Genomic DNA, 72,089 nt, shown 5'->3' with positions numbered 1-72,089 from the left:
CACAGAAAAAATGTGTAATGCCACCGTGATCTGTGCTACAAGGGAGAGCTACACGGTACCCTAAGAGAAAGTGCAACCCAGGTTGTGGGGAGGGGTTGGATTTCAGGCAGGGGAAGCAAAGCTCTGAGTTGGAAGGGAGGGGAAAAAGAAGCAGAGAGCTTGGAGAGTTTCTCTGACTGTGAAATGGGCTAACTCTGGTTGGGCACTCACTTCATGCCAGGTACCACATCGGCATTTTAGCCACATCCTGTAGTTGATTTCACAACAACCCTATGAGGTAGGGATTGCTTGCAGGGTAACTTCTAGCACCTCTTGAGATCAAAGAACATTCCCTGGCACCAAGTGAAGCCAGAAATGACAGCTTTGATGGGCACTGAGTCAAAGGTACAATCAGTTAACGGGGGCTGAGACCAAACTAACCAGTGCTGTGAGCAGAGAGACACCTTACAAGGAAAGCAGAGAAGCAAGCTGAACTAGAAGTCCTTTGTGAAAAATGAAAAAGGAAAGCCATCGATGTAAACTGAATACCAAAGCAAGCTTTTTTGATTTACACATAATAGCACTGATCATTGTAACAAAATTTAATGGAATTTAACAATAATTTTGTCTTGTTCTTATATTCATTTAGCAATGCTGCATTTGAGGACTTCAGAAATCAAGTAAGCTGTGCTGAAACAGAGTCAGCTACAATAGCTCTCAAGGCAAGCAATAACACATTGTCATGAAAGAGGATTTTTAAAATACTTTCTGGCAAGCAGCATACGCTTTGGTTTCTATAGCTGGTGGTACAAAATGTGTTGTACTAATGCAATCTGCAAAGCAACAATCACATCTTGATGATTTCTTTATTTCTTAATTAGAGAACATAGGTAATTGTAAGCACAATTTGCACAGCAAATGGTCCCCACTGTAGTCTCTGGTGTGTCCACTGCAGACCTATGGTAGATTGGCCAGAAGCCCATTTCTCAGGGGCATTTGGGCACTTCCCTGGAAAGAATTCATCCCAAATTAAGTGAGCTGATGACCTCAGGAGTCTGTTGTTTAAGGAGGGAAGATAGAGAAAACCTGTTTTGGTGTCAGATCTAGGTCTGAGTCACTTTCTAGGTATGTGATTTCAAGTAAATTTCTAACCCCCTGCGAAGCCCCCGTTTTCTTGTCCATAAAATGGAGTAACACCACCAACTCTGCAGGGCTGTGAGAATCCCTGTGAACTTCCAAAAATGCAGTGACTCTCAATTTTGTTAGAAATGCAAATCCTTGGGCCCCACTCTACACCAGACCTGCTGAATCAGAATTCCCGGTACTGGGAGCCCAGGACTCTGGGTCTGAACAATTCTCCTGGCACAGTGATCAAGGTTTGCCTGGGCCTGAGGGGCATCCCCAGACAAAGGACTTGCAGGGCCGTTAGAGATGAGCTCGTTATGCCAACTCCACGTCACACATATGTGTGCTTACATCTGAGAACCACTGCTTTAATATATGTTGGTGCATTTTTAAATTGATATAACACAGTGGGCAACACATCTGAAGGTTCCACTAGAGATTTCCACAATCCTTAGGGGACAGCTATGAATTACTGCATTCAGATAGACCAATATTTACTGAGCATCCTTCACAGGTCAAAAGTCTAGATAGATGCCCTCTATTTTACCTCTTTGATCTCATAGCATTTTCTGGGAGGTAGGTATTTTTATCGTCATCTAGAAAACTGAGATTTAAAGAAGTGAGTAACCTGCCTGAGGGGTCACTGGTGAAGTCCAAGGGCTTGGGGCTCAGGGCCTGTGCTGGCTCCATTAAACCTGTGTTTCCCTAAGAAACAGGGTGCATTTCACTGGGGAATAAGAGATGATTTAATGTGGTCTAGGAGATGATTTTAGCATGAAACAAGACATCACACGTGAAACTAACACTAAAAACTGCTAATGCTTATGTAACCCTCCCTACATGCCAGTCACTGTGGCCCTGCTGCAGCCAGTGCCTGGCCTGTCCCCAGACACACTTGGAGGGGTGACCAACTCTGGGGAAGAAAGCCCAAGTGGAAATATCTGAGGGTAGAATAATCATAATAGCTAATATACCCATATTAATTCAGCCCTGCAAGGGGACTGTCTGAAGCCCAGAGATGCTTAGACACTTGCACAAGGTCACTTGGAAGAGGAGCTGAGCTGTAAAGCCAGGCAGGCTGTCTTCCGTGGCAGCCCGTCCCATCACTACATGGCATTCAGGAGGTAGGAGAGTGGGGGCCTTGAGGGTTGGGTCTGGGCCTCACTGTCCTTAAGCAAGTCACATCCTCTTTTTAGGTCTTATTCTCTTCACCTGTGACCAAGGGGCTACATAGGAGTCTATTATAATGATTGTCCCAAGGTCAAGAGATTAGCAAAGAAGAGAGTGTGCTTCTGTCTACTAGATATAATGGCCCCTATTCATGGAGCCTGGGTGTCCGAGGTAATACTTGTTATCGTCATCATTTCACAACTGGTACTTTATATACATCACCTCTAATCCTCATACACAACCCTGGAAGGTAAACATGTGTGGCAAACATCTCTTATTTAGTCTCCTTGGCATCTCTCCATCTTCTGGAAAAAACAACCTTTCCTTTGAGGAATACCTTGTACCAAATGCGGCATGTGCTTCTGTTGAGTTCAAGGTTCAGCATGTGATCCAATCAGGCCACTTCGATCCTTCCCGGGATTTTTCCAATGGAATCACAGGGAGAGAAGCAATCTGTCTCTGGTGAAGCTGTGAAATGTGAGTTCTTGTTTCCCACCACTGGAAGAAGCCATCCTCAGGAATTAAAATCTTTGCACATAGAAACCAGCAGAGAGGAGAAATGGAATGAAGTGCTCTCACAGGGCAGCAGGCCCTGGTTCCAGGTGTCACTGGAATCCAGCTGTACCCTCTCTTCCTGGACTCATAGGAGATAAACTAGATAAGACTCTCTGGTTAGTTCCCACTTACATCACTTATTAATATTATTCTCTTTCTACTTTCTCAGTTTTAGTCTGAGTCTACCTGGTTAGTGAATGCCATCCTGGGAATGCCCAGTCTGTCTGACTCCGAAGCTGAGATTCTTTCCATCACCATCCTGCCTCTCCCAACCAGGTAAGACAGCCTGAAGACCAAGACTCCCACCCTGCACTGCCGCCTTACTGCAAAATTATGGCTTGAGCTGGCTAGACATTTACTGGGCTCCTAATCCTAAAGGGAGAATTTCCTAGCTTCTCCTGATTGTATCCACATTCTCCTCAGAGAAGGTAAATAGGAAAGACACAGAATACAGAGGCTTTGCTGGCTGCTGAATGGTGAGTAGTGGAGGGGTGAGCTCTGGAGGGGCCTCTGCTGCACCGGTTTGAGGTCAGATTTAGCTGGTGGGCAGGGCAGACATAAAAAAAAACTGAGGGGACTTAGGATTTCAGGGACTTGCCCATGGCCAAGGACCTATAAGAGAATGAGAATAAGGAACCTACTCAACTGTTCAGAGGAAACTCGGCCCACGCTACCCAAAGCATCCCATTTTCTGTTAGAGTTGTATTCATACCCAGGCCTCCTAGCTTGCAACCCAATGTTCTTTCCACTAACTCAAACTGCCTTCGTGTTACTATACTTCCAGATATTGCAAAACATTGCTGAAACTGTAACGGTAGTTGTCAGGTAGGAGAAATATTGCTTAATCAAGACCCAGTAAAGAAAAGAAAAAAAGAAAGAAATTTGACATTTGAAGGTATTCTTGACTAAAAAAAAATCCTGTAGCATCACTACCAATAATGTTTATTAAGCATCTGATGCTTTACTTGGAATTGGACAATGTAGATAAACCACTTACAAACTCATTTATTAAAAAATACTCTATGAACTCTCTACAACATGTAGACATTGTGCAAGGTCCTGGGGGCTCAGTGATGAGCCAGCCAGACATATTCCCTGCACTCATGGAGCCTTCAGCCTAACCGGGGGCAGGTGTGGAATAAACATAAGTATGCACAATTATAAATGAGAACAAGGAGTAAAAAGGGATAGAAAAAAAAGAGGGAACTAATTTATGAAGGGAAAGGTTGGGGAGATGGGGACCAGGGGATTTCCAGACTAGGTTAGATAATGTGAATGAATCTCTACATAGACAAACTCAGAGATTCCCATCTTTGCCAAAAGATTGAGTGTATTTGGGACATGATGACCAAAGGGTGAGCAATCATGTATTTAGCACGGCGGTCTCAGAGAAGGAACCATCTCTTTTAAGTCTCCCAAGAGTCTGGAGCTCCTTCAGGGATGGCTCACTCAGCACGAAGAGCAGGTTCCCAGAGACCCGAGCAGCACCCCACTGTGGAGCCACCCAGAACCTCAGACAGAGGGAAAGTATACACCGCTATACATATGCTCATCAAAATATTCCCAACGTGTTTTGAACTAAGTGAGGAAAATTAGTTAAAACTTTGTAATCAAAAGATGTACATAAATATATAACAATTTATAGAGCCCCACATTGCCCAGTCTGTGTGAGCACATTGCTGACCCTTGTACACCTGCCCGGCAGGGGATTTGAAGACCTCAGCTGTTCCCATCACTCGGTGATGCAATGTGGCAACACCACCAACATCAGCCTGTCTTTATTTTAAAATTTGACTTTGCTCATCACTATTTTATTTTCATTAAAAAATTTTACATTAAAATATTGCTTATCTTGATTACTAAGTTTTTTGGTACCTCTGTGAATTTTGCTGCCAGAGTGAGTGCCCCACTTGCCTGACCCCAACCCTGACCCTGACCCCGACCCCAACCCCAAACTATGACTTCAACTTTCAACATGTCCAAAGGCAAAGATCTACAAAGAGGATGCATGTGTGCCTTTTCTTACGGTGTATCCTTTTGATCCAGCATGAGCTTGAGTAACGTCAGATGTGAACTTTCAGGAAACAGGTCTCCCTTTGCGATTTCGTTTTCAGCACATGCCAACTCTTAGCAATTGTGATTGATGTGGAAGAGAAGGGTCGCTCTCTTGCCAAGTGTTGTTGCACATAACACGCTGGTGGTTGGATGCATTGTAGAAAACAACATATGGTTTCAGCACTACTCCCCCCTTAAAATAATATCACTTCTAGAAAAGTTACTACTTTTTTACATAATAATTTGGAAATAGTCCACAGTTCCATTATTGGACTCAGAAAAACACATTAGGACATATATTTTATTAAAGGATTTCCTTCTTATTAAAGGATTTTAGAGGCACATTTTCTAGACTAACCACAGTCCAGGTATACTCTGAATCAAACTAAAGAACAACATTTTCTTGGTCTCGGTTCCCAGTTCTAACTGGGCAACACCCAAATATACTGCCCATTGCTCAATAAGTGTCACAGAATTCCTTCAGCAAAATTCAGTAAAACACAGTGCCTTCCTGGATGCTTATGTTAAACACTGTGATAAAATCAAGCAAACACTGCTCAGGTGTGGCAGTCCTAAGGCAACTGAGAGCTCCCAGCCCAGATCCTGGTGTTAGGACTCAGCAAACTAGATGCAAATGCATAAGAAACAAAAACAAAGCCACACCCAGCTCCATGAAGTTCTAGCTGTGTGACCTTTAGCCAGTAACTTAATCTCTCTTTTTCTCAAGTGTCAAACAGGCCAGTTTGGGCTTGACTCCTGTGGTGTTGTAAGGTTGAATAGAAACTATACACTTGTGACACTGATGTCTTACGCCATCCCTGCGTCCATCTCCTTTTTTTTTTTTTTTTTTTTAAGGCAAGGTCCTGGTGACCGTGGTTTTATTTTTCCTTGATTTTCTTATTTTTCATTTTGATTTTGGAGAGAAGGGGAGGGAGAAAGAGGCAGAGAAACATTAATGTGAAAGAGAAACCGATCTGTTGCCTTCCACATGTACCTGGACCTGTGCCCCGACCAGAAATCGAACAGGTGACCTTTCAGTTTGTGGGACATTGCCTACTAAGCCAACTAAGCCACACCAGCTGCATCTTGTTCTCTTATTCTATAGACCTATAAACCCAGCTTGTATAGCTGCCATGCATAGCTGTGCAGAATAAAGACTACATTTCCCAGCTTCCCTTGAAGCTGTGCTCATGTGGTTCAATTCTGACCAAGAAATATGAGCAATAACTACTGACGGAGAGCCAAGAGCCATCCTAGAGCATGATGTAAAAGCAATAACCTAGGATTGGCAGAGAAACACAATAGAAGCTTGGATCCTTGACCCCATGGAGCCGTCATATCAGCCATGGACTGCGTATGTCCAGACTGTTATGTGAGGGACAAATAAAATTCTACCTTTTTCCAGCCATTGCTATTTTGGGTCTCTGTTATGGCAGGAAAACCTGTATCCTAACTAGTATCCCATGTAAAGTATTTTCAAGTACTAACACATTATACAGCATGCAGTGAATGTTAGCTATGATGATGATATTGATGGTTATGAATGTTACCTCTACAACCCCTTAGAAGAACATCAGACAATAAGAAGAAAAGCAGGGCTGCACAATTTGAAATACATTGAACTTTCGCCCTTCCACTCTATTTTCTAACACTAGTAATATTTATGCAATGAATATGCATGCAAAGGACATTTACCGTGATCAATCTTTTTTATTAATTACAAATGTGCTGGGGGAGGAGGGCATTTCTAACGGACCAGCATCTACTTGAAAAGTCAAATTATCTCATAATATGTATTACACTAAAAACCTCAAAGAATCAACAATTAACATTTTCCATATTTGCTATAGATGATTTTTAAAAATAAAACACTACAGATATGGTTAAACCCCCTGGCCTCGTCCATTCTATTTCCAACAAGTCATGGCTTTTTGGAAGGGCTGAGTGTCTTCTCATCGTGTATTTGTGTCTCCATGAGTACACGTATCTGGAAGATACGTAGAGCTTTGTATATATATATAGTAGAGCTTTGAATTGGCTCTACACTACTTGTAACACAGGCAGCTTAGGAGACTATTAAAAGCGATGCCACACAATCATCCTTGTTAATTTTTTTAAGGGGTGGTAGTGGTATCATATTACTCTCTATGTTTTTCCATATTTGGAATGCATTTTGAGCACAATTTTAAATAAGAAGTAAGAGAAGTCAAAAGAGCTACTCAGAAGCTGTGTTGACAGATAAGGTTGCCAAGACACTCTGGACTGGGGACCGGAGGGGGCAAGATAGGGCCACTGTTTCCTAGACATTTACCCTGCATGTGTGTGAACAATCAACTTAAACAAAAACCAGCCTGCCCAGCGGATGTGTGACTAGGTGACTAATCAATTCATTTTACAAATCTAAATCTTTCTAAGTCACTCACCACAGTTTTTTTCTTAGAACAGTCAATTAAGGAATATTTGATAGGCACGCCTGTATCTATAAAATACCTGACAAAATAATTTCTTTATTGTAGTTAGTGTAATAACTATAGTACAGTTAGTGTTCACTTTAATAAGTAATCAATAAAGTTCTTTTAAACATAAGAACATTGGATTAGAATAAGATGAATCATTTCTTTTGGTCTGAGGGATAAAAATGCAGGTTGTTGGGGTATCGTTTTTTTAAAAATGGGCATTCACCCATATTTCACTTATCTGTGACCTATTCATACAAAGGTAGCATCTACGCCCCCCATTTCCCCCGCCATTAGAGGAGTCACAGTGACAAAAATTCAAGCTTTGGGAGAACCTATGTGTTCAGAAGAATAGAAAGAAAAGGATGTGTGAAAACAGACCCTCTTACATAGTCACGGCCTGGAAGGCCATGTTTGAGCCCAGTTTCCCCACCTCCCTGGCAAGATCTGACAACTGGGGTTCCTGGCCTGAGCTGCACTGAGTCAATTACAGTCCGCTCCCTAGAAATTGGACTTGAGATGCAGTGTCAGGGTCTTTGGGTCACGTAAACTGAGGACAGACGACAAGGTGAGCTGTGACGCAGCCACACACAGAGGCAGATGGAGCTGGTCCACACACAACAAGAAGGGACAAGGAGCACTGGGTCCCAGAGAGAAGGTGCCTGAGAGGACAGCACCCTGAACCAAAGGCGTTCTGGTCCCTCCCAAAGCCCCCAATACTTGGATCCTTGGAATCCATGAGATAACCTTGCATCCTTAGAGCAAAACCCCTGTCCTATTTACATGTATGTATATAGCTGACCTCTGAACAATGTGGGGCCTCGGGGCACAGCCCCTCCCTGTACCCAAATCGCCCCCACCAATGCACAGTCGAAATCTGTGCATAACTTTTGGCTCCCCCAAAGCTTAACTACTAACATCCTACTGCTGACTGGAAGCCTTATGGATAACATAAACAGTCTATTAACACCTGTTTTATATGTTATATGTATTATATACTATATTCTCACAGTAAAGTAAGCTAGAGAAAAGATGATGGTATTAAGAAAATCTTAAGGAAAAGGAAGCACATTTATACTACTGTGTGTTTTTACTGAAAAAAAAATCTGTGTATAAGTGGGCTTACACAGTTCAAACCTATGTCATCCAAGGGTCAACAGTATATGTAAATATTATCACTCATTTATTTTTGCTTAAGCTTGTTTGAAGTAGTCTTCTGTTACTGCAAGCTAAAGAGCCTTGACTCTTAACTCCCAGCGCAGGCCACCACCCACCACCCCACCATCCACAGAATCAGTGAAGCTTTTTTACACTCAATACCCGTGGGGGACTCACCAGGAAGCAGCCCGAGCAGCACAGTGTTTTCCCTTTGAGAGCTGCCCAATTAGGAACAAGCATATTGTCTCCATGTGGGTGTTCCCTTGACTTCCATTTGACAACCAAACCATCACTCATTGTTTCCTCATATGCTGTTAACATGCAATCAATAGATTTAAGTCAGAAGTCTTCCAGGTGCACCTACCCTGATAATCATGCCATTCATCTCAGAAAATACAAGATCCTGAACTTGATTTTTCTGCTAAAGCAATCAACAGGGAGCAGGCGGCCACATTTCTGGTTCCATTCTGGAAGTTTGCTCATACTTTAATGGTTTTTTTGGCCGTCTTTTTTATTGGTCATTTTAAGACTGCATTCTACACAACTGCTGGGCGCCATTTAAATTGTTAAGGAGTCACCCCAAATGCCACTGTGTTGGAAAAATACCTTGGGTTTCTTTGTGAAAAGAGAACATAATGAGAAGAACAAGCTAATCTGTAAATCCAATGGCTTAATAAAGTAATACAGCAATAAGAAAATATTTAACATCTCTCATATGAATGGAAAGACTCTCTCGATTATTTAACTTGAATTCAATTATCAACTAAAATTCTTTGAGAAACCTGGACTGGATCCTATGTAATAAATATTCCACCACAAGCACCATTACTGAATCCAGAAAAGCAGGGATAAAAAGGCGTCAAAAATGTGGACTGTGGCATCGACTGAGCTGACTTGGATTCAGGACTAGGCTCTGCTTCTGGAGTGCTATGTGACTTGGGGCAGGTGGTATAACCTTTCTGAATCTGGGTTTCCCCATCTGAAAAATAGGGATAATTGCAGCGACTACACCGTGCAAGGATAAGACAAGACGATGCATGGAGAGCACTTCGCATGGCGCCTGTACATAGTAACTCTGGGAAAGTGGTGGTGGTGGCTGTTACTGACATTGTCGAGGTGTTTGTTACCCTAGACTGGCCTGTTATGCTGAAGGCTGCTGTGACTCAAAGGTCTGGGTTTTGAGCTATTTTTGCAAGCAATGAACTACTAAAAATAGGAGGCAGTGTTTACTCTCATAGCTTTGGGGAACAGCTATGACTTGGTCTCTTACCAAGCAGATTCAGTGGTAAATGTCCTGGTAAATGCCTCTCAGTTCAGACCACATCCTGACTGGACCTCACTCCAGGGAGGTTTGGATAACCGAGAAAAGCAGGCCCAGCAAATTTCTATGGGCCAGACCCTTTGCAAAACTTTCCAAAAGGAATGGGCCTATTGCCTTTCCTATTCCACCTAGGACACCGCACGGCAAAGATAGCAGAAGACCCAGGGGCTTCCTTCCTGTGTGAGGTCACTAACCTGCAATGCCCTTTATCTCCCCACCACCACACCATGGAATGCCAGGGCCAATGTCTTAGTGTATTGTAGAATGCAGGGCTCTGAGGCAGAAAAGAGCCTTCCTCTTTCTTAGGAGCTGAGCAGTGAAGGGGGCTACAACCCACCCTGTGGACCAGCCTGACCGCAATCCTAGGAGGTGGGATCCATGCATACTTGAACCAGTCCTGGTCCCAGCAACCCATCAAAGGGTAGGAACTTATCTCCAGAAATAACACCTCCCAAAGTCTCTTTGAGACCTGTCATACACCTTTGAACCCAAAACAGATACTTTTCCTGGATTGGATTTTCCAACTGCAGAAAAAATGTTCTCATGCCAATGTTTTGTTGCCCACATGACTTCGCACACACAGACACACATAGAGGTACCGTACACATGTGTATGTATCTATGGGTACTCGTGTGTGTCTGTATCTGTTCTACAAATACCGAGGACTGACATCATTTTCTTGTTTTCACTTCTTCTTTGCCCGAATCTTGAAACCTGTAACATGCACATTGTTGGTCCAAGTCCACAGTGGCACCACAGCCCCCTGCAAGGGACCAATGCTATCTAATCTCCTAAGCCCTATAAAAATTGTATTTACTTTATTTCTGTTATCAAATTTTGTGGAAGTTTCCTAGTGAATTCAACAGTGAAGGGAGTAGAAAGAATAAAGAAAGAGCGTTATAGAGTGTATCGAGATACTATGTATAAAAATGGGCCCTGGCTGGTGTAGCTCAGTGGATTGCTCAGTGGTGTATCCCAGTGAGGGCCTGGGAACCAGAGGATCACAGTTCGATTCCCAGTCAGGACACATGCCTGGGTTGTGGGCCAGTTCCCAGCAGGGGACCAACGAGAGCCAACCACACATTGATATTTCTCTCCTTCTGTCCTTCCCTTCCCCTCTAAAAATAAATAAATACAATCTTTTTTTAAAATGGGGTCCATGCTTAAGTTTTGCTCACATAGAGACAGAAAAGCACTGAGCAGAATCATGAATCCTAGAGTTTGGAAGGAACTTAAGGAGATTAACTAAATGCTGGTTAGTTGAAAAGACTAATAAAACAATTATTTACAAACAATATGACTGTCTACATTTAAAAAAAATTTTTATATAATTATTTTTTAAGTACAGACTGTCTACATTAAAATTCCAAAAGACTCTCCTAACTACTAAAACTAGAAAGGTTGCTGGATACAAATAAATGTTCAAAAATCAACTGTGATCCCATACCCCAATAGAGAACTAATAGAAAGTATAATTTAAAAACAACCAAACAAAGAGATTTCATTAAAAATAACAACAAAAACTTGGGCTACTTATAGACAATGCAAGTTCCTTTGTCTTTTCCAAAGCTTTATTGAGGTACTTAAAAGATCTAAAATAAATTTTAAAATGTACCATGTTCATGTATGGGACAGAAAAACACAAAGATGGCAATTCTCTCCAAATTAATCTACACATTTATTGTCATTACAATGAAAATCCATTAGTATTCTTCCCATGGCAATGGACAAGTTGTTCCATAAGTTAACATAAGAGTAAAGAACCAAAAATGCCCGAGATAACTTAGAAAGATAATTCACCACACTAGATAGCGAGGCTTATTATGAAGCCACAGTAATTTCAAGAGAATGGCATTGGTTTGGAGACAAACAAATAGAACAGTAGAACAGAACAGAGAGTCCATAAAGACCATGTCCATAAAGAGAGTCCATGCCCAAAGAGACCATGCTTACGGGCAAATTTGATATATAACAAGAGATAAAAATTACAAATCAGTAACAAAGAGATAAGATTATTCAATTAATGATGCTCTATTAGTTAGTTGTTTATTTGGAAAATAATTTCTTTTAATCCACACTTTCATTCACAAAATTAATTTTCATGTCAATTAAACAATTAAAGTGGAAAACAAAACTTTAATATTTTTATGATTCCTGGGATGGAAAGTAATAAGCATAAAGAAAAAGACTGATAAATCTGACCATGTTAAATTTTAAAACGCAAACCATCACTTTAAAAAGTGAAAAGAGCCCTGGCCAGTGTGATTCAGTTGGTCGGGCGTCATCTCACAAAGTGAAAGGTTGTTGGTTGTTTCCTGGTCAGAGCACACGCCTGGGTTGCGGGTTCGGTCCCCAGTCAGGGTGCATTCGAGAGGCAATGGACTGATGTTTCTCTCTTACATTGATGCTTCTCTCCCTCTCTTTCTCCCCCCTTTCCCATTTCTCTAAAAATAAATAAATAAAATATCTTAGAAAGGTGAAAAGACAAGCTAAAAATTAGAAAATATTTTAGCGTATAAAAAAACTCAATGAAGATCGAGTTTTCAATGCGTATTTCAATGCATAGAATCCAACAATGGATTATTATCCAGAATATACAAAAAAATCTTACAAATCAATAAGAAAAAAATGAACAACCCAACAGAAAAATGAGCATATGATAGGAACAAAAACTTTTCAGAAAAGAAAGACAAAGGGACAAAAAAATCCAGTAGCTGCAATAGAAACAGACTCGAAGGCGGAGAGAGCAGACCGAGAGCTGCCAGGGCACTGAAAGTGTCAGGGACGGGCCGATGAAGGTGAGGGGCTGACCTGAACTGGCAGTCACAGAATGGTCGTGGGGATGTGAGGTAGAGCACTGAGAATATAGCAATGAAGAAAAATAGTAGCTAGTAATCAGGGAATGCAAATTGGAACAATGACCTTTCATTTCACATCTGTGAGATTGACAATGGCTGAGAGCATAATACCAACCATTGAGGATGTGGAGAAATGGAAATTCTCATACACAGCTAATGACTATAAATCGGTACAATCACTTTGGAGAACAATTTTGAACTATCTGACATAGCTGACAATGAGCATATACCCTAAAGAGCCCACAATGCTATTGCTAGATGTGCATCTTGGAGAAATTTTTCTACACTATCCACAAGAATCCATAGATAAAGATGCTTTGGTTAGAACTGTGTATAGGAGAAACAAATATATCTTTAAAGTCTTAATAAGAGAATGAATAGATAAAGAAAATTTGGTATACTAATAGAATGAGATATACACAGCAATTAAAATAAAGTGAATTAACTTTATTTAAAACTATCAACATAAGTAAATCTTGAAACACAGTGCAGAATCCTGAAAGTGTCACTGCCCCCCTGGCTGATCTCTTCCTTGGAAAACTGCAACAATCCAACTGCTTCCCATTCTCGTCCCTTCTTTTGCCATCTCCCACAAGGCAACTGTGGCATATCCTGCTTATACCTTTAATGGTTTCCCATGGCAGCCTTAATAAAATCCAAATTCCTTACCAAAGTCGCTTTGCCCTTTTGTAATCCCCTGAGCCCCCCTTCTCCTAACCTGCACCCCTCAGACCTCACTTACGTCCACCCTCCTGGTGTTTACAGGGGCCTAGCCTCAGTGCTTGTATAGTTCCTTCCACGTACAGACCAACTCCACTCTTATGTGAGAGCATCAGCACTTCCTTGCTGTTATTTTTGCTTGGCTTGTTTTATCATTTAGGGTTTGATTTTAAGGCAATATCCTCTGCAAGGCCTTTCCTCAGTGTCCTGCCAATCCCCTCGTTCCCCCAGCTCTCTGCCAATCTGGAGCACAATACACTTGTCCCCTCTCACCCGTGGTTTCGCTTTCTGAACTTGAAGTTACCCGCATTCAACCATGGTTGGAAAATATAAATGGAAAATTCCAGAAATAAGCAATTCATAAGTTTTAAATTGAGTGCTACTCCGCGTAGCATGATGAAACCTCATGCGGTCTTGCGTGAATTATCCCTTTGTCCAGCGTTTCCTTGCTGTAGACCCGCCCCCTGCCCCATGCCGCCCCTTAGGCACTGAGTAGCTATCTCTTGATTATCAGATCAACTGTCACAGGATGGCAGTCTTTGTGTTCAGGTCGCCCTTACTTCACTTAATAACAGTCCCAGAGAGCAAGAGCAGTGAGGCTGCGGTTCAGATATGCCCAACAGAAACCATGAGGTTCTCCCCTTAAGTGAAAAAGTAACCATTCTCAATTTAATAAGGAAAAAAATCATAGTGAGGTTGCTGAGAATGGATCTTCTATCTGTGAAATCGAGAAGGAAAAAGAAATTTGTGCTACTTTGCTATTGCACCTCAAACTGCAAACATTATGACCATCGTGCATGACAAGTACTTAGGGGAGAAAGGCATGAAGTTTGTGGGTGGATGACATGAACATAAAACATGTTCTAAACAGCACCATGTTGCACCAGAAAGCACTGAGCCTGCACAAGATTTCAGCAAGGGCTTCTCTGAAGTGAGTGACACCAAGCTATTTACTGCAAATAGGGATGGTTACACAGATTGTGCAACAGGTTTGGATGGAAAAAAAGTAAAAATTATCAAGAGGCTGCATCTGCCAATGAAGAAGCTGCTGCCATATTTCTGGCAGAATTAAAGAAGTGGATTAAGGACAGTATCCAAAGTAAGTCTTCAATTACTTGAAAGTGGGCCCTCCTGAAAGAAGATGATGGTAGAACCTATATTCCTAAAACTTCGAAGGAGGCACCAGGGCATGAACCATGGAAGGACAGATTAACTGTGGTACCATCCTGCAGTGCTGCAGGCAGATGCTAAAGCTGAGTGGAGTATACAGAGCAAAGAGCCCACACACTCACGAACACAAAAACAAAAATCATCTGCCACGTTCTAGAAACATAATTAGAGAGTAGGGGTAACAGCCACCTTGTAACGCAATGGTTCCCCCAATGCTTCATAAAAACAAGGTGGAGTACAGTACAATAAGACATTTTGAGAGAGAGAAAGAGAGACAACAGTTGCATAACTTTTATTATAGTATATTGTTATCATTGTTCTGTCTTATTATTACTTTGTTAATCTCTTACTGTGTCAAATTTATAAAATAAACTTTATAATGGGTACGCATGTGTAGGGGAAAACACAGTGTATATGGTCAGGTTCAGGACCACCTGCAGTTTCAGGCGCGCACAGGGATCTGGAGGCACGCCCGCTCTGGTAAGCGGGGACCACTGTACCCACCTCTACCCTTTTCACACAGTTAGAAATCCTGCAATTGTCTTAGTTAGTCATACACTTATATATTTAGGTCAAGATTTTTGCCTTATTCACCATCATATTCCCAGGATCTAGAGTAGTGCCAAGCATAGAATAAACACTCAATAAATATTTGTTGATTTTGATTTATTTATGTAAGTTTTTTAAACATATAAAATGATGCTATATAATGTTATAGACACCCAGAAATGTAGGAAGAATAAAAACACGAGTGGGAAAGATACACAATCACTTTGAGGTAGGGTTTATCTCTGGGGGTGGTAGATGGTCAACAGGATCAGAGAGTAGGACAAAGAGGCCTTAATCTCAATGTGGGCTTTTTTTAATTGTGAAGGAAATACAACATTTATTACATTTGCTTATTTGTTAAATCTGAGTGGTGGTTACATATGTTTATTGCTAAAGTATTTTTGTAATTTTCAGATTGAGATATTTCATAATAAAAACAATTTTTTAGAAGAGAAAGATTTGAAACGACAAAATCAGAGAGATGGGAGAACAAATGAGTGCTTGGTGGGGGGGAGGTGGTGGCTGTAATTGGGTAGCAGCAGGGAGAACTTAGTGACCGCTTACTGACCGCCAAGTCCTGTATCCTGATTTTGGTGCTGGTTATACTAATCTACAGGTGATAAAATGGCATATGTACACTTCACACCAATATCAATTCTATGGTTCTGCTTGTGCTAGTAAGCAAGATGCAACCCTGGGGGAAATGGGGTGGAGGGTACACAGGTCTTCTCTGTCCCACTCTCTACTATTTTTGTAACATCTTTGGACTCTATAATTATTCCAAAATAAAAGTTTTTTTTAATAAAAAGAGAACTACATAGACCACCTAAAGGAACACTATTTCCATTTGACAGATGACACCAGTGAGGCCACCAAGAAGAGCACTTTGTAGTGGGTGGTGTTGGGGCAGGGCAGTTTTTATTAGACAACCAATTTAACACCCACCTGGTTCCAGAACCCTTAGTAGCCTTTTGCTAGGGCTCTGCTATCACAGTTACTTCCCAATGAGTAACTCAGGCTCCAAAGCCTAGCTGAAGATCTCAGATATGAAATATCAAATCAGATATTAGAGATGCATAACCTAGCTTCAAATCCCAGCCCTGCCATTTAGTAAGGGATTGACCTACTTCAACCTTTGTGAGCCTCAGTTTCCTCATCTACAAAATGGAGACAATATGATTATTGTGATTATATGCCACCCTTACTGATTAAATCAAATAATACGTGTAAAATGCTTGACATAGCCCTGGCTAGGCTGCTCAGTTGGTTGAAGCATCACCCCCTACACTAAAAGGTTTCGGATTGTTCCCTGTCAGAGTATATACCTAGCTTGTGGGTTTGATCCCTGTTTGGGGTACATATGGAAAGCAACTAATCAATGTTTCTCTCTTTCTCTCTCTCAAATTAATAAACATACCCTAAGGTGATGATAAAAACATATATGACTTTCAGTTAAAAAATGCCTGGCATAGAACTTGGCACATAGTAAGCATGTAATTGAAAATCAGCAAACATGGCCTATTCAGACCTGTGAAGTAAATCCAAATACATCTATTTGTTCCAATGACCCTCTTACACATGATAGTGTCCAAGCACATAACCAGGTTCTGCGTTGGGTGAAATGTGGAGGTTCTCGCTGAGAAGTACATACATGGTGGGTAAGTGGAGGTAGAGGTGAGGAGAGAGATAAAGCAAACTCAATAAATATACCAGAATTGCCTATGCTCTCCACTTGCTTTGAGAAAGTAGCTGGGGGAACCATCCCCGCCCCAGCCAGAAAAGGAAAATAACATAAAGTAAAATGGCTTTGTTCATGTAACCCTGCGGATTGCAGTAGGGTATAATTACACATCCAATACCAAAACCATATAGAATTAGGTCAACCAGACACAAAGCCAAAAATAGCTATATACTTGAAGTTCCCAAAGACTACAATGAGACTGTAGATTGTGGATGTTTCAAATTGAACAGAAAAATGTGGGCAGTTCTTTTCTTTGGTTATGAACCAACGCAGTGTAAAACTACTGAAACTAGATTTCATCTGTGAGGAGGGCAGGGCTCCACCCTCAGTCGGCCGAAGGGAAGCATTCCCGCTCCAGAAGCACACACACGTACAAGAAATTGGAGAGTTAATTTATTCTCAAAAGGTACATTAAAGTGGACAACCAGCCCACTTGAAATTCTGGAATCAGGACAAGGAGTGGTACACAGGATGGGTCTTTCAACTGAATTTGTAATGACCGAGCATGAGGCATGTCTTCCAAAGCACACAAACCAGGTATCGAAAGAGGAGCAGTCTAAAGCACCACTCATTCGTGAAACTGAAATCACAAAGTTAGTTAAAATATGTGAAGTATTCCTGAAGTTACATGGAATCGGTAACATGTCTGTCTATAAAAGGAAAAAAAAGAGGTAAAGCATATTTTATTTTCGGAATGAGTGAGATTCCAAAAGCATAACCATCTCCCTTCACAAATGCTTTTAAATCAATAAAATTTATGACAAAAAAGACTTGTTTCATTTTGACAAGATATTAAGTGCCCCAGTAAATCTAAGTTTAATACCCATCACATATTTTGCAAAAGTAACAAAATCAAGGTAATAAAAGAACTTTTAATAAATCTCCACTTTTAAAGTATTGCTGACAAGAATCGACGCCCTGTGTTTCTGGTTGGATTATTCAATTTGACATACTAACAGAATGTAGTAAAATTTTCTTAAAGTACTGGTTATATAATGGTGAAGTTTTTTTTTTTTTAATTTTTATTTAAAACACAAGGTTTTAAATGACTAATGATCTAGCAGGACAAATTTCTCCCTTAACTTCAGAGTCTGTGAGCTGATATTCCTGCACTAACTCCTTTACGTAACATTCTTCCTAGAAATTTGGGTAAATATGGAGTCCTATTATCAGCTGTCAGAACAACAGAATTCTCTAGAATGAATTAAATTTACAAAAGAAAAGAATTGAGAAATTCTTTTCAATTTAGAAAAGAATTTCTCTTACATCTAGAGAAATAAGATAAGAATAATAAAGTGAACCAGAATACTTCTTCTTATGAAAAATATTGTAAAAATGAGGAAATCATATCAATTCCCAGTAAACTGTCAATTGAAGGATAGATTTAGGAAAGAGTATCTTCTAAAGTCTTAGTGAACTTAAAAAGTTAAAAGATGTAGGCAGTAGAGATTGTAATAGTCAAGAAACATCTTTGTTTCACTTTTAAGCTTTTTTTAAGAATATGTGAATAGCTGTAAAAATGAAAGTACTCTAATATTGAATGTCAATTTTAGTCAAAGAAAAGGAGACTCAGAGTTAAGCTAAAATTTTCTATCTTAATTTTCTATCTTGGTGTTATCTGCACTCTTTCCTAAATTTAAAATGCATTTTTAATTTGAATTCACTATCATCAGAAATCAGATTATAAAAATGTATGTGTGTGAAAATGTTAAAAGCAGCTGAAGTTAGAAACCAGTTTATTTTTCCCTTCTTATTTAAAAAACAACTTATTTTCAAATTTCTAAAGCAGCCCCCAGGTGCTTCCTGCCAGTTGTGAAGAACGTTCTATTTAGGGACAACACGGAACAATCCATTTCACCTCCTGGCTTCCTGCGGGCTTCTAGAGTGTTGCAGGGAAATTCAGAGTTTGAAATGAAGAGTTCTGACCAGACAGGCTCTCTGTGCCTGTAGGTTTATTTCCTTTACTTTAAGGCATAAGCTTCTCTGTCTGATAATGAAGTAGCTTACAAAGCCAGAGATTCAGACCTTAAAAGGGAAATTCATTTTAGTTTAGTTTAGGGCGTGTTTGCTTGTTTGTTTTTTCCTTTGTAGTGACACCTAGATCCTACTCTGGCAAGACTGTGTTTTTCCTTTGGATGAGTTTTGAGGGTGAGAGAGCTGGGTTTAGAAAGGGCCATTTTCCAAACAAGCAGATAATTTGTGAAATAAAATATTTGTCAAAGTTCCATAATTCCCGAAGAGTTGGCTATAATCTAAACAGTATTGTAAGTGCTACTGTGATCACTTATTAAGCAACTTACTAGCAACTTGAACCACAGGTTTTCTTGCAACTTGACTTACATCTTGATCCTGGTTATAGGTCGGTTTCATGTATAATAGGTGTTAATGATTTAAACAAAACTTAAAAACAAGAAATAAAGTGTGCTGTAGTATAGGTAGAATGCTCTAAGCATCTGGAGTCATAAGCAGAGGAGGGGAAAACCTACGGAGTCGGGGCAGTGTGGTCCTAACCACTGGCATAGTTAATTCCCTCTGCAGAACCACCTTTCAGTCGCAATAAATCAATTCCATTGTCCCCCAAACTGGCCACCCTTCTGGTATCACGAGGGGGTGCAGAGGATTCTGGTAAGTGGTTGGTATGAAAAAGAAACCAACACAAAAGAGAGAGACAAGAGAGCTGGGGAAGGGGACAGACTGGGGATGACAGGGAGCGGAGGAGGAAGGATTTTGTACCACGCTTGTGCTTCGTCGGTGTCTTTTAAAAACAACTAATACAAAATGATATTAGTAAACATCAAATTTTTTTTTTCAGTTCTGCCCCAGGATTTCTAAAGACCGTTTTATCTGGAGCCACAAAGCAGGAAGCCATGTGCCTGCCCCTCAACCCCGGGCGTCTGCCGGCTCCAAGGCTTTCCCAGCTGCTGCGCTCAGCCGCCTCTGGCTGGGTTTAAAGGCCCCAGGGCCCAGCACTCAGCCCTCCAGAGACACTCCCTGAAATGGAGATTTGACTTCCAGGTCCTTTAATTAGCAAATGAACGAGCTTATTTGGTTTCAGTACAGAATATGCCATTTAAAAACTAACTATTTTAAGAAAACCTCTCAATTATACTTATGACTTAAAAGAGACTGACTTATTTAAGCCTGAAAACTTAATTGGTGTACCCATTTTGGAATATGATTTGCAAATACCCAGTAAAATGTTAATGCACATATCCTTTGGCCCTGAAATTCCACTACTAGAAATTTACTCATCATATGTATCCCTAGAAGCACACAGAAACCTTACCACAGAGACGTTTCCTGCACTGTTTGTAATAGCAGAAAGCTGGAAACAACCTAAATGTCAGCTGATCTGGGACTAATTCAATGAATGACGGTGCATTTTATACCATGGAATACTGTGCAAATGTCTATAAATGAGTTAGTGCTTTTTGTGACAATAAAAGATATATAAAGCTATGCAAATATAGAGAAATCCCAAATACTAAATTTAAAAAGCAAATTGCAGAGCAGAATGTACAATATTATTCATGCTTGCTTTTAAAAACAATTTAAGTATATGCTTACCTTGCATTTAAAAATTCTGGAATAAAAAGAAACTTTTAACACCATTCACTTCTGCAGAGTGGGACTGGAGGGTTGGCAATTTTATTTTTCAGTTCATAACCTTCTAAACTGACTAGATTTCTAACCATGGTAATAACCATGTCATTGCTGTTAGATGAATTGAAAAACTAGCTCCTAATAAAAGGTTATAGTAAAAGTACATGAACAAAAACAGAAAGGATGCTTTTTTCTGAGCCAATCCATGGAAGCCACTTTGCTTAGCCACATTCTCATCTCCAGCAGGATACTTAAGTCTAAGTGAACAGATGTTAACCTATTCCATACACGGCAAAATGGTAACCCAGCTGTTTACTCTCAATACCCAACTCATCTGGTATGCTTTCAATATTAAACACGTTGACATCGGCGAGTTTCTAGTATCTCCTTTCTTCCTAGGCTATATTGCAGGAGGTCCAGGAGCCAGGAGCGGCGCTGGTACATGACTGGGAGGAGCAGCCCCAGCCACAGGGCGACTGGGCTCCACACTCGAGCAGGGCACACACAAACAAGGGTTTCTCCATCAGCCAGTGGCGCCAAGATGACTTCCCAGCGGACAGTGTGAGCGCCCGTCGTAGCCCGCAAGCCAGACCCTGTAGGAAACTTGAAGATTTTAAAGTAGGAAGTACGAAAACTATTCGGAGATTCCTCCTCCCACAGACAAGCACTTTCTTCTCCTAACTCTTCTTTTGCATTCTCCCTTAACTAGTTCCTAGAAATATCTGCCGCTGTTCCTGTTCTGGTCTTGTATATGTAAATCAAAGTCAATGCTTTCCAGTCTCGCGCCGAGTCCGGGTTTTCACCTCCTTTGTTAACTATAAAAGTTTTCTCTTCCCGTGCTTCATTAACCTGCTCATTCAATTTTTTAACAAGTTGGCTTTGAAGGTCTGCAGCTTAAATATTTCTTCCAAATCTAAAATTCTCCTCCTCTAAAAATTGTATTTCAAAAAAGCATCTTAAAAAAGTCATTTTGCTCCAAGAGTATTCTGAGGCTTAACTACAGTGTCAACAAGTATGAACTTGCTCTCCAGCCAGTTAGTGTTAAGGGAGAAACCAGTAAGTTAAAAGAAAAGTTAACTCATTGTATTACCAGGTAATAGCTCTCATTTCTTCATTACCTATCTCTAATGTGCTCTTCAACTATTTATAATATTAATGAAGAAAAGGACTGTGATTTTCATGTGTAAATTGAGAAACTAACTTTTCCAGAGTCCGGGTTTCTCCCAAACTGTGCTCCACCTCCCTCCAAAAAACAGCAAGAACAGAAAGCAGCAATCAAATTTCCAGGTTAATCCAAGTAGTCTCCAGGTTTACTGCATTGAGAAATGTTATTTAAAAGATAAGAGGAAAAGGTGCCTTTTTCTAGAAGTTTGGGGGCTAGGCTAGTGTCGGTAGCTAAAACGGTATTTTACTGTTATCAGTAACTCTTCAAAGTCCAGATACTTGCTTAATTTTGTCATAAATCTGTATTAACAGTCCAGTACTCCTCTACTTTGGCACTATGGAAGGTGCTGTTAAGGGCCCTCAAAACTGAAGTTCCTTTATTTCTTCTGTCACTTGAGAAAAAGTTCTGCCACAAAGTTGTAGTAACATTAAGTTCCTACAAATCAACTTGGAGATATCTCAATGTGTGTTTCCTAGAAAAAGTGCCAGACATCAGTTTCATCGGTCAACCATTAAAATACATCAAACCACATATATGTTTCTTGACCTCATAAGAGCACAGCCAGCCAATCAAAGACCTCAGCTTCAATTCCACTTGCAACTCGGCATGGGCAACAATATGAAAATTAAGCACTACTACCAAGACAGAACAGGCACCGTCCCCCCAAAAATAATAGGTAGAAATTTCAAGTCCATCTTCTCAATTTCTGATTTAAGATTACATAGGATTATTCAACACACCATCACACTAAACTCACTCAAAAACAAGTAGCACAGGTAAAAGAAATTTTTATTTGCACATTGTGTTATTTTATGTGAAGGCAAATGGCAGAAAACTTGAGAATTTTAGATAAAAGCACCATGTCTATGAGTGTCACAGCTGGTATGACTTTTACAACTACAATAGGGTACAATCAATGTACATAAGGACCTTGAAAGAGGAAGCGCCTTTGGAATCTATGTCATTTATTCAATACCTAAAATGAAAAACATAGTGGGGATTATAAGGCATTTCCTGCACAGAATTTCCAGTCTAACTAGAAAACACTGTAAGTTTAAAAAAAAAAAAAGTATAGTATTGCATATGGAGAGGAGTAAGGCATAGTGGTTTTTTATTGTCTTTTCCATACTACTTGATTTTTTGAAACCACACTTACATGTATGACTTTGATAAAAGTTTAAGACTCAAATAACAGCAATGAACCCTCCTTCCCACTACTGCTTCAGGCACCTTCCTCTGGCCCATGAGTTCTGACCTCTTTTGACCCCTTGGAAAGTCAAGTGAAGACTATGGACCCATTCTCAGGACACTGTGTTTAAATCATAAAATTAAACACACAGATCACAAAAGATGAATGCTATTAATATGCACATATCATATCAAATTTGTGATGTAATAATATATGCACTCCTTTATTAATTCATTAAATAACAAGATGTATCGTGGGTCTGATGGCTAGTTATTTGGGTTTAGTGAAACATGTGAAGAGTACTTTGGGATATCTGTATCAACTGTACTATGATACCAAAATACTGGATTTCTACTGGTGATAAACTTACATATTCTGCAAATTCTACTATGATCTGCTGTTCAGACTCATATTTGAAGGACATGTTCAATTTCAGTTAGAATTTAGTGACAATAACAATGTAATTTTTTTCCTATCCAAGTTCACACAACCCAACCCAAGTATCCATCCATGGACCTCTTGCGAGTCCAAGGACTGGGTTAAGAAGCCCTGATCTAGGGTCATGGCTCTCCGGACCAGCTTTCCACATTGCCACCAAATCCGATGCAGTCCTTCTTCTGCTCTAAAGTCTTCAATGGCTCCCTTATTTCTCAGATGAAACACAAACTTCTGAAAGGCAGGCAAAGTCCTTGGTATTCTGTTCTCTGCTCAGCAACTCAAGCTTATTCCTGGCCCCCAGCCCATTCATTTCCTCTTTTGCATCAGAAGCTCCATACACAACGGGAAATTTTGTTCTCTCACAGCTCCACAATGTGCTGGAACTCCCTCACCTGCTGGCTGGTCAAAAGCCACCTCCACTCTGATGCCTTACCTGACACCTTCAGGTAGATCCAGATGTCTCATCTCTGCTTCTGCTGCTCTTTGTGCACCTCAATATACTGATGATCTTACTGTACAGTTGACCCTTGAATGCACGGGGGTTATGGGCTCCAACTCCCCCACTCCACACAGTCAAAAATCCACACAGAACTTTTGACTCCCCCAACACTTAACTACTAAGAGCATACTGTTGACTGAAAGCCTTACCAATAACAAAAACAGATGATTAACACCTGCTTTGTATGATATACATATTATGTGCTGTATTCTCACAATAATGTAGGCTAGAGAAAATATATTTACAGCATTTATTGAAAAAAAAATGTGTATAAGTGCACCCATACAGTTCAAACCTATGTTGTTCAAGTTCAATAGTCAACTGTACTATAACTGATGGCATGTGACTCCCCACTACCCAGAATCTCCTTAACGGTACAGACTGTATTTTTCAAATTTCTTCAGGACTTTGCCTTGTGGCTGGCACAAGTAGATGCTCACTAAATAGTTGCTGAATGACTGAGTGAGTGAATGGCTAAATAAATGAGAGAGAGAGAAATATAAAGAGTAGTCAAAAATAACACTACAGTTTCTGATCTGGATCAATGTAGAAAAAATGAAGAATGAAAGGAAAAATTGTACTCATAAAATTTTGAAATATGTTTTTACATATTCTAATTTTTCCAAAGATAATTACCCATGAATACAGTAGAGGATAATCATCCATTAAAACACAACATTTATTCTGGTGTTCTGATTATATATAAATATGCTATAGAAAGACAGTCCAACCTAGAAAGAGGCTGCATTTTATTTTATTTTTTATTTTTTAAATATTTATTTATTTTTTTATCTTTAGATGGGAAGGAGAGAGGGAGAGAAATGTCAATGTATGGTTGCCTTTAGTGTGTCCCCTGCTGGGAACTGGCCTGCAACCCAGGCATGTGCCCTGACTGGGAATTGAACTGCGATCCCCTGGTTTGCAGACCTGCACTCAATCCACTGAGCTATACCAGCCAGGGGAAAGGCTGCATTTTAAAATGAGGCTTGCAAACCCATTCATTGTCTGGAATTTAGAATACAATTTCCCTCAGAAGCCAATTTAAACTGGTGACAACGCAGTCAATTTACCACACAGTAGTTCATTTGATTTATGGACCCATAATGGGTGCATTTTAATTTAAAATTGATAGAAAATAATACTATTTAATCCTATTGCAATATAGCTGGATTAAGCAAAAACAGTAAGAAGTAAATGTGAGCATTATTTGTCTTTAATATTGACTAATGGAGGAAAGACCAGTTTACATTTAGCAGGGTGAGGAAGCCCAGGGAGCCATTTGCAAAGAGCAGAAGGAATCTGTACTTATTTCAGAAGCTTTCGGGGTTAGCAGTCCTAGCTCTTCAATATGTATTTCACTTCAAGACTTAAGTAAGACCTTTCCTTCTGTCTCACAAATGGCTCACTCAAAGGAAAGGGAGAAGGTATTTTGCAGTACTTGAAAAAGTTTTGGAACACAAAAGTGAAAGGAGGAATGGAATTAAAGAGGCTTAATGTGTATCCTATCAAGTTTACCTGAGGTGTAATTAGCCAAACCAGGGAGAAAAAAGGAGGAAGAAATGTACGGTGTGGTGTATGTGCTGGTCACTACTGCTGCTCACCTAACATTGGTTTTTCTCCTCCTGGGCACAGGGCAGGACTCAGCTGCTTGGCCCTCTTATGGCGGGTGGCACCATTTTACAGAGTTCGGCTAATGAGTTTGGAGTGGAAGTGACAGAGACTTTAAAAGCTAACAGAGACCCTTGGATTCCTCCTTTCCCACTGACTCAGCACCCCGGGCACCAGCCATGGTGGAGGAGGGGACAGCTTTGTCAGCCTGGGTTCCCAAATGACTAACAGACTCCCCAGTGACACAAGACAGACATCTGTAGATTTCTCGACATTTCAGGATATATCCTGTTATTTCAGGATATACACTGTTATTTTAAGCCACTGAGAGCTTGGGGTTATTTGTTTTGCAGCATAACCTATCTTATTATGACGGATGCATTGTTTATACAATTTACCTACAGAGAAGGGAAAGGGGTGATGGGGAAGAGATGGCAGCTTATAGTTGCACTGGATTGATCCTGAAGATTAGAGGAAGGGAGGAGAGGTATAAATTCAGAAATTCAGATGGAAGGAATCCTTCCAAGGTGGATGCTCAGGGTTTGGGGAGATCTTGTATTACTTCTGAAACCAAAGTCCTAATAATACCAGAATCACAAGTTGGGCAGACAGGGTCATAGCCCTCTCTACTCACTGCATGTGACTAAAAGGCACATGGCCTAGCGCACATCATTGAGGTCCATGCTGGCTGCAGGCCTCAGAGCTTAACAGCATTTGCAAGCTTATTGAGAAAAAGGATAGAAGAGTGAATAAAAGCATGGGTTTGGAGTCAGACTGGCTTCAGTTCAAATCTTAGCTCTCCCTCTTAAGTCACTACATCTTCCTTCGTCAGTTTCCTCATCTGTGAAGTGGAGATAAAAGCAGAATCTATCTCAAAGGTTTGTTGGGAGCACTAAATGAGGTCATATTTGTAAAGTGTCAAGTATAGTGCCTGACATTACTAAATGTTCTAGCTTTTTCCAGTTCACTGGAAGCCCAAGAGTTCATTTGTTATAGAGTGGCCACCTCACTGCCATCCCTGGAACATCATAAATCCCACGGCAGCTGCAACCTGGATCTCTCGGGACTTTCAGCCATTACCAGGCACAGAGCCTCTGCCTATGAGGTCTGTACATATCCACCCTCCGAGAGGGTGCCCCTCGGTCAGAGGTGCGCCCCACTTTAAAAAAGATCCAAGAAAATCCAAATCAACAAGATGAATATGGGTTGGATCACTTATCTTCCAAGAAGAGTCTTTTCACTTTACCAAAGACTCTAAGAATTCCTTTAGTACTTTCCAGGTTTTTTGTGGTTTGGTTTCTTTCCTTTTCCTTTTCCTTTTCCTTTTCCTTTTCCTTTTCCTTTCCTGTCCTTTCCTTTCCCTTTCCCTTCCCTTTCCTTTCTTCTTCATTTCTTTTCTTTCCTTCACCTTCCTTTCTTCCTTCTTTTTTTCCTTTGACTTGTTTGACAGAGAAAAAGAAAAATAAAGCTCACTGGCACCCTGTCCATTGAGGATCAATCAGAAATGAGAACAATCTATGTAAATAGGAAAAATGACCTGTCAAAATGTATCACTTGTCTACAATTGTCTGGGATCACATCTATTCTATTGGCTCAGGGAACAGAGCAAAGGCAGACCCCCAGGTCCCCTCATAATGAGAATTCATCCAGAGGGTTACTGTGATAATGGCCAACACACAGCAGATCCCTGTTTCTCCATCAGAACCAAGATTTAAAAATCTCAGTCCGAACTGCTCCTTCCTTACATAGGTAGAGCTCAGAGATCCACAGCTGTATGAAAACACAAAATTCTTTTAACCAGAATAAAAATGGAGTTAACTGACTCCAGCTGTGAAAAAGTCTAGAGTTAAGAGGAAGCTAGTGTTTTTTTTTTTCAAAATAAATGAGAATATATTATGAATTAGAGGCAAAGTCTACACTACAGTTTAATGTAGAGCTTGCCTCTCTGGCCATGCGCGCACCAGCTGGGAGACAGACTGCTCCGTACCTGAGCCATGGAGGTGCCAAGCTCCTCATTTCACAGCTTTAGTATTTGGCTTACACTCAGACAACCAAGAGTGAACCCCAAATTCTTCACCTCCTAGGTCAAGGTTCTGCCCCCTGCACCACCACTCCTACATTTTGGGAATGGAATCTGCCAACTACCTAAACTCACCTGGAGTGGAAGCTGCTCTTCACAGAGAAGCATGTACCTGTGGAACCCAAAGTCCAGCACAAATGTGAGCCTACAGCCAGTGGGGGTCCACATCTGCCCCCCTCCCCAATCTTTTCCCCAACCACTGCCTCGTTCCCACCCCTTCACTCCTATCAGCTCACACCTAACCAGTCTCCTTAACTGCACTCTTGCTTTGTTCCAAGCCATTTTCCAAAGGGCTTCCAAGGGATATAAAATACAAGCCTAGTTCAGTTACACCCCCATTTTAAAAAGCTTTCATCCACTGCCCTCTGCACAAGTTCAAGCTCCTCAGTATGGCTGATAAGGTCTGCTCCTGCTCACCTCCACCCACTTCTTCAACCTTATCACACTCTCATCAGGGCTCTGAAGACATACACTCCTAGTGGCATACAGGTTCCGCAGCATAAATAGTCCCACTGCGGCTGGTTTCTATCTACCAAAGATTTACCCAGAACGATTTAATTCACAAAATCCCTCTCAGGAGTCCTCAGCACACCACTGATTCCCCTTAATTTTCTCATCTTGCCATCTTTTTAGTCACTTTGTTGTTAATTAAGATTCTCATTGTCTGATGGACAGGGAAAATGAAGTGAGTAAACAAAGAAGTAATTTTTCTATCAGTAGTTCTAGCAAAGGAGATTGAATGGGGAGAAAGGTGAAACCAGAATTAGCTAGATGTATTTATGAGTTTCAACGACCCCATTCTCTCTGCCCCTACTGCTGCAGATAACTGAAAGCAGATGCCCTAATCAAATGTGCAAAGTGCAAACATACTTTCTGACCAAATATAGCACTGATGGTTACAACCTGGGAATAGAAATGAGAAACAAACTATGCTGGAAACCTGAAAACAATCAAGTTCATCAAGATGGCAGAAGGGTGGTTAAAATGGGAAATCAAACAACTTCTCTGGGTAGAAATAACATGGAAAATATTTTTCTAAATGTTAAGGATCATAGCAGCTCTCTGGACAAAAATCTAAACAGGAAAAAAAAAAAGCATACCAAACTAACAGAAGGGAAAACCATTTAACAAAATATAAACTTTTATCTTGAACACACTTGGAAACCGGGAAAATACAGGAAAACTTTATGGAACTCTGTGACGAAGTCTCACTCTCCTCCATAGAAATGGGGCTCCTTGGGTGATATTAATACTTGAGCAGAAGGGGAAGGCAGCTGGCCGTCCCTCCTTCCCTCTCTCTAGGACTCTGGCTTGTATATCCCTTCCCTCTGTTTCTGAGAGAGGCAGCGCCACATGAGTAATAGTTCACAGAACGTGCACCTGACCTCCAGGGCACGTCAGACTTCCTGTAAGTGAAGGGTACGGTTCCAAGTGAGATTGTCTGGAAAAGCAGTTTTATTTTTATGGCTCACTAAACATTTACTGACATGAACCCCATTCACTGTGACAATGGTTAGATCCAGCCTCTTGTTGACAAAGCTCCGGGGGTGTAGGAAGGAATATCCAGCTTTGCTCTGTGATTTCAGCTTATTTACTATCTCGGCGCTGGAGGCTTTGGGGCTTTGAGAGGCTACTCTAGTGACAGCTGTTACTTTACTTTGGTAATAAAGTTAAGTAACCTGAAGTTAAGCCACAGAGGAGAAAAATAGAAAAACAATGAAAAATATGTGAAGATGGGGAAGAATATTTGTCTACGTCGGAGTGAAACAAGACTATCACAGAATCATTCTTACATAGACAAGCAGAAGAAAGAAATGGAGGGCATTTTCACTGCAATCAAATGAAATGTAACTTAAGGAGCCCCTCATACTTTAGGTAAAAATAAACACATAAATCATGCACATAACAGAAGTGTGGTATTTGGGGCTGGCTACTTGTTTAAAAACCTGAAAGGAATCAAGGAGAAAGACTCAGAGATTTCATCTCAAGGTATCCTACATCATTCGATTACCCAACTCAAGGAGAATATAATTGCCTTCTTTAACTGAAGTATGATATGGCCAACAGGGCTGTCTGTCAGACGAACTAAAGGGCAACTCGAGGACACAGACGGCAGAGAGTGAGGCGGGAATTAACTGCGCCTCATGCCCACGAGCGGGTGGAAGAAAGAGCAGACTCCACCGGTGTGGACAGGAGGTGGGCAGTCACCCGGACACGGCTGTGTGTGAGTCACATCTGGCAGAGGCAGGAATGAAATCATAAAAGAACATGGATGGCAGGTTTTAGACATTAAAACAGCAAATAGGTTAGAAGCATTGAGGAGTTAAAGTGAACGCAAAACTCTAATGTGGACATCAGGAAACCCGGCAGAAGCCTTTTGAAGTGGGGCGGAAGGAGCTGAGAACTGGGATTATCCCGTACCATACTCCAAAGGCCTGCCTGCCGTCTAATTTCAGAGGAAGAGAAATGTGATGTTTAAAGAGCTGCAGGGCTTCCAAGGCAGCAAAATAGAGTATCGACAGTTTAAAGAACAAAGAGTAGAAGGGTGCAGTTTCTACAAATGCATTCATATGTGTCCACTGACTCTGCCATTGATTTGCTGAATTGTGTGTGTTTGTGCACATCCACAAGAATTTCCTGACCTTCTCCGAAAGGCTTCAGTAAAACGGCAAAACTAAAATACGTGATCAGAAAAGTGGTTTCAAGCTTCAAAATTCTAAGAAGTTAAAAATGAAAGAGGAATGTACAGGCCTCTTAGTAAGTGAAAAGCCTAGAATGAATGACGACACTTTTTTTTGCAAAAGCTAGAAATGACCAGTGGGAGACAAGAGAGGTCTAAGCCGGCTGCTGGCTGTAACCACGGCCACTCACCCCCACCATTCCACGCCTACGCCCACTCGGAGCAGAACAGGGCCTGGTCTCAGGACATTCCATCCTGTGGATTATCTGATGACGTCTCTCTCTTACCCTCCTACCAGGGTACAATTTTCTAAAAGCAGAGAAAATCCTTCCCAAGAAAATAAACACTCCCAAACAACTGTACCATTCTCTTACCTATTTGGATTACATAATTACTATGAAGTCAAGACTTTTTTACTAACATGCCAGAAAAGAACTCTTAGCTCCTAAGCTGAACTGCCTTTTCTCCACTGTCCAAAGCCCCCCAAAAACCCAACTCCTCAAAAAGTAGTCCCCAGTGCTCACTTTTATAGAATGAAAAACTCCACTGCCTCAACTTTGCTCCCAATGGAAACTCAAAGTATTTTGAATTTGAGGGGATACTATATACTATATTTTTCAACATAGCAACAATAATACATACATACCCTCACTAAAGTCTGAAAATGCCCTACATAAAAAGAGATCCCTAGATAGTTTTCTTGGCTCTGTTGAGGTTTAGACAAATGTATATCTTAACTTTCTTTGTTCAACAGTCCATGAAATGGGGCTACCAATAATTGGTCATTGGCATCATGGACCAGCCCCCAAACAGTAAAACAGTGAAACCCTTCCTGACCCACCCCGGTACCAGCAGAAAACCACTGGGCCCAGCTGACTGAAATCCCACACAGCACAGTGCTAATTAAGGCACCTATACTTTTCCAGTTGAGGCAGCAACAGAACTGCTGAGGGTTCCTATTATGGCCTGCTCGTATTTGCTCATCTGGATCAATATAGAAATAGCAGCAATTTGCTCTTTGTAATTCCTCTCCAGGAATACAGAGGGCCAGGATATTCTTGGAATGCGTCCTCATGCCCAAGTCAGGTGTGCCTCCTGTGATCGCTGTGCTCTGCCCATTCCGTCCGTACGAAGTTCAAATTATATAATGCATGTCCAGGGCTAAGAACCGGGCACACAATAAACTCAACATGATGTTAGTAATTGTAAAACAAGATAAAACAAAAAGAGAGAAAGAGATTGTCTCCTAATGCTTATCAACATACTCGAAACAGGGAAGATTGAAATGTAAGGCCACAGTTCCACAGCACACTCCAGAGATGTCTTTGCTGTCCTCAGTCACCTGCCAGCAACAATGCAGAACTTTCTATGGTGTCACAGGTACTCATGCCCCACTACTGCATCCAAGACTCAATAAAGGAAAACTGCAGACTGTTTGAAACAAAGAGAGCAGATGTGTGACAGACCTTGAGGAAATCCCACGAAGCCCCTTGTCACTGGCCACGTGGAATTTTTGCCAGGGAAGCTAAACATCCCACATTAGACAACTGTTTTCAGTGGAGAAAATGGGTAAGTAACGCACAGAACCTGTACATCTCACTAAAAAGGTTAACCCTTGATCATAGACCAGGCCCTAAAAGTATGGCTGTTCTTGAAATTTCAGGCTAAAATGAATTCTTCCTACGGGACACCAAGCTATCTTTTCTTTGGCTCTGCTGTTTGAATACACAGGCACAAAACCACTTCCCGAGTGTCATGAAATTATTTGCACAGGTTTTGCTATACTTTATAGTCGTAAATTATGTCTGTCTTAGCAGAATTCACTCAGGACACACGCTACGCCAGGTTCGCCTTCCGAGGGACACCCCATCGCACGCAGCTGTGCAGGCAGATTTCTTACGTCCGTACTCCAAAAGGCAGCACATTTGCGACAGTATGAGACTGTGTGGCATAGAGTACCTGGCCATAGAACTTTATTTTTATTTTGCGCTATGTCTACTCAACCTGTAAAAGACTAGGGTATGTTAGTTTTGTAGTTTCTAACCCATGTTTTTGGAAATACAAAGGGCATTGCTGTCATGCCTGTTCAACCTGTGTAAGGGCCACTTGGCAAGTCTCGTAGTTTCTAAGCCGTGCTTCCCAAAATGCAAAGGGCAAGTATGACCCATAGCTTCAGAGAAGGGCAAGCAATGCTCCACCTCTTGATGAATCTTTATTTGGTTTATTTCACTTGACTTGTTTTTATGGCAACCCTCTATTACACTACCACAAAAAAAATGTATGTTTTCTACAATTCAAAGTAATATAAGTGCAACTTGTAAAAGTCAGGGTGTTTTTTATTTAATACATTCTAATCAAATAGTAACAGCAGTAAATAAACACTTTGAAAAACAGGCAGGTATCCCCCTATGTCTGGAAGAAAATTAAGTCAAAGTGTTCTACATGGTAGAAGGGAGAGAACCACTGGTGTCTGTGGCTAGACAATTCAAGGACACCTTGAAAATTTCTAAAGCCATTTCCAAAAAAATCCACGGGAAAACGTCGGGGCACAGCTACTTCAAAGGGTAATATGTCTATATCTACATGGTTTAATGAACAGGGGTTGGGTTGCACCTGTATAGCAGGACATTCTTGTCTTTAGCCTTAAAGGAAAAGACTAAGTCTTTTCCGTTTGCACCAATTTGAAATGTCAGAAGTAAGGCTCCCTTAAAATAGATTACTACAGTACTCGTTCACATGAGAGAGTTCAACGTATAGTAAAAAGACAAATACAGGATTTCATGGTCACTTTTTTGGTTGATTTGGTTAATTGCATAAAATGAAGGATAAACACTCACAAGTAAATCTGATCAACAAAACCCCTAGGTACATCAGAATGCAAAAGACAACATGTCCAAAACAGACTCGGATCACCAGGCATTTACAACTGAAGTCAGCCTGCGTTAGCTTCCTTCCCTCTCAGTGCCCCTCCGTGGAGTTCGTTCACTGGTGCTTGGACCTTCAACCAACAAGGAAGGAATCTCAAAAGGCAAGGCATTCTGATAAAAATGTTACTTCAGCCTTTACTTGGGATATTTAATTTTTAACTTACAAGATCAACTGGTCTTAGCCTCAGGAAGGGAAGTGTTATTCAGGTGAAAATAGTTGAGGAAACTTTACCTCGCTACTTCATCACACATCTAAGTTAGATTCCTTCAGCTGTTTTTAGAATTCCATGTAGTTATCCAGAGCAGTCACTCAAGTTCTGGGGTTCTTTTTTATGTAGCTGCATTCGGAGATACTCTATATGAGGCATGTTAAGAAAAAAAGAAACACTTATACCTGGAATTTATATTCTTCCAAGTAATCTTTTAGTCTTGTTGGTAAAGGCAGTTCCCAGATGGTGCCGGTGCACTTGTTAATGGTGAGTCTGCAGAGATGCTGCAGAGGTGGCGCTGCCGTGTAGAGCGGTTTGGTCAGGTAAAGGTGAACAGTGCCGTTCCGGGGGGCTTCGGGGCCGGTCCGCTTGTCTTTGCACATCTGAACATAGTAGTCAATCAGATGAACCACACTGTCAAATTGTTTAAGCTTGGACTTGACACATATGATAGAGTCCAATCTGAATTTCCCATCTTGATACTCAATTCGAAGATTAGTTGGTCCAGCTGATGTTTTAACAGATATCGTTAGTAGGTAGTCTGAATGCGAACTATCTCTAATCAAGAAAGTTCCTTCTGGAGCCTCTTTTAATTTCTCTTTGGCTTCATTAACAGTCATACTTCCCCAGTACCAACCTGGGGTTTTTATTCAGAAAGAAAAAGAAAAGAGAGTAAAATCATTATTAGGAAGAATGTTTTAAGTGGGACAAGTACTTGACAACAATTTTTCCAGCTCTAAAAAGAGGTATGTGAGTGAAGGTGTACCAGAGGCTACCACAAACACTTTCGACAGAAACTTAATGAAAATGTGGGTCTGTGTTATTTTACGCACACAAAATGGGAGCCAGTTTTTTTCTACAGCAATTTTCTGTAGCTGCTCTTTAAAGCATCAGGACTTTCTCCTAATGAAACAGTAACTGCGACGTGACACACGGGCTGAGGAAGCACAACACTTTCCAGCACCACCCCTGAGCAGTCAAGAGACTGAGACCAAATTAGAAATAGATCAGAAGTTTAAAACAAAAGGCATGCCCTTCAAAAAGTGGAAAACCCGACTGCAGCTAATTCATGGAGTAAAACAACAGAAGCAACTTTTTGGATGGTTGGTGCCCCCCAACTCCTCTTCCCTAAATCTGTCAATGGATGTATCTCAGTTCAAAGCCCTAGAAGACACTGCTATTTACTTGTTTTAAAAACACAGTTCTTTGTACAATGGCTTCTGTTTGGTGTTCTGATTACAACTACCTTATCGGTCATTGAGAAATAAAGGAAACCCTAATTGACAATTAGTATTTCAACTCTGCTATCTTTTGGACTTTGCCTTAACTCCAATCCAATCCCAACCGTCCCCAGGTCTACCCAGCATTCTCGACTTGATCTGCCTGCCCCGTCTACCAGGTGGCCCATCCTGTTTACAAATGTGACATTCTGCATTAAAGTTTAAACAATATGCCATTCCTCCAAAATTAATGAAAGAAAGAACGAAGGATTGCTCAGATTCCTGAATCTGCTGGTCTCTCCAGCTGGGGGGAAAAGCAGATGACCCACAAACACATGTGAGGGAATAGGAAACAGTCCCCTCTCCCCAGTGTTACCAAAATATCAACTTTGCCCCAAACGTAAGCTTTTAGGATCCAGAGATGTTGAAAGCCCACGGGTTTGCCAGATTTTTCTTTTCACGTTTTTCTTCTTCGGATTCCAAGAGACAACAGCGAGCCATGCAAAGCACAGGACTGCATTCGAAAGACTCCCCTGAAGGCCGTGCGCTTAGCAGGGGCTTCGGTGTGCACACTTTTCAAGGCTCCGCGGCAGCCGCCTGCGCGGCAATCTGCTGGTCCCTGCACTTGGCCATGAAGATCCCATGCTGCAGCGGCTGCTCCACCCGGGAGCGGGATGCAGCAGAAGCTACGGCAGCACTGCGCCCGCTCGCCTCCTTGCACTCTACACAAAGAAAGGCGCCAGGCTCTTTCTCCCGTTAGAATTTGAGCCCTAGTGCTGGACCCCCTGACCCCATCCCGCGGCTGAGCAAAAAAAACCCCACCAGTTTTCGGTGCCCTAAGGGGGCAATTTCCAAGGTCTTCCTGGCCTAAGTCTCTCAAGAACCACTTTCATTTCACATCCCAAGGATCCAGGGCTGTGTGGGCATCTTCTCCGAGACAGAGGGAGGAAGCAAGGGGACTTTTTCCACCCCATCCTTTGCTTCCCAACTCGTCCCTTTTTCCTGCTGCGTTCCACACCAGCATAGCCCCCAGCAGCGTCTTTGGGAAGGCACCCATCCCCCACCCCCACCCAGCCCGGCGAACAGGCGGCGGCCTTATCGCTTCTTACCTGTTTGACTGAGCTCCCTCAAGGCCTTCGCCAGACGCGCCGCCTCCGGGGACGGCTCCTCTGCGGTCCCCGCGGTCCCCCACTGGCCCCGCGTCCCTTCCGCGCCATTCCCAGAGGGCTCGAGGCACCGCAGGGTCATGGGCAAAGGGTCACCAGAGCAAACAGAGGTGGCCGCCGGAGCTGGGGTCAGAGAGGGGCACTCGTCCTTCCTGGAAGTCAGTGGGAACCCCAAAACACGTCCCCGCGGGGTATCCAAAATGGTGGTGGAGGGGGAGGGGGTGGAGAGCTGCTGATTCTTCCTCCCCAGGTCCCAGTGGACAGATGGCCAAGTCCCCCGCAGGCGCGGTCACCCACAGTTTGCCTGCAAAGAAAAAGTATGGGGTTGGGTCAGTCGGAACCGGACCCCTGGCCGAGGTGTGGGTGGGGAGACAGCGACGTGGAAAATCCCGGGGACTCCTCCAAGTCTACACTCCTGCACCACTTAACCCCAAGCATCCAGTCACTGCCCAGACCCAGTTCTAGAGACAGGAAGACAGAGAGTGCAAAGGATCAGGGACGCCTGAATTGTCGAGAGGGAGAGGGGCGCGGCGTGGGGGGGGGGGGGCGGGCGGGAGAGACAGGAAGAGGGTGGGGAACCCGGTGTCTTCCCGCCCAGAGCAGCTCGCTGAAATCGCAGGCTAGCAGAATGGAAGAGCAAAGTCACCTGCAGGCACAGTAGTAAATAGGCCCTAGTCAAGGACAAATGGTAAAAATTGTTTAAAGGCAATTAACAGGAGAGCTCCCAAAACTACACTCCTTTGTCACACTCCACACAGCCCGAAGAGCCCCGCGAGAAAGTGACCGGCACAAACTCGGTGCCCTACGGTGCCCCAGGGTTCCTGGGGCCGAAGCCAGCAGCCTGGGGTGACAAGGTGCTGGAGTTGCAGTATCTCTGGCTCCGAGGCAGCCTGGCTACCCTCCCCTCGCTTCGGGCAGGGGTGGGGGGCGCCGCTGGGAGTCGTGGCGGCTGCTGCTGTTGTTGCTGCCACAGGCGCTGTCGAGGAATCGACTTCAGCGCTCAGGCTTCGCTGGTGTTCGGAGCCCGGGGTGGGTCGCGGGCGAGCAGGCTGCAGCGAGAGCTGCGAGACCTGCAAGAGAACCGAACTGAGCCCTTACCTTGGCCTCGGCCGCCGCCTCCACATCCAGCAAGCCTCCCCAGCGACCTAGGGAGGAGGAGCAGGGCGGGGCCGGGAAAGGAGGGGCGCCGGCCCGAGTATCCCCTGTTGACTTTTAATTTGGAACAAGGCGCCTGGGGATGCGACGGGACCGGCGCTCAGCGGCCCCAGTTCTCAGCACAGAGGGCAAACAAAAGACCCGGGGATTGTAGCCTAGACGCTCCCCCCAACCCCGGGCTCCAACGCCGCCAGCCAGAGCAGCTGTTGGGTTTCCCTCCGACTGTGATCAAGGAGGTGGGAAGGGCAGAGGGAGGAGTGAGGAGCCAGGGCAGGAGGCAGGGGGTGGGGAGGAAAGGGAGATAAGGTTATTAAAGAGGATTATTAATTTGGATGGCAGTTTAGGAAAAAAAAAATTCTGGAGACTTCCCGACGCCGGGAAGGAACCGAAGAAAGCCGGCAAAAACACTGGCTGCAGAGCAGGACCGTATCTCTCTCTCTTCCCTCGGCGGCTCTAAAGTGCGGAAGCCACGGCCTCCCGTGCCCGCCGCTCTGCCCGGGTTTCCTCCCCAGCGACCCTCCTGGGGCGGAGCCTCCGGGATCCCCAGACCAGTACCTGCCGCCTGCCCCTGCTGGAGCGGCTCCGGCACCCCCACTGTGCGCCCAGAGTCCGGGCGCGCGCTGTCCTCGGCCCGCGCAGCGCTGGTAGCGGCGGGCGAGGAGGCTCATGCTTCAGGGGAAGCCCAAGGCCTCGAGCCGCGGCAGTGGCGGCGGCAGCGGCAAGACTTGGCAAGAGTTAAACGTCAGTACCCGGAGCGCTGTGTGAGCACGAATTCCAGCCGGACGCGCCTCCCAAGCTCTCCGCCTCCCTCTACGGTTTGAGCTCCAAGAGGGCCCCGCCCGACTGCCGCGGAGGCCGCTTTCCAGGAACTTTCCAGGAATTCGCCCCACGTGACCGCGGCCTCTGCAACGGCTTTAAAAAGGCCGGGGCGCTACTGCGCAGGCTTCAGGGGAGGCTGGTTTCCGAGGAGGCGGGCTCTGCGTCCTCCGGTGCCGGGCAGAGCCCCTTGGCTGCCTGGGAACCCGCCCTCCTTTGATCCCGCTCTCCGGATTGTTCGGAGACGCCTTGGAGACGACCCCAGCTGCCAGCCTCCGAGTTTCCGCGGCCAGAGCCTGCACCCAAGCTGTTATAGGAGTACGGCGGGATCAAACGAGTAACAGACATTCTCAGCCGGCAGAGGGGAGGGAGGGTCTCTTTCCCATTCCCTCCGCCCCTTCTCGCGACCCTAGTGGCACATTTTGTGAGGGGCCGGCAGGAGAGACTGGAGGTCCTCGAAAAGGCCCCTCCGGCTCGAAGACACTTGTATCGCGTGGGGATGGACCCTTTCCAGCCCTCCGCCTGGAGCCCGTGCCTGGCAGCCGGAAGGAGCGGGTCGGAGGCCGTCCCCTCTGCCCAAGCCCGACAATGCGTACAGCGGCGCCTCCTTAGGCAGCGCTGGCCGCTCTCAACTCCCTCCCCCGGGTGGTGCTACGCTGTCCCCAGCACCCGGCCAACTCGGCTCCTCCCCTCCTCCCCACTCCAGTCTCGTTCCCGCCGCCTGGCGTCTCGCGTCTCCCTCTCACCTGTGCCGACCACCGAGCGTGCTTTCTCACCCACACTCCTGGGTAGTGCTGGGCAATGGGCCTTGGTGCTTGCAGTCCGGAGAGCGCGTGTCTCCGCGCTCCAGGAATTTTCCGCAGGGCTGGCACCCAGGGACCAGGAATTCGGAAAGATCCTGCCACTTCTTCCCTGTCCGGGAACCCTTCACCTCCTCCCACCTGGTTGTAGGTCACCTGGCCTCAGTCGGAACTGATCTCCTTGTCCTGCCCGCCCGCACCTGAAAGGTGACCTACTTTTTAAAAAAACATTAATATTCACGGGAAAACCGGATCCAAAATATCGATAACCCATTTTTCTTTGAAATACTATTCTATTGCATCACTGCTCAAATGAAAGGTCAATGATTACTTTTAGTTGAAGTGCTGGCTATGAGGAAATTGGGCGAGGAAGGGGGGGAGGAGACGTGAGGCGGTGCACCTCACAAACTTTGCCTGGTGCCCCCTCTGCTGGCTCTGGGAGGAAGCGTAGGCCGGTCCCGTCTGCCCCACGAGGACTCAGGGGATTGGTTTTCTCGATTTTACAGCTTTTTTATTAAATAACTATTCAAATGATAGGCAGGCGAGCAATTCCCAGGTAACCAAGGGCTTTCTGAAAGATGGAAGTCCTGTGCACGTAATCATGTTTTGTTTTTTGGTTTTTGATATGGAGGGAGTGTCTGATGTGAAGGGCAAAGCGAACTGAACCCTAATTAAAACCCTCTTTAAAGTAACTGAAGACTTGCAAGGGTCGTTTACTGTCTCTAGACCCTCGATCTTTTCTACAAAGACTGGATGAGGGACTGGGATGAATGAACAAATCGGATTCCATGTAGAGGTTGTGTACAGTCTGAGACCAGAACCTTTAAGAACCACTACGTCTAGTAGGGTCCACCATGTTCTAAATTATTCCATACGGTTTCTTCTTCCTTGGTAGAGATTCCCAGAGGTAGGGTGTACTCACTCTTCTGTAGTTTACATTAAAAGATATTTTAAAAACATTTTAAAGATAAAATACATTTCTACTTAATTGTCCATTGAAATGAGTCTGCCAGCATCGTTCTTAACGTGCTTTCCTGTTGCCTCCTAACGTGTGCTGTTCCCTCTTTTGCACATGCCGTCTGCAATCCGGGAGTGCCCTTCCCTGAGCGGTGCACAGCCAGTGCTCATCATTCAGGTCTCAGCTCCGCATCACCTCCATGGAGAGTCATTGTCCACAAAGTGTACAGGAAACACAATGCCAGCTGTCGGGGCACCAAACTGGACCAAAGTAGGATTTTTGATTTTTGTTTCTGAACTATTTCTCAGTAATGCCCAACCACTTTTGGGGCCATTTTTAATCCACAAGAAGTACATATAGGAGTCTCTAAGGAAAAAAGGTTTATGGGATCAAGTTAAATTAAAAAGAAAAAGTGAAATAAAACTATTTCAAGCAGTTACCACATTATGAAGTTATGCTTGCATGTGGACAAAAACAGAAGGGAATGTGGAGAAATGAAACAAGTTTTTTTTTTTAGGGTGGCAGGGTATGGGTGAATTTTTAAATTTGACTTTTCTTAACAGTGTTCTAGTATTTTTGATAGTCATTGTTTTCCCAAAATTGCACATAGGCCAGTGTCTTCAATTACCTCAAGGGAATAATGTATAATTTGTAGAGCTTATAACTCCGGTCCTGATGTATCTGTCCCCTGAACTCCAGACCTGCCTCAGTATCACTTTTAAAACTGTGTCAAATGGGCATCTCCAGTTTTATACATTCCAAACTGAGTCCTCATAACTCCTTAAAACAATACCCCCTTAAAACAAAAATAAAAACCATTCCTCCTTCAATCTTCCCCATCTGTGAAAGTGTCAACTCTGGTCTTCGTTTGCACGGGTCAAAAACCTTAAGAGTCATCCTCGAATGCAGTCTTTCTCACACATCCCACATCCCATCTGTCAGCCAGTCCTTTGACTCTGACTTCACAATAAACCCAGAAATGAAGGACTTGCCACATCACCACATACCAGTGCAATTCACCCCATTTCTGCCTAGCTTCCTGCTGTAACTTCCTTCCTAGTATCCTTGTACCCCCGACAGAGCAGTGAGTGATCCTGTTTAAACTAAGTAATTTTATGTCCCTCCTCTGCTCTGAACCAAATGGCTGCATCACACCTAAGTAAAAGACAAAATCCTAAGAATCACTTGCAAATCCTAAGAGCCACCTACAAAATCCAGTCCCATCTCCTCTGCTCTGTTCCTTGATCACTCTGTACCAGTCACACTGGACTCCTTGCTATTTCTAGATCATGCTGCTCTTCCTCCTTCCTCTGGGCCTTTATCTATGCTGTTTCCTCTACCTATCAGGTTCTTCCTTTCAGATATCTGCATGGTTTGCCTCCTCGCTTCCTCAGATCTTTACTGTGTCACCTTTTTAGTGGGATCTGGCCTTATTGCCCTGTTCAGGAGCAACCCTCCCACAAACACTTATCTCTCTTCTCTGCTCTAGTTTTTTCCTTAACACTGATCACTATCTAACCCAGCTTACATTTTATTTATTGGTCTGTTTTCCTGTCTTTATCCCCCACTAGAATGTCAGCTTCATGAGGACATGTATTTGCATTATTCACAGTACCTTAGCATCTTGAGTAGCTCCCTGAGTGTACCAGGCATTCTACGCAATTGATGAATGAGTGAACAGGTGGATGAATGTTTAAGCAGCATAGCTCTAAGGTTGAATTGCCTAGCCCTGGCCGCATGGCTCAGTTGGTTGGAGTGTTGTCCCATATACCAAAAGGTTGTGGGTTTCATTACCAGTCAGGGCACATACCTGGGTTGTAGGTCCCAGCCCTAGTTGGGGCATGTGCGGAGGCTATTGATCAATGTTTCTCCCTCACACTGATGTTTCTCTCTCTCCCTTTCTCTCTCTCTCTCTAAAATCAATAAAACATATCCTGGGCCCTGGCTGGTATAGCTCAGTGGATTGAGCATGGGCCTGTGAACCAGAGTATCGAGGTTTGATTCCCAGTCAGGGCACATGCCTGGGTTGCAGGCCAGTTCCCAGCAGGAGACACACGAGAGGCAACCATACATTGATATTTCTCTCCCTCTCTCCTTCCCTTCCCCTCTAAAGATAAATAATATAAAAATCTATAAATAAATAAATAAATAAAAATAAAACATATCCTCAGGTAAAGATAAAAAAAAAAGTAAAACTGCCTACATATGAATCCTCACTCTGCCACTGCTTGATACATATTGATCTTTGGCAAATTATTTAGCCTCTTAGAGAATGGAAATTACCTTATAGAGGTGTTATGGGAATTAAATGAGATAATCTATGAAAAATGCTTTAGCACTCAGCAAATAATAAAGACTAGCTGTTACTTCAACTATCATCCTTTTACTCTCAGTGAGTTTGGCTTTTTCTGCCTGTAGGTAGAATTATCATGTATCCTACCTTCTGCCTATTTGTCAGCCTCCTGAGACTGCCCGAGAACCTCCTGTGGTTCATTCCCCGGAGCTTGTCTTCAGGTTTAAATTGGTAAAAAGTTATTCCATTTGTTTCTAGATGTTCAAAAATATATCTGTTCTCTTCAGTGGGCCAGCACGCACATGGCTGCAGCAGAGAACTGTCACCGCAGCCAGCGGAGGGACTGGAGGGTGATTTCACTCAGCTAGAGTTTCTTCTGTTGCTTGCATTGAGAAATTGCCAAGGCTTGAAAATCCCCTCAATGTACCAAACCCAAATGGACATTCTTGGTTTGGCAATGCAGATGTTCTAATACTCTAATTGATAAGTAGTCCACACTGAGCTTCTGCCAAGTTGCAGAGAAGTTTTAGTTTTTGTGTTGGGGGTAGTGGAGCTATTGGATAATCCTTTGCTGTTATGTCTGAAGTACTTGTGGGCAGAAGGTATGCTTTTAAGTGACCACCGTCACTTCCTTTTAGAGTTTGTCATCTCACCACCACCACCACCACACACACACATATACGTTCACAGGCACACCATTCTCAGATGCCCAGTGATTCTAGGACCCACTCTTCTGGAGAGCAGGTAATCCAGGCTGGCCGATAGGAATACCCCACGCCTCTGGACACAGTATCACAGGCCAAGAAATTTTTTCTTTTTAGGATTTGATGTAAGTGCTGCAAGAGAAACAGTCCCTTTCCTTCTAGGATGATGAGTAGTAATGACAGTGTAAGCCAACTTTTCTACCACTTGGAGAGGGCCTGTCAAAGAATAAAGGTAAGAGAAAAAAAGTTCAAGTGAGCAGGGAGAGATTCCTGAGCACTTGAATCCAACATGCCTGAAGTTGTGCTGCCCTTGGACTTCTCAGATACAGGAGACGATGAGCTTATTTTTTCCAAACTTGTTTGATTTGGGTTTCCAAAACTTGCGATCAAAGACACTTTCATGAACTGCAGTGGGCTGGGTGTGGAGAGACCCTTGGGAAGGAATGGGATGGAGAACTGGGAAAACAAAGAAGAGAGATACCTTCTACACTGATGGGCATCTCTGACTTTTCCTCCGGTGCTTCTCAGTACCAATTCCCTTCTACAATCTCATTTTTTGTTTGCTTGTTTGTTTTTAATTATATTTTATTGATTATGCTATTACAGTTGTCCTAATCTTTCCCTCTTTGTCCCCACTCCACCTAGTACCCCCCTACTCATTCAGACAATCCCCCCACTATTGTTCATGTCCATGGGTCATGTGTATGAGTTTCTTGGCTACTCCATTTCCCATATTGTACTTTACATCCCCATGGCTATTCTGTAACCACCTATTTGGACTTTTTAATCCCCTTACTTCTTTACCCATTCCCCTATACTCCCCTCCCGTCTGGCAACCATCAAAATGCTCTCCGTGTCCATGATTCTGTCTCAGTTCTTGTTTGCTTAGTTTGTTTTTTAGATTCAGTTGTTGATAGATAGGTATTTATTGCCATTTTACTGTTCATAGTTTTGATCTTCTTTTTCTTAAATAGACCCCTTTAACATTTTGTTTAATACTGGTTTGGTAATAATGAAATCTTTAGTTTTTTCTTGTCTGGGAAGCTCTTTCTCTGCCCTTCGATCTAAATAATAGTTCAAAAAATTATTTCTTCTCTTTGCTGGGAAGAGTAATCTTGGCTGAAGTTCCCTGCTTTTCATAGCTTTGAATATTTCTTGCCAATCCCTTCTAGCCTGCAAAGTTTCTTTTGTGAAATCAACTGACAGTCTTATGGGAACTCCCTTGTAGGAAACTAACTTCTTTTCTCTTGCTGCTTTTAAGATTCTTTCTTTATCTTTAATCTTTGGCATTTTAATTATATGTCTTGGGGTGGGCCTCTTTGCATCCATCTTGTTTGAGACTCTCTGTGCTTCCTGCACTTGCATGTCTATTTCTTTCACCAAATTAGGAAAGTTTTCTTTCATTATTTTTTCAAATAAATTTCCAACTTCTTGCTCTTTCTCTTTTCCTCTTGCACCTTGATGATGTGAATGTTGGACCTCTTGAAGTTGTCCCAAAGGCTACTTATACTATCCTTATATTTCTGGATTCTTTTTTTCTTGTTGTCCCAATTGGTTGTTTTTTGCTTATGTTCCAAATCACTGATCAGATTCTCAGTTTCATCCACTCTACTATTGTTTCCCTGTGAATTGTTCTTTATTTAAATTAGTGTATCCTTTGTTTCTGACTGGATCTTTTTTATGCTGATGAGATCCTCACTAAGTTCCTTGAGGATCCTTATAACCAGTGTCTGGAACTCTACATCTATGGGATTGCTTATCTCCATTTCATCTAGTGCTTTTTCTGGAGCATTGATCTGTTCTTTCATTTGGGCCATGTTTCTTTGTCTTCTCATTTTGGCAGCCTCTCTGTGTTTGTTTCTGTGTATTAGGTAGAGCTGCTATGACTCCATGTGTTGGTAGTGTGGCCTAATGTAGTAGGTGTCCAGTAGGGTCCAGTGGCACAGCCTCCCCTACCACCTAAGCTGGGTACTCCAGGTATGTCCTTCCTGTGGGCTAAGTACACCCTCCTCTTGTAGTTGAGCCTTGGTTGCGGCTGGAAAGTCAATCAGAGGGATTTACCCAGGCCAGTCACGGACAAGGATTGGCTATGACCACTTACCACCAATCTCCCCACTCTATGGTGGATCAGCTGTGCAGGGACAGGATGGTGGTACTCTGACATAGTCCCTAGCTGTCCACTGGGTGTGCTGGCCCTGGAGTTCCATGGTGCAGGCCAAAGTCAGCCCCAACTTATATTTTGCCTGGTACCACTTTACCTGAGCTATTAAGCAATCTGACATGGTTGCTACTTGTGCTAGCCATGTAGATTCCCAGGCAAAGGAGATTCCCAGGCAAAGCCAAGTTGTACATCTAGTCTGGTTGCTGCTAGTGCTGGGCCTGGGGCTCACTTAGGCCAGCTGCTGCTTGTTTGATAGGATTTAGGATGTTGTGAAACAGGAGCCAAGACCAGCCATTCGTATGGAAAAGCAGCTTGGGTGGTCCTGTAAACTGGGTAGGGTGGAGTCTCTGGGGATCTCCAAGGTGGGTCAAATAGTGTTAGCCAGGTTGATGGAATCTCAGATATGGCACCAGCTTGCTGGCTCTGTGGGGGAAGGGTTTAGAAAAGGAACAATGGCTTCTGCTCACCTTGATGCCAGACAATTCCGTTTCTCCCTGTATACACTGGTGCCTTTCAAGCTAATACCCTAGTGCTGGAGCTCAGAGGCAGTGAGTCTGAGTAGGTGAGTCCATGTGTGTGTTCTTTAAGATGGATTGCTTGGGATTCCAGCACTTTCTTCCACTGACTCAATTCCTGCAGGGGTTTTTTGTTTGTTTTTGGCAGCCAGAAGTTGTGGAGATTTATCTTCCTGGCACTGGAACTCCTGGACTGGGGGACCTGGTGTGGGACTAGGACTCCTCACTTCCAAAATAATTCTCCCAAATTTATATCCACCACACATGGTTAAGGGACCACCCTGTTCTGCATCTGCACCTGTCCTACATATCTGGATGGATGTGGTTTCTTTAATTCCATAGTTGTCAGTCTTCCCTTCAATTCAATTTCTGACAGTTTTGAGTGATGGTTGTTTTAGATTTTAGTTGTAATTCTGATGTGGTTGTGCAAAGAGATGAGCCATGTCTGCCTACAATGCCATCTTGACCAGAAGTCTTACAATGTCATTCTTGCTTCATCCCCATAATGGAGGACACTCACTAGTGGACAGTGGAGGAGTGTCACTGGCTTCTGTGCTTTGGGGCATGGATAGGGGTGGGGGGAGAAGCCAGGCAGATGGCTCTTGCCTAGACTTTTCAGACCCAGAAGCATGGGAGATGGCTATGCCCTTGGTCCTTACTCCCACAAAACTTGAAGGAAGTCATGTCCTAGGTAGGACAGTGGTTGTTATTGTTAAGTGACAGATCACCCAGAAATTCTGGTAAAATCTATAGATCAGAGTTCACAAACCATCGGCATATGGGCCATATTTCACCCCCACCCCCAGAGTGTTAGGGTTGCATGCCAAGACTCTAAAAAATGTGAACCAAATGAAAAATCTGGAGACTTCACTGCCAAAAAGATCCAGCTTTCTGCTTTCTCTTAACCAGCCCTAAGGTCTGTCAACACTGGACCCCATTCCCTCAAGGCAGTGATCAGCTGAAGCTCAGTAGTGGCTGCCCCCTTAAGAAGGCACATTCACTACAGTCCTCAGCATCCTCTGTGCTCAGTGGACCTCAACACTGGGCACTACTTGCCATTTGTTGTCACTCTTGCATTGTCATTTTTCTTATGATGGAGAAGTATTTCTCTGGACCAAAGTCTCTACCAGAAGCAAGGAAATAAAAGATAGATCCAGACGACTGACTATTTCAAGACAAATGGATAGAACTTATTTCTCTGTGGACGTGAAGCTCATTTCCCTGTGTTTAATGGGCAAGGAGTGGTTGGGTTCTCCCACCTGACCTTTTCCATACTCCTATTTGGCCCTACAGGCATTTGGTTGGAGGCTCCATCTAAGACTTCTCTGTAGAAAAACATTCTGGAGGCACAGACTTTGGGGTTGGGGGTGTTAATTGACAACCTGATGCCTGACTCTGAATCCCCAGGTTCCTATTGACCTCAGGTGAGGTCCTAAAGGTGAATGGTCTCCATGAAAATACTCCAGAGAGGTGCAGGCCTGCCTGCAGCCTTGTGCGGGACATTGTTTTATGGAACTGGTCTCTTTAGTCAGAGGACCATGAGTCATAGGACTTTGGTGCTGGATTTTACTTATGCAGAATAATTTTCTTTATCTCCTTTCTCCCTCAGGACAGTCTAATCTCTGACTTCCTGGTTTTTCAAACACACCAAGTCTGCCTCAGGGACTTTGTACTCGTTCTCACTGAAATGCTCTTTCTCCGGTATTCTGATGACATGACTCTCTCACTTCATTCAGGTCTTTGCTTAGGGAGGACTCCCCTTTCATATCAGTGACTATTTCTTTCCCTGCTTTATTTTTAATTCCAGCACTTAGCACTACCTGATATTATAATGATTTTTCATTTGTCACTTGTTTAATGTTTCCCTCCCACTGGAGTATCAGCAAGGACTTTGTCTGTTATATTCACTAGTGTATTCTTGAGCCTAAAGCAGCTCTTGGCCCTAGTGGATACTATAAAGTTATTGAGTGAATGAATGCATCTACAAGTGAGGAAGCTGAAAGACTTTTACTACCTTCTTTCTGGCCTGGATCCCTTTAACTCTCATCTTCCCTGCCTGGTTGTGCTTTTCAGCATAATCTATGGCTTGGCCCTCAGACTCTTGTCTGTCTGCTACCAAGAGAAGTTCAGCTCTTTTAGAGTTTCTCCTTAGTCTGCATGAGGCTGGCCTCACAACTCTGGTACCTAGTAGACAGCACATGAGAAAGTCACCTACTCAACAAACACTCATGAGTACTTAAAATGTACCAGGCCTTATGGACAAATATAACCAGACCACTCCTAAGGAGATAAGAGTCTAGTGAAAGAGACACCATCAAGCATTCTAACACAGGATGAAAATTCATGGAGGAATGCACAAGGTAGTTTTGCAAACCACTGGAAAGCACCACTACAACCATCTTGGAAAACCAGAAAGGCTTCATGGAAGAGGAGACCTTGATCAAGCCCCTTAGCTTCTGTGTATTCTTGTTTTCTCATAAAAACTTTGGATTCAATGAACTATTATGTTTTCTTCTTGTTCAGATGAACTTCCAACCTCTGTTTCATGACCTTACACATAGCAATTGATGGTGTTATTAAACCTAAGCCTGGGCAGCTTCTAGGTATATTTGATTTTCCAGAGAAGTTTACAAAGGTCAAGGCCTGGTGTGATTATGTGGTAAGCAGAGCAGGCAGAAGAAATACCTATTAGTAAATAACAAACACCACTCCTGGCTTAGTCATGAAATTCTGAGAAACAACAGCACCCAATGAACCAACCTAGAGATTGGCAATCATGAGTGAGACTAACTTTAACCAAAGGCATGTGGCAGAGCTACAAGAGGCAAGCTCTAAACTGCATGAGGGGTAGCCACCTCCTCAAGCCACAGGAAACTCCCACATACATTCCATGTGCAAAGGCCAACTGATCACTCATATGGGCTTTTTATGCTGTCTCAGCACATTAAAATTATAATGGCCATGCTCTACCATAAAATAAAGCAGTAATATCATCAGCGTGCCTTCATATGATGGTTTTAATTTCTCTTCACCAACATGTTAGAGCATATGCCTGATTATATTCTTTTTCTTTTTAATTTTTATTTTATTGATTATGCCATTACAGTTGTTCTATTTCCCCCCTTCATTCCCCTCCACCCTGCAGCCCCCGCCCCCACCACTCCCCCCTTTAGTCTATGACCATGTGTCTCAAGTTCTTTAGATTCTATGTTTCCTATACTATTCTTGCCCCCCCTATCTATTTTCTATCTACTGTCTATGCTACTTATTCTCTGTACCTTCTCCCCCCTTATCCTTCTCTCACTCCCCTGTTGCTAACCCTCCATGAGATCTTCATTTCTATGTTTCCGCTCCTGATCTAGCTGTCCTTTTAGTTTGCTTTTGTTTTAGGTGTGGTTGTTAATAACTGTGAGTTTGCTGTCCTTTCACTGTTCATTTTTTTAATCTTCTTTTTCTTAAATAAGTCCCTTTAACATTTCATATAATAAGGGCTTGGTGATGATGAACTCCTTGAATTTGATTTTATCTGAGAAGCACTTTATCTGTCCTTCCATTCTAAATGAAAGTTTTGCTGGATAGAGTAATCTGAGTCTGTCTGAACAAGTTTTCTTGTGCAACCCTGCTCCGCCAGCTGCTGGTTTCGCCCCTCTTACCGGGTTTTGGATTTCATGACTTGGAATACTTCTTTCCAGCCCCTTCTTGCCTGTAAGGTCTCTTTTGAGAAATCAGCTGACGGTCTGATGGGAACTCCTTTGTAGGTGACTGTCCCCTTATCTCTTGCTGCTTCTAGGATTCTCTCCTTCATTTTAATCTTGGCTAATGTAATTATGATGTGCCTTGGTGTGTTTCTTCTCGGGTCCAACTTCTTTGGGACTCTCTGAGCTTCCTGGATTTCCTGGAAGTCTATTTCCTTTGCCAGATTGGGGAAGTTCTCCTTTATTATTTGTTCAAATAAGTTTTCTACTGGTGGCTGTTCCTTTTTCCCTTCTGGTATCCCTATAAGTCGGATGTTGGAACGTTTAAAGAAGTCCTGGAGGTTCCTAAGTCTCTCCTCATTTTTTTGAATTTTTGTTTCTTCATATTTTCCTGTTCGGTCATTTTTTCCTTCCTTCTGTTTTACTCCCTTGATTTGAGACCCAGTTTCCTTTTCATCACTATTGGTTTCCTGTGCAATTCCCTTCATTTCAATTAGTTTAGCCCTCATATGTTCCTCTAATTTGTGACTAAAATTAACCAGTTCTGTGAGCATCCTGATCACCAGTGTTTTGAACTGTGCATCTGAAAGTGGCTATTTCTTGGTCACTTAGAGTTATGGGCTCTGGGGCTTTGAGATCTTCTTGAGCCATTTTTGGTCTGTTCAAGCCCATTAAGTATGAGGAGTGGAGCCTTAGGGGTGGGGCCGGCCCACCAGGGCCAGGTCGCTGGGTTGTGATGCTGTATGTGGTCAGAGCAGGGAAATGGCGGCCCCCTCTGCTGCCTCCCGCTGCTGGAGCCTGCTCGGTCTCATCTCACTGCCCACTCCCTGGCCGGTCTATCTGTGCAGGACTGCATCACCACAGTCAACGCGCTGCCCTGCACCCTCGCCGGATCCACTGGTTGCTCACTGGGTCCACCCTTTGCAATCCTATGCCTGGGATCCGCGCACCTGAGTCTGTCTGACCAAGTTTTCTTGTGCAACCCCGCCCCGCCAGCTGCTGGTTTCGCCCCTCTTACTGGTCAGGCTGAACCACTCGTTATCAGACTTCTGAAAAGTTCAATTTTCTGTGTTCTGGATGTGTTTTCTGTTGCTAATATTTTGTTGTCTCTAAACTTGGTTGTGTGAGAAAGCACGGCGTGTCCACCTATGCCTCCATCCTGATTATATTCTTATAACAATTCTTTGAGGATGGTAGGAAACAATATCTACTTTACATGTAAGTGAATTAAGCCAAAGTAAGTAAGTATGTACGTTATTGTGTATTTGCAAACAAGTTGTCTTCAGGAAAACATTACAGGGTTTAATATGAATAAAGACAAAATTTTAAGTGGAAAAGTAGGTTGGAGGGTAAGTTGCTTTTAAAATAGGTCATTCAAATCACTGAAAGTGCTGTTCCAACAAATGTGGCTAAAATATTTTCAAAGGCTATTACAATATTTAAACATAGGGTAGGGATAAAGAATTGAGGGGAAAGTTAGTTTCTTTACGTTTTCTTTTAAAATAGTCCCAGTCAAGAAATCATTATATTAGTATGTAGCTGTAATTCTAAAACAAACACTAAAGTCTTGTTACTTGTGAAATACAAAAAAATCTATTTGGAAATAGGTCTATAAATTTCATGCTGGTAAGTCCTGCCATTTTTCCTTGTGGCTTTTCCAGTGCTTGCTGGGAAGGAAATTTTTGTTGTTCCCCTTTATTATCCTCCCATTAAAAACCCCATACTTAAAAGAGACAAATCTGTCTGATATAGTCATCAGGCAAATCCTGTTTTTCTCAACATAGTATTTTTAGCCAAGGACTACAATGCCTTCCACTCTAACCACTGTGTCTCCCCTGCCGCATGGTCCTTGTCAACCAGATTAGCTGTATTGTGATCTGTTGATTGCCACCATTACATGGACATTAAAAGAGGACACAATAAATAAAAATGGTATCAATGCATAAATATCACTGATAGCAACTGGGAAATCAGAAGACAGTTATATGCCAACACCTCACACAAAGACCACCACAAAAGAACAAACCACTAGCTACAAAAACTCAAGAAGAAATAGGCAACTTGTATAGACTCTTTTCTATTACATAGACTCCAGATTCAGAAAGCTTCATTGATGAATTTTACCAAACACTTGATTAAGAAATATCACTTGCCATGACTGGTGTGGCTCAGTGAGTTGGGCATTATCATGCAGACCAGAAGGTTGCCAGTTTGATTCTTAATCAGGGCACCTGTCTGGGTTGCAGGCCAAGTCCCTGGCTAGGAGTGGGCAAGAGGCAACTGATCAATGTTTCTCTCCTTCTCTCTCTCCCCACTTGGGTAAAATAAAAAAATATATAAAAAATAAAAAACCTTGAGAAAAAAGAAATAACCCCTATTTTACATAAACTGTTCCAAAGAAATAGACATGGACCTTTACAACTCTTTTTAGAGGCCAACATTATCTAGATAGCAAAGCTAGATAAGACAGAAAAGAAAACTATAGACCAATATCTTTCATGAGCATAGTCACAGAATGTCAGCAAACTGAATCCAGGTGTATATAAAAAGGGTAATACACCATGACCCACTTGGGTATATTCTAGGAGAGCAAAGATGGCTCAACATTCAAAACCAATCAGTAAAATTCACAATCTCAACAGACTAAAATTGTAAAATCATATTCTTATTTCAATACATGTAAAAAAAACCATTTGTAAAATTCAACATCCACCCATTACAAAAATTTCAGCAAAGTAGGAACAAATTTCAGCAGACTAGAAACTTCCTCAATTTGACAAAACTTATCAACAAAAAAACAATGGTAAAGATTGAGTGCTTTCCCTGTAAGTTTGGGAACAAAGCAAAAATGTTCACTTTTACAATTTCTTTTCACCATTGTATTGGAGATCCTACCCACTGTAGTAAGATAAGAATATGAGCAAAAGTTTACAGATTACAAAGGAAGAAGTAAAAATGGCTTTAGTTTCAAACAGCATAATAATCTACACAGAAATTCTAAGGAATAAAAAATACAAATAGTTACTAAAAAATATGTGAGTTTAGCTAGGTTTTGAAATATAAGGTTAATATAAAAATTGTTTTGACTTCCGGCCAAGATGGAGGTGTAGGTAGATACACTGTGCCTCCTGGCATAACTCAAAGAAGGACAACAATAAATTTAAAAACAAAAAACAACCAGAGCTGACAAAAAATCAAACTGTATGGAAGTCCGATAACCAAGGAGTTAAAGAAGAAACATTCATCCAGACTGGTAGGAGAGGTGGAGATGGGCAGCTGGGTAGAGAGGACTCATGGCAAAGCAGTGGCTGGCAGACCAGGTGCTCCCACATTCACCTGCAGCTAAACTGGGAGGAACTGGGGAGCAAGACAGACCACACAACCCAGGGTTCCAGCTTGGGGAAATGAAGCCTCAAACCTCTGATTGAAAACACCTGTGGGGGTTGAGGCGGCAGCAGGAGAAACCCCCAGCCTCACAGGAGAGTTTGTTGGAGAGACCCTCAGGGTCCTAGAATGTACACAAGCCCAACCACACCGGAATCAGCGCCAGAAGGGCCCAATTTGCTTGTGGGAAGCAGGGGAAGTGACTGAAATTCAGGAGAGAGTGGAGCAAGCAGCATTATTCCCTCTCAGACCCCTTCTCCATATACAGTGTCACAACACAGTGATGTGGGTGGCTCTGCCCTGGAGAACATCTAAGGCTCCGCCCCTCACTATGTAACAGGTGTGCTAAAACAAAAAATGGCCCAAATGAAAGAACAGATCAAAGCTCCAGAAAACGTACAACTCAGTGATGGAGAGATAACCAACCTATCAGATGCACACTTCAAAACACTGATAATCAGGATGCTCACAGAATTGGTTGAATATGGTCACAAATTAGATGAAAAAATGAAGGCTACGCTAAGTGAAATGAAGGAAAATGTACAGGGAACCAACAATGACAGGGAGGAAACCAGGGCTCAAATCAATTGTGTGGACCAGAAGGAAGAAAGAAACATTCAACCAGAACAGAATGTAGAAACAAGAATTCAAAAAAATGAGGAGAGGCTTAGGAACCTCCAGGACATCTTTAAAACATTCCAACATCCAAGTCATAGGGGTACCAGCAGGAGAAGAGGAAGAACAAGAAATTTAAAAAATAATGAAGGATAATTTCCCCAATCTGGCAAAGGAAATAGACTTCCAGGAAATCCAGGAAGCTCAGAGAGTCCCAAAGAAGGTGGACTCAAGGAGGAACACACCAAGGTACATCATAATTACATTAACCAAGATTAAAATGAAGGAGAGAATCCTAGAAGCAGGAAGAGAAAAGGACACAGTTAACTCCAAAGGAGTTCCCATCAGACTGTCAGCTGATTTCTCAAAAGAGACCTTACAAATCCCACTCCTGACAAGGAGTTGCTTTTCTTTCTTAATTCACTGATAAATAACCATAAATCAAAAGAGACCTGACAGGCAAGAAGGGGCTGGAAAGAAGTATTCCAAGTCATGAAAAGCAAGGACCTACATCCAAGATTGCTCCATCTAGCAAAGCTATCATTTAGAATGGAAGGGTAGATAAAGTGCTTCCCAGATAAGGTCAAGTTAAAGGAGTTCATCATCACCAAGCCCTTATTATATGAAATGTTAAAGGGACTTATCTAAGGAAAAGAAGATAAAAATATGAACAGTAAAATGACAACAAACTCAGTTATTAATAACTAAACCTAAACCTAAAACAAAACTAAAAACACATACAAACTAATCAAGCAAATAGAACAGGAGCAGAGTCACAGAAATGGAGATCACATGGAGGGTTATCAGTGGGGGAGTGGGTGGGGAGACAGGGCAAAAAGGTGGAGAGAACGAGTAGCATAAATGGTAGGTAGAAGATAGACAGGAGGAGGTTAAGAATAGTATAGGAAATGGAGAAGACAAAGAACTTATATATATGACCCATGGACATGAACTAAAGAGGGGGTGTGCAGAGCAGAGGGGAATAAAAGGGGAAAGTGGGACAACTGTAATAGCATAATTAATAAAATATATTTTAAAATTAAGTTGTTTTTTACTTACTAGCAACAAGCTACTAGAAATTGAAAATGTTAAAAATATCATTTACAGTAGATTAAAAACATGAAATATCAGATATAAATTTCATCAAATATGTGCAAAGACTTGTATATTTTAAAAAATTAATGCTGCGAGAAATTAAGGAAGAACTAAACAAATAAAGAGCAAATCATGCTCATGGATGGGAAAGTCATATTGTTAAGATGTCAATTCTCCCCAAACTGATCTATAGATTCAACACAGTCTTATACAAAACCTCAATAGCCTTTTTGTTTTTGAAACTGACAAACTGATTCTAAAATTACTTGGAAATGCAAAGAACTTAGAAATGATTCTTGAAAAAGAATAATGAAGTTGCAAGATTCACTCTGATTTCAACATTTATGCTAAAGCTATAGTAATAAAGTCAGTGCAGTACTGGTCTAAAGATAGACATACAGATTAAAGGGACAGACTAGGGCCCTGCCTGCTGTGGCTCAGTGGATTGAGTACCAGCCTGTGGTCACTGGTTCAATTCCTAGTCAGTGCACAGGCCTGGGTGGTGGGCCAGGTCCCCAGTTGGGGACGTGCAAGAGGTAACTAACTGATTAACCTATATCTTACACATTGATGTTTCTGTTCCTCTTTTTCTCCTGCCCTTGCTCTCCCTCTAAAAATAAATAAAATCTTAAAAAAAATAACAGACTAGGGAATGCAAAAATAGCTGTGCTAAAATATAGTCAACTGATTTTCGACTATAGTGACCAGGTAATTCAATGGATCAGGGATAGCTTTTCAACAAATGATGCTTGAACAATTGGACATTCATACCAAAAGAGTAAACTTTAGCCTTTACTTCATATCACATACAAAAAAACTTGAAATGGGTCATAGACTTAAATGTAAGAGGCAAAACTATAAAACTGAGAAAATGTAGGAGAAAAATCTTGTTACTTTGAGCTAGGCAAAGATTTCTCAGCTAGGACACAGAAATCACACACCATAAAAGAAAATGTTAATGTACTGGACTTCATCAAAATTAAAATTTCTGCTCTTCAAAAGATAGAGTTATGTAAATATATCTCAATAAAACTGTTATTTAAAAAGTTATTGTTAAGAAAATGGGGGGAGAAGCCACAGAATTGTAACATTTTTAGAAAATCCTGTATCTGATAAGAGATTTGTATCCAGAATACTTATAAAGACCATTTACAGTTCAATAAGAATATTTTTAAAATCAACTAAAAAAGGGTCAAAATACTTAAACAGACACTTTCACCAAAGTGTGAGTGTGTGTATGTGAATATATATATGCCAAATTTGTTCATTAAAGATGCTAATTTGAACTAGGGAAACATAAGTTAAAACATGAGAGAATTACCACTGCACACCCACTAAAATGCCTAAAACTGGATAGACCAACATTACCAAACATTGGTGGGCATATGGAGCAGCTGAAACTCTCAGATAGCTGGTGAGAATGGAAAATGGTAAAACCACTTTGAAACAGCTTGGCAATTTCTTATAAAGTTAAACATACACATATTATATGACCCAGCAATACCACTCCTGGTATTTATGTGAAAGAAATGAACTCATATGTGTACACAAAGACCTATTCATGAATGTTTATAATTTTGTTCATAGTAACCAAAGATCAGAAATAGCCCAAATATTCAGCAAGAGGTGAACAGATAAACAAATTGTGCTACATCCAGTCCATAGAATAATACTCAGAAAACACAACACAACAAAACAAAAAACTACTGACAGCTGCAACAATATGAATTAGTTTTAAAAGCAGTATGCTAAGTTTGAGAAGCCAGACAGGAAAGGCTACGCATTATATAAACCCCATTTATGTTACATTCTGGAGAAGAGACCTGGTGCCAGGAAATGGGGTGAGGAGAATGGCTGCAAAGGAGCATGATGGGATTTGGGCATTGACAACAATGTTTTATACTTGATTAAGGCAGCAATAATGTGTACACAATCAACGAAACTCACTGAATTATACACTTTAAAAGGGTCAATTTTATTTTATGTAAACTGTTCCCCAATAAACCTGACTCTTAAAAAAAATAAAACTAGAAAGGAACTACCTTGGAGAAGGACAAGGAAGGGAGGAAAGCTGAAACCTTACAATTATTCAGGCTAAGAAGTCAGTGCACAGGGAAGACTCCGTCACTGAATGACCTTCCTTCCCTTAAACTGACATTTTGGCATCCATATGGCACTTGCCCTGGGAAAATGAAAGAGAGAGGTGACAGTGATTCTTATTCACATCCCTCCAGCTAAAAGGTCTGGGCACAGCATCTCATCTCAATTCAGGTTATTCAAGAAAAAGAATAGTGCAGGTGTAGTAAAATTACAGACAGGAAAAGATACTGACTTACCTCTTGTGGTAAAAACAGACTTAAAACAGCACTCTTACTGGATTGGGCATGTTCTCACCACGAAAAGGAGATGATGGTTGTGTGAATGACAGAGATGGAGCTAAAGCCCGGTGGTCATCACGCTGCAGTATATAAATGCACGAAAGCAACACATTGGACACCTTAAACTTATACAATGTGGTGTGTCAATTATATTCAATAAAAATTAAAAGTAAAAATTCATAAATAAATAATAAAATAGCACTGCTACATTTCCCCAGAAGCGCTGAAGGTATTTTACACACATTCATGATTAGCTCCTGGTGGCTCTGTGGGTGGTGGGCAGAAATGCAGGAAGAGCAAAGTGCTGAGGAAACGATTTTGCCCCAGAGGCGTGGCTGGATTTACATGTTGGGGAGATCACCCTGGCAGTGACAAGTGAATTTGATTAGGGCAGACTGAGACAGATAGACACATCTGTTGAAATTCGCCCTTGACAAATGACAAAGTCCTCACTAAAGGCAAGTAGAAGTAACAGAAGTGGAGGTGGCAACGCTGAGGAACTTGGCCATGGGCTGAATGTGAGGGGTGAGAGAAAAAGTGCCATTGGGGACCACACTCAAGTTTCTGACTTGGGGAGGGGTGTCGTTACACCAAAGGAACCTAAGAAGAAAGGCAAGCGGACATTCCTGGGAAGAGGAAGTGTTCCTGCGTGGCTCCTGAGCCCGCCGCTCTGTGCGCTGCATCTGGCCTTTTCCCTCGGTCCTTCCTGCCCTGCCACAGGCCGGGTTGGGGTCCCTCCTCTCTAGTCTCTCATTATATCAAAGAAAAAAATAATAAAGAAGACTGACTCAGGGTTGTGAACACAAAATACAATATACGAATGATACATAAAGAATTGTACACTTAAAATCTATACAATTTTATTAACCAATGTCACCTCATTAAGTTCAATTAAAATAATAAAGTATCTATTGTATGTCCATCTCTCCTGCTTAACTAGGTGCTACCAAGTTAACCAGGCGCTTCTCTCAGCTCCTGACTTCACATTGCTAGTGTCTCGACCTGGAATGTCTTCCCTCCCCACAATTCCTCCCATTTCTGAGAACCTCTTAATCATTTTTCAGGCCTCAGCTAAACCCTTGTTTCCCTTAGGAAATCTCCAATAACCTGCCAAGCCTGGTCCAGGGACCCTCCTAAATGTGCCCACACCACCTCTACTCCTAGGCATGTTAACACCACTCTCTCGTAACTGCTTGTTTTCCCCATTGGCCTGTCAGCTCCACAAGATCAGACTGTATCTGTGTTATTCACTATGATAGCTATGGTAGTAGTAGTAGTAGTAGTATATCATAATATTACATGTAACACACATAATATAATACATAATGTAATGTCACATAGTATAGCATTACATTGTATGTTACATGTTAATAAGAGTATTTATTAATCATGATATCGGTTAATGTTTATTAGGTACTTACTGTATGCCAGGCATGCTTCTCAGTGTTTTGACCTATTAACTCAGACTTTATAGCAACTCTCCAAGGTAAACCCTATTATTATCACATTTTACAGGTTGTGAAACTAAAATACCGAGAGGCAGGTAAGTTGCTCAAGACCAGCTTCTAAGAAGAGCATGTATAAACAACAACAGCCTTCTCCTGTGTGCGTACGCGCTAGTTCCTAGTTTCTATGCCCATCAGAGAAACGATGTTCTATAAATGTTTGCAGAATTGATTTGAGGTAAGGAGGTAGTACTGGAACTGGCAGCTTACGTCTGGCAGAGAAGAGAGGACAGGCCGGGCAGAACTTGCACAGACCGTGGGCACCCCCACGGGCATGGGTGCCGGGGCACACGTGGGAACACTCCTCAGCACAGCTGCTCCAGGGCCTATGGATCCCTTTTCCTGGTTCCTTTGTCACACTCTGTGCAGACTTGCCATCTGGTGGCCCTCCTGCTTCCTCCTAAAATGATTGCACACCCTGTTCTCACCCTGCCCCACAGTGGCTCTCCCTCGTGGGTGTGCCTATCCTGACAAGTTCCTGGATAGCTGCTGTGGGCCAGACCCACCACGGTGAATAACGAAGGTGCCTCATGGCGTTATTCACTCTGAAAAGTCCTCACAGAGCCCTGTGGCCCAGGTGAGAACCTCAGGGCACGGCAACAATACCTGCAGAGTTTTTAAAAACGCCAATGCCTAGAGTGCACCCTCAAATCAATTAAATCAGGGTTCCCGGGGGTGGGCCCCAGGCACTGCTGTTTCCAAGCTCCCGGGAGGTCCCTAGGCTGAGACCCACTGCAGAGGAACTCAACGTCTCTCCCTCTCTCTGTCTCTGTCCCTCTCTCTCTCTGAGACTTAGTCTCCCTAAACCAGAGTTTGAGAACACTGTATGCACTCCTGGGGAGCTCTGGAGAGCAAGCAAGGCCACACAGGCCTGACTTTAACCATGGGAGGGAGCCAGCCCTTTGTGGCTGGCCGTGCTGCTGTCTTGTGCTTCTGGTCCAGATGTGGAAGGGACAGTGGCACCTCTCCACTCACTCCTGAAGGGACAGGATGGGGTGGCAATGAGAACCGGATGTCTATCCCCAGGGCTGTAGCTGCCCTCTTCTGAGTAACGCCTGGTGCTCTCCAGGCCCTAGAGCTATTTATATGTCTTTACAGACTAGAAGCTCAATCCCCAATAGAATATGGGGTGCACAGGCCTACTCACCCTTTCCTCACATTCACATCCTTCCTGCAGGGCCACGGCCAGTCTTAGAGGATTCAAAGTGCACGTTTGTTAAGGCAAATGTGTTCCTTACACATCTCCTGATTTGCCTTTTGGCACTAGCGGACTTAGACATGAGGTATTCCTCCCAACCCCAACCCTGCCCCTATGCTTCTCCGGTTCCTTCTCCAAACCCGGATGGCAGCAGAGAGGAAACGGTCAGAAACCAATAAAGGCACCAGGCACAGCAGCCTGCACAAAACCAGAGGCAGTGATCACAATAATCATCACTACCGTTAGCAGTGAACGCAGTGAACGTGGACTGAGTGTGACCGAAGTTCTTGGCTCCACGCTAAGAATGCTCCAGGCAGCTTCCATTTCTTCTGTCACTTGATCCTCAGAGGCAGGAAATACCATCACTTACAGAAAAGCAAGGGAAAGTCACACAGTAGAGCAACGCTTTCACTGTTTCTAAAAGAAACATTAGTGGTTCTCAGAATCACCTAGGACTTACTAGAAATGCAAATATTCTCTGGCCAGAGGTAAATTCGTGGGCACGCAACTAGTGTTTTCACACAGAGCTCAGAGTTGAAGATTAATTTTATCTTTGAATGAATGTTTGCTAAGTGAGTCCAATTGGACCAAGTTCTGGGGACTTGGTGCCTGGGCTCACACACCGTCCTGCCTCTGATTGCTTCCCAAGACTGGTTCTAAAGCCACCCCCTCCCCACCCTCCCTGTCCCAGGACCCGACCACCCTCCACCTGCAGCAGCAGTCGGGGCTCATTGATGAGGGGAGGATTGCGTTTGCCATTGTCCTCTGCCCCTCCCCTCCACCTGTGCACAAATGCAGGAAGTCAGTGGGTCACAAAGCACACCATTCTGGCGCGAGCCAGGGCAAGGCGGCAGCTGTCCCCGCCCTAGGCTGGGGGCGCCTCTCCTCTCCCGATCCAGGTACTGAACGCGTCCTGGCGTAGAGGATTCCTTTCCTGACGGTGACAGGGGCCATGGGCCTGTGGGAAGGGGAGACTGACTGCCCACCTCTGGAGGGGCCCTGTGTTTTCTTCTGCCTCCCCCACGCGGTGAATTCCGTACCTCTGGTGTGCCAGACGAACTGAATCAGCTCGTGGCCGGCCCAGCAATGACTGAAGAAGCACTCCAGGTGCGTCTAAGGCCCAGTGAAGCTTGAGAACTACTGCGACCTAGGGAAGCGAGAAGAAAGCTTGAGGAGGAGGCGATGCAGCGCGGTGGGGTGCAGCTGCCCGGGGGTCAGACACACTGGGCCCGGATCTCACTGGTTTGCAGAGTGACCATAAGCCAGTCACTTCACTCTCCGAGTCTGTTTTTCTGAAAGAGGGATAATTCTTTCTTGCAAGAATGTGGTGGGAGGTAAATTAAGATTGTATAAGCAAAGGTGCATTAGGTATTGTAAAGCTTGTGTCAATGAGCTGCACTACTTGGCAGGTAGTGAGCATTCCATAAGCGCTTATGTGTTTGTTGTCCTCTCAGTTTTCTGAAAAGGAGCAGGAGGGCACACGCAGATTCTCCCCCACAACCAGGACTTCGTTAATTTTTCATGAAGTCACCCTTTTTTAATTCTAGGCACCCTCTGGATGCTCTTCTCCAGACACTCCTAGGTGCTATGTTTAAACGCCCCATCACTCCGATTCTGCCCTTGAGCACATTTCATTGCATCACTGTGATGGCTAATTTTATGTGTCAACCCGACTGTGCTAGGCGATGCCTGGAGAGCTGGTGAAGCGTTACTTCTTGTGCCTCAGAAGGTGCTTTTGGAACAGACTGGTGTAGGCAGACTGAGGAAAAACCGCCTACACCAATGTGGACAGGCAGAATCTAATCCACTGAGGGCCTGAGTAGAGCAAAAAGCAGGGGAAAAGTGTTTGTTCTCTGCGTGAGTAGGGAAGTCCATCTTCTGCCCTCGGACCCTGCACTCTTCTTGGTTTTTAGACCTTGAGACTCAGACTGGGACTTATATCCTTGCACCCCTGCCTCCCCCTTCCTCAGGCCTTTGGACTCGGACTGAATTACACCAGTAGCTCTCCTGGTTCTCCAGCTTGCAGACAGCAGACGGTGAGGCTCCTATTCATACTGTTCCTCTGGAAAACCCCGGCTAATGCAATTGCCTTATGTCTTACTGGATTCTTCACAAAGGAAGAATCCAGTAAGAATACCTGGGTTCAAGGAATCCTCTTACTTCCTTGGGAGGAACTAGCATTTGAATGACCTTCCAGACTCCTGCTGATTTCAGTGGATGGGCTCACATCTTATGGGAATTTCCTATGTTCCTTGAGTGCTACATTGTATACGCTGCTGCTGTGTCAGCCCAGGTTCCCTTCACCAGGCAGGTGTGGCCATTCCATGGCTGCCGTGAGGGTTGGCCGCACCCTTCTCTGGAGAGCTGCCTTGGACCCATGGAAGCCACCTTGCCTGGATCCGTTCTTCTACCCCAAGGGCAGCCATGGCCAAAGCCTAGGTGGTATGGGGTTAGGATGACTTTGTGGTATAGATACCACTTCTGACACCAAATGTGTGGTTTTTCCTGACACCAACCAATTCTCCAGCACCAACTGGGTGTTCAATAATTCAGTTCTAACACCACCCGGAGTTAGTTAGCATCAGACCCCACGAGGTAAAGGGCCTGTCCCACAGGACTGGCCCCACTTCAGATGCCAGCCTCAGCTGGAGACTCCCTGCGACCCACAGTGGCCAACTACAAATTCAAGGGTTCCCACAAAGCCCACCCCATTTCCCCATTTGTTGATTCACTGGGACAATTCGTAGGACTGCAGAAAGTGTTCCACATGCTATCACAGTGCATTGTAGGGTTACAAATGAACACCCAGATGAAGAACTATTTTTTTAAGATTTTAACTTTTAGACAGAGGTGCAGGGAGGGAGAAAGAGAGGGAGAAAAACATCAGTGGGTGGTTGCCTCTTGTGCACCCCCAGCTGGGGACCTGGCCCAAAACCCAGGCATGTGCCCTGACTAAGAATCGAACTGGTAACCCTTTGGTTCACAGGCCAGCACTCAATGCACTGAGCCACTCCAGCCAGGGCAAGAGCTATTTAATAAATAGGGTTAGAAGGGTCCCAAGTGCAGGAGCTTCTGTCCCTGTAGAGTTGGGGTGTGCCACCCTCCTGGCACATGGATGTGGTCACCAACATCAAAGCTCCCTGAACTCTATCATTTAGCAGGTTTATGGAGGCTGCAATACATGGGCACAGCTCATTAGATCACTAGGCATTGGTGAGTGACCTCAATCTTCAGCCCCTCTGCCCTCCCCAGAGGCTGAGGTGTGTGACTGAAGCTATCTAGAGCCCCACAGGACTCATCGCATTAGTATACAAAAGATAATAACTCGTAAAGGTTTGGGGAGCTCTGTGTCAGGGTTCAGGGCCAAAGACCAGTTATGTATTGTTATCAAACCCCATGCACCAGTCATCCCTCAAAGATCCTTGTGGGAGCAGGCTTCACTCACCCCGTTGCTAGCTTCCTCCTCCCTGCCCTGTCCTGCCTGGCTCATGTCCTTGAACTGGCACTCAGGCCCTCCACCGGCTCTGCTCCTGGAGAATCCAACCTGAAACACACCCATGGCTTCCTACCACCACCCCTTCCAGGTGCTTGTGTGTCTTTTACATGACTTTTTTGGGAGTTCCTTGGGATTTATTCATATCTAATTTGTCTCTCTCTGCCTTCTTGTAACACCTACCCAATACCTTGCACGTATAAAATAAAATGGGCAGTAAATTTTGTGGAACAAGTTTTTCATCTTTTGAAATTACTTACATGGCTGGGAAGGATTGTTAAATGACTGACTTATTTTTTTACAATTCTCATTCTGTACTCCCACCCCTAAACCTTGGCACATGGACAGTTTAATTCCCCACCCTGAGGATGAGGGCAAAGGATTTCAAGAAACTGCTCAACGACAGGCTGGGTCCACCTGGTGCCAGAGATAAAGAAAGCTCCTCAGTGCCTCGATCATTTCTGTTCTTCCCGCTTCTCTGTCCAGTCAAGTTAAACAGTGCTAAGAGTAAATGAATGTGTTAAGAATAGAACAAATATTTTCTTCCAGTTGGATTGGTCCATTCCTTGTGTGGGTCAGATGAGGGAGAACCCGAATGTTTGATTAAATCAGCTATAGCCATGAGGGATTTTCTTGTTTATTAACAGGCTGTCGTATTTCCTGTCATTATCTACCAAACTGGGAATTCTTGGTATTGCCAAGAGGGCTGCTTTGAATAGTAAAATGGCAATGTTCCTTAACCTAATGTTCTTAGCACCTTCCAAAGTGTAAAAACACTGGATCAAAAGCAAAGGCAAGAATTACCCTCCGTAATTGCAGAGCAGAGAAAAAAAATAGGACTTCTGCCATGATGGAGGCATAGGTGGAAGCACTGTACCTTCTCACACAACCAAGTTTAAAGACAACAAAATTTTAGCAACAGAAAACACAGCCAAAACACAGAAAATTGAACTTTTCAGAAGTCTGATAACAACAAATTCTTCAACCAGACCAGTAAGAGGGGCGAAGCCAGCAGCTGGCGGAGTGGGGTTGCACAGGAAAACTCGGTCAGAGGGACTCAGGTGTGCAGACGGACTCAGGCACATGGACCAGTGGCAGCTGGCGGATCCCAGGCGTGGGGTTGCAACGGACAGACCCAGTGAGCGACGGGCGGACACAGTGAGGGCGAAAGTCGGCAGGCCAACCTCAGTCACACATTCATGCGCAGATAAACCAGCGAAGGAGTGAGCAGTGAGACAGACCCCGCAGGCCCCAGTGGCAGGAAGCGGCAGAGGGGACTGCTAATGCCCCGCTCTGACCCTGCCCCCACATACAATGGCACAACCCAGCCCCTGGGTTGCCCCACCCTGGTGAACACCTAAGGCTCCGCCCATCATACCTAACAGGTGCGAACAGACCAAAACATTATGGCTCAAAAAGAACTCAAAGCCCCAGAGCCCATAACTCTAAGTGACCAAGAAATAGCAAAACTTTCAGATGCACAGTTCAAAACACTGCTGATCAGGATGCTCACAGAACTGGTTGATTTTAGTCACAAATTAGAGGAACAAATGAAGGCTAAACTAATTGAAATGAAGGGAAATGCACTGGAAACCAATAGTGATGGAAAGGAAACTGGGATTCAAATCAAGGGAGTAAACCAGAAGGAAGAAAAAAATGACCAAACAGAAAAATACGAAGAAACAAGAATTCAAAAAAATGAGGAGAGGCTCAGGAACCTCCAGGACATCTTTAAACATTCCAACATCCGACTTATAGGGGTACCAGAAGGGGAAAAGGAACGGCCACCAGTAGAAAACTTATTTGAACAAATAATAAAGGAGAATTTCCCCAATCTGGCAAAGGAAATAGACTTCCAGGAAATCCAGGAAGCTCAGAGAGTCCCAAAGAAGTTGGACCCGAGAAGAAACACACCAAAGCACATCATCATTACATTAGCCAAGATTAACATGAAGGAGAGAATCCTAGAAGCAGCAAGAGATAAGGGGACACTCACCTACAAAGGAGTTCCCATCAGACTGTCAGCTGATTTCTCAAAAGAGACCTTACAGGCAAGAAGGGGCTGGAAAGAGGTATTCCAAGTCATGAAAACCAAAGACCTACAACCAAGATTGCTTTATCCAGCAAAGCTTTCATTTAGAATGGAAGGGCAGGTAAAGTGCTTCTCAGATAAGATCAAATTCAAGGAGTTCATCATCACCAATCCCTGATTACATGAAATGTTAAAGGGACTTACCTAAGAAAAAGAAGATTAAAAAAATGAACAGTGAAAGGACAGCAAACTCACAGTTATTAACAACCACATCTAAAACAAAAGCAAACTAAAAGGACAGCTAGATCAGGAGCAGAACCATACAAATGAAGATCTCATGGAGGGTTAGCAACAGGGGAGTGGGAGGAGGGGAGAGAAGGTACAGAAAATAAGTACCATAGACGGTAGGTAGAAAATAGATGGGGGGAGGGCAAGAATAGTATGGGAAACATAGAATCTAAAGAACTTGAGACACATGGTCATAAACTAAAGGGGGGATGGTGGGGGTGGGGCGGTGCAGGGTGGAGGGGAATGAAGGGGGGAATAGAACAACTGTAATGGCATAATCAATAAAATCAAATAAAATTTTTAAAAAAAGAACAAAACAAAACAAAAAAGTGTCAAAGCCATTAAAGAGAAGAAGGAAAGACTAAAAAAAAGAAAAGAAAAAAAATAGAAGCAGATGGGTGCTCTACATCCCTTTTGGAGTCTTTCCTTACAGTGCATTCTGATAACGAATTCTTTTACTTTTCTTTCTTTCTATGCATTATGTATCCACCGCACCCAGGTGCTTCCATGATTGGACTTCCTGACAGAGGGAAGATGGTATTGCTCCCTGCGATGCCCACAGTGTGGGAACACAGCTCTTCCTAGCCTAAAATCGTCATGACCAGGTGAGATGCCATTGAATTCATGGTGTTGGTTGTTCAGTTATTAACTATCCAGGGTGATGGTGACCCTATACTACTAGTAATGGTGCTGATGATAAATGACATTTATTGGATGTATCAGGGATTGTTCTAGTATTTTACATGTGTTCATTGATTAATTTCCTCGTCGCAACTCTATGAGGTAGTTAACTTTAATATCCCCATTTTTACACACGAAAAACTGGGTCTCATAAATGTACAATAACTTGCCCAAGCATCAGAGTTCTAAGTGACAGAGCTGACTTTGACCTGACACAGTATGGCTCCAGACCTAAGGTAACTAATCACTACAGATACTTCCCAGTAGTATTAGTCATAACAGCAACTGTTAGCATTTAGTGAGTCTTAACTACATGCCAACCATGATTCTTAGCTTATCTGTAATAACATTGTTAATCCTCACAAAACTTCATCGACAGATATTTATCTTCCTCATTTTACAGTGGCACAGAGGAGTTAAGTAACTTGCCCAGGGTTACCCAGTTGGTGAGAGAAGGAACAAGGTTTCGTCTGTTTGGAGTACAGACCGTACCTTCTGGCACGGCACTCTCAGGCTTTTCCGCTCTTGTTCACAGGTGCTCTGAGCTTTGGCTTTGTGGAACAGTGCATACTGCTATCAAAGACTCCTTGTAAAGTAAACTCTGTCTTCCTGGGAAAATATCTAGGGAGTTACAGAACGTGAGGTCCAGGAGCTCTAGTCTTCACTAGGCATCTGTTCTGATCGGTGTGTTTGCCTGCTCAGTATTTGCCCTCTTGTTCTGGTAAGAGCACTTCAATTTCCTGTTGGGGAATGTGTTAATTTTCTATCATCGCCACAACAAATTATCATAAATTTAGTGTTTTAAAACTACACAGATTTATTGTTTTATGGTTCTGGAGGTTGGAAGTCCAAAATAGGTCTCACTGATCTAAAGTCCAGGTGTCTGCATGGCTGTGTTCCTCCTGGGTGTCCGTGGAGAGAATCTGATTCTCTGACTTCTGCAGTTTCTGGCAACTCCCACATTCCTAGGCTCACAGACTCATCCATCCACTTCAAAGCCAGCAATGTCAGGCCAAGTCCTCCTCGTGCTACCATCTCTCTAGTTGTCCCTCTTCTGCCTTCTTTTTCCACTTTTAAGGACACAGGTGATAATCTCTTTAGTTTAAGGTCTGCTGATTACAACCTCAATTTCTCTTTGCTTTGTAACCTATTCATAGTTTCTCAGGATTAGGATATAGACCTCTTTGGAGTGGGTTTGGAAGCACTTTTCTGCCTGCTACTGGGAACCTGCCCTTTTCACTCTTGGCTTATATATTTTGGGTTAGTCCAACTCAACAACCTTGGCTTGAAGGATGGGCTTGGGGCTTTTACTGGAATTTCTGGAAAAGGTCCCCACCCCCCCCAAGAGCTGATCACAGCCCATGTGCTCTGAAGATGGGTTAGGAGCAGGGCCCCTCCTTGACTGGTCGAGGCCTTTCCATGCTGCCTGTTAACTCTTGTGATGGTCCTCCCTGCTGCCAGGGTTGATGAGCTGGAAGCCGCTGTGTCTGCCTTTACCAAAACATGGGATGAACATTCCCCAAAACAAGTCTTTTTCCTCCTGCTGCTTTTTCAGGGGGTTACAGTGAGATAGTTGTAATCTCTCAAAAGAAACTACTAGAATATGATCTCTTTAATAATATCCAGCTTAGCACTGTCAGTTGTACTTTATTTAGCACTTTGTTTATTTAGTCCTTCCTGCCTGGACTGGGGCCTGTGGGTTGTACATCAGCGTTCAATGCTAATTTTGACTCTTCCTCTCACCTCATCTTTGTTGTTCTCACCATCCCTAAAGTTTACAAAAATGCTGTGAAGTATCTGTTTGGTAGGCTCCCCCTGCAGGAGCCTTGATAGTCAGGCATCTGCTGTGTGAGTGCTGTGTAATGGATGGCTCCAAAATCTCAGTGGCTTACCAAAGCATTTCTTTCTCTTCCCTCAAGTCTGTGGGAGAGCTGGAGCAGCCCTGCTCTGCACTGCAGGTAGAGATCAGGTCTCTCCACATGTCTCTCCTTTTCCTTGGACCACTAGCTACCCAGGACAGTTCTCATGCTAGAGGACAAGAGGCTGGGCCAAACAACCAAAGCATATTTAAAGTCTGTCCATATTATGTCTACTAACACTCTATCGACCAAAGCGAGTCATGTGCCTCGTCCAATATCAGTGGAAAGATCAGTACTCTGATCTTTTCAGTAGGAGGCTCTGTAGAGCAACATGCCAAAGACTGGGTATTTTTCAAGATGGGAGAGAATTGGGATAATCCAGTCTTTTCACATATACCATCTATTTTGATATTGTCTTTCTCGTTCATGGAAAAAGAGAAAACTACACAGAAAGGTAATTTTAAGGATTTCTGCAAAAATAATTTAAAGCTAGTTCCAGAAGTTACCAGGATTAGTAAGATTTCATGTCATCTTCTATCTGTAGGTTCTGCTTCATGGACCTCGTGCAGGGATGGAGGGACCCTTACTCAGAAGGGCCCAGTGCTTGTTCTAATACTCTGCTGTTGCTATCTTGAGGCTCTTAGTGATTTTTGGATAAGGAGCTCTGTATTTTACTTTGCACTGGCCCCTGCAAATTATGTAGCCAGACTTGCCTATATATACTATATTTGTGATCCCAGACGATGAAAATTAGTGCTCCCAGTGGCAACTCTGAGACCTATAGATCCAAAATTCAGTGACAATGACCATGTTCTTTCAATCATTCTACGTGTTTATTAGGTGCTGTTATAAATCTTAGAGGTAAAACTGGGACTATCCAGTCTTGCCTTCACTGAGTTTACGCTGTACCATTCTTCTTGTTGCCTGCCCAACGGACAGATGACTCTCATATATAGCTATTAAGAGGAAATAAGATGAAGACATGCATAACAGAGTGGGCACGTGTCTTCATGGTGTACCTTGTGGTTGCGTGTAAGTCCCGGCAGACAGCAGGAATCCCATCCATCCCAATTTCTCCCTCTCAGGAAAGCAAAGCAGAGAAAATCAGAGTAATATTACTAGAAAGCTCATCTTAAATCCACTCAGCTTTGTAAAGAGTAAATCTTTCATAACTTTGCTACTTTGGGTATTAGTATAGTCTCTAAAGTGGCAAAAAGATCCATTTGAAAAATGTTTTTCAACCATAAACACTGAAATCAAAGAGCAAACCAAGTTTTTGCTGATCTGCTTGAAAGATCACATGGGCCTATTTAATACTCAAGCAGCAGGGGTCCTGCCCTGGGAAGGAAACCAGGCCTTTTTCAAGTTGGCTTGCTTTCCGGAAATTCATGCCCTCAAGCAAAACACCCTCCCACCAAACCTACCCCAAACCAGACTCACCGCTTCTAGCGGGCCCAGCTGGAGTAAACATGCTAACACCACGGTACAGGCCTCCCTGAGACTGAAGGCGCCCTCAGCTCTTCCAAAACTTGTCCCTCGGGCTCCCAGGGCATAGTTGTCAGACTCCATGTGCATGAGGGTCACCTGGGGGGGCTTGTTAAACACAGGTTTCTTTCTTTTTTTTTATTGTTGTTCAAGTATAGTTTTCTGCCTTTCCCCCCCACCCCTTCCCACCACCCCAACCCTCCCCACCTCCCTCTGGTTTCCACTCCCCCCCTTTTTTTAAATGTAGGTTTCTGAGCACCACTCTAAGAGTTTTGATTCAGTAGGCCTTGGGTGGGTCTCCAAAGTGTGCTTTTCTAGTAAGTTCCCAGTGCCTGGCGCTGCTGGTCCAGGGACCTTGTCATGGGCCCCTGCAAGCCTGCCTGAGCAATACTGTCCTCAGTGCCAAGAATGTCCCCAAACAGACCCTAATTCTCTTTGGCTTCAGACCATCCCCATCGCAACTTCCCTCAATTCCCATTCAGTTTTCAACTCCCTCAACATTCCTCCTGCCCCATGCTCCACTAAAAGTATTCTTGCTGAAGTTAAAAATTATAAACCTGCTGCCAAACTTAATGGACGGGGATGTTAACCCTTGGGTATCTCCAAGGCTGTGTCACAGCTCACTGTGCCTAAGCGGAACTCGCCGGATGTCCTCCAGCAGTGTGCATCTGCTGTTGGAGCCCACCCACTTCTTCACTCTGATTTTTTAGCAACTCAGTGTAGTTTGGATGTGATTTCCAAACCAACCCTCCCCACTCCTTGACTTTGGACTTTCAGCCTCCAGAAGTGTGAGAAAATAAATTTCGGTTGCTTTAAGCCACCCAGTTTGTGGTGATTTTTTAGCATCCACAGAAAACGAATACATGTTGCTTCATTCTAGTGTGTTAGGGGCACTAAACCCCACTTAGGACCAACCTAAGATGTAGAAAGAAGGAAATGTCATAGCTGTTTAGGACAGGCCTGGTTGCTTGAAAAACAGTCCAGTCATCAGAGTTCCAAAATAAGAGTTACCTTATCGGCAGATACTTAGCTTACCAAAATTGGACTCTATCTCTTGCCCTGTTTAATCAGTACCTTGCACTTGTAGGCTGCTTTTTGTCTGGTAGAAGACAAACATCTTTGTATAATGAGTTAAGAAAACTTTTTAGTTTCACTGAACAGCTCTCCCAGAAAGCTTAAAATTAATTTGCTTTGTAATTTCTGGTAATAAACACTGATAGCAAGTTTCCTTGTCAGCATTTGTAATCCCGGTGACACCGCAGAACCTCCGTCATTGCAGGGAATTGTTCTGCGGGAAGGCAGTGATGACACCGACTGCTAGGAGGGGAAAAGAAACACCAGGAAACTCTGCTCAGCAGCAAACTGGTAAATGAAGGAGGAACCGGTTTTTAAAATAACTTCCCTTACCCTGGCTAGTGTAGTTCAGTGGCTTGAGCTCGGACCTGTGAACCGAAGTGTTGTCAGTTCGATTCCCAATCCGGGCACATGCCTGGGTTGCAGGCTAAGCCAAGTTCCCAACAGGGGGTGTGCAAGAGGCAACCACACATTGATGTTTCACTCCCCCTTTTCTTCCCTCCCTTTCCCTCCCTCTAAAAACAAATCAATAAAAATTTTAAAATAAAATAACTTCCCTTAACCAAGCAGCAGTCTCAATTACTTGGCTTTATTTATTCAGTCTATTTATTTGCCTAACCTCACTTGTAGTACAAGTACCTAGTCAAAAAACTGCAGAGTATAGACCAGAGTTCCTCACTTTGGAGGTCTCCTGGTCATGTTACCTCATGTCAGGCATGAGCAGAGGGGCTAAAAAATGACCCAGGCACAACGCAAGGAGATAATTTTTAGGAAGAAAAAAAGAAAAAAGAGAAAAGGAAAGAAATTTTAAAATGAAGAGAAAGGAATACAGCTGGCCAATAAACACTTGAGCTGGGCAATCTCGCTAATTATATTAGTCAGGATTCTCCAGAGGAATAAAATCATCAGGATGTGTTTATATAGAGATTGAGCTTTACTTTAAGGAACTGGATTGTGTGTTGTTGTCACACGTGGGTCCAAAATATTCAGAGGTGGCCAGTAGGCAGGAGACCCAGGAGAGGTGACCTCAGTCTTTTCTCTCTCTTTTTTTTTAAATATTTTATTTATTTATCTTTAGAGGGGAAGGGAAGGAGAGAGGGAGAGAAACATCAATGTATGGTTGCCTCTCAAGGTATGAGTCCCCTGCTGGGAACTGGCCTGCAGGGAACCGGCCTGCAACCCAGGAATGTGCCCTGACTGGGAATTGAACCACGATTGTGTGGTTCGCAGGCCCGCGCTCAATCCACTGAGCTACACCAGCCAGGGCTCCAGTCTTTTCTCTTAAGGTCTTCAGCTGATTGTATGAGGCCAACCCATGTAATGGAAGGTAATCTGCTTTACTCAAAGTATACCTATTTATTTATTTATTTAAAGTTTTCCTTTATTGTAGTTTTTCCATTACCATGCATCCTCCTTATATCCTCTTCCACCTGCACCCCTCCCCAACAATCACCACACTGCTATCCATGTGCGTATGTATGTGTGTATCTTCACAGCAGCATCTAGACTGGTGTTTCACTAAAAACTGGGCACCAACTTCTGGCCAAGATGGAGGCATAGGTGGAAATACTGTGCCTCCTCCCACAACCAAATTTAAGGACAGCAAATATTTAGAAACATAAACACAACGAGAATGACAATGAACCATTCATCCACACGGGTAAGAGGGGCGGAGTCTGCAGCCAATTGGAGAGGGATTATAGCAGGAAAAAGTGGTGGTTGGCAGACCCCGGGTGCAGGAAGGAAACCAGCAGACCCAGTGAAGCATGCAAGGCAGTTGGCTGACCACGGTCACACATTTGCGTGCAGATAAACCAGGTGAAAATGGGCAGTGAGACAGACCACACAGCCCAGGGCCCCAGTGATGGGAAATAAAGCCTAAAAGCACCAATTGAAAACACTCATGGGGACTGAGGTGCCAGGAGAGACTCCCAGCCTCACAGGAGAGTTCGTTGGAGAGACCCACAGGGTCCTAGAACATACACAAGCCCACCCACCCGGGAACTAGCACCAGAAGGGTCCAATTTGCTTGTGGGAAGTGGCTGAGGGGACCAAAATCCAAAAGAGAGCAGAGCAAGTGCCATTGTTGCCCCTCTGACCCCACCCCCACATACAGCATCACAACCCAGCCCCTGGGTTGCCCCACCCTGGTGAACACCTAAGGCTCTGCCCCTCATATGTAATAGGTATGACCAGATGAAAAAAATTAGGGCTCAAATGGAAGAACAAATCAAAGCCCGAGCCAATACTTCCAAGTGACCTAG

At 43.3% G+C, this 72,089-nt stretch overlaps 1 protein-coding gene across 6 annotated transcripts; it reads right to left on the bottom strand.

Annotated features, from left to right (window-relative positions):
* Positions 1–17,237: 17,237 nt before the first annotated feature.
* On the bottom strand, positions 17,238–56,535 carry SOCS2 (suppressor of cytokine signaling 2). Of its 6 annotated transcripts, XM_037166348.2 has the most exons (5): positions 56,453–56,535; positions 56,169–56,290; positions 38,359–38,612; positions 35,585–35,945; positions 17,238–33,892 (listed from the first exon to the last, which is right to left on the bottom strand). In XM_037166348.2, exons 4-5 carry the CDS (start codon positions 35,721–35,723, stop codon positions 33,435–33,437), a joined length of 597 nt encoding a protein of 198 aa, XP_037022243.1. In that variant the 5' UTR covers positions 35,724–35,945; positions 38,359–38,612; positions 56,169–56,290; positions 56,453–56,535; the 3' UTR covers positions 17,238–33,434. The 6 variants fall into 6 exon arrangements, with proteins under 6 accessions (XP_037022243.1, XP_053518143.1, XP_037022242.1 ...); XM_053662168.1 differs by lacking the exon at positions 38,359–38,612; XM_037166347.2 differs by lacking the exons at positions 38,359–38,612; positions 56,169–56,290; positions 56,453–56,535 and adding exons at positions 36,288–36,711; positions 37,352–38,296.
* Positions 56,536–72,089: the final 15,554 nt, after the last annotated feature.

The sequence above is a fragment of the Artibeus jamaicensis genome, unplaced genomic scaffold (genome assembly GCF_021234435.1).
Source record: "Artibeus jamaicensis isolate MK-2021 breed Jamaican fruit bat unplaced genomic scaffold, CSHL_Jam_final contig_1028, whole genome shotgun sequence".
Taxonomy (NCBI): Eukaryota; Metazoa; Chordata; class Mammalia; order Chiroptera; family Phyllostomidae; genus Artibeus; species Artibeus jamaicensis.
This window is presented reverse-complemented; position numbering and strand designations above follow the sequence as displayed.

Bases quoted from the DNA above. Each gene is read 5' to 3' on its own strand.
- SOCS2 (XM_037166348.2), bottom strand. From the start codon at position 35,723: ATGACCCTGCGGTGCCTCGAGCCCTCTGGGAATGGCGCGGAAGGGACG. The intron at 33,893-35,584 runs GTAAGAAGCGAT...TAAAAACCCCAG, and splicing joins GAGGGAGCTCAGTCAAACAG to GTTGGTACTGGGGAAGTATG.